Source organism: Convolutriloba macropyga, chromosome 9 (assembly GCF_964194025.1).
Source record: "Convolutriloba macropyga chromosome 9, txConMacr16.3, whole genome shotgun sequence".
NCBI lineage: Eukaryota > Metazoa > Xenacoelomorpha > Acoela > Convolutidae > Convolutriloba > Convolutriloba macropyga.
The window spans coordinates 54,061,167-54,112,162 of record NC_134476.1 but is presented as its reverse complement, the minus strand read 5'-3'; the positions used below and the strand labels follow the sequence as shown (position 1 = coordinate 54,112,162).

The 50,996-nt window shown below is 34.8% G+C and overlaps 1 protein-coding gene across 3 annotated transcripts; it reads left to right on the top strand.

Annotated features, from left to right (window-relative positions):
• Positions 1 to 19,492: 19,492 nt before the first annotated feature.
• Positions 19,493 to 47,266, top strand: LOC142345856 (uncharacterized). 3 transcript variants are annotated; one of them, XM_075398278.1, is made up of 7 exons: positions 19,493 to 19,572; positions 23,381 to 23,447; positions 39,563 to 39,650; positions 39,910 to 39,989; positions 40,321 to 40,541; positions 44,263 to 44,414; positions 46,518 to 47,266. In XM_075398278.1, the coding sequence occupies exons 1-7, from the start codon at positions 19,494 to 19,496 to the stop codon at positions 46,875 to 46,877; spliced, it is 1,047 nt and encodes a 348-aa protein (XP_075254393.1). In that variant the 5' UTR covers position 19,493; the 3' UTR covers positions 46,878 to 47,266. The 3 variants fall into 3 exon arrangements, with proteins under 3 accessions (XP_075254393.1, XP_075254392.1, XP_075254394.1); XM_075398277.1 differs by lacking the exon at positions 23,381 to 23,447 and adding an exon at positions 24,505 to 24,813 and having other exon boundaries at positions 19,508 to 19,572; XM_075398279.1 differs by lacking the exons at positions 19,493 to 19,572; positions 23,381 to 23,447 and adding an exon at positions 36,401 to 36,577.
• The last annotated feature ends 3,730 nt before the right edge of the window (positions 47,267 to 50,996 follow it).

Here is a 50,996-nt window from a genome sequence, read left to right as displayed (position 1 = left end):
GTTTGAAAGCTATAAAATAGTTTAGAGTAAACTATTGTGCTTCGATATTTGCATTATGGTTGCAGACTATGCTTGTTTGATGCGATGTGAAACTGAAGCATTCAACCAAACTGCAACTTTATCTAAGTCGTTTTCTGTTGATGTCCGCAAGCAGCCGAATCCACAAGGTTTGTATCATCAGCAATTAATTGGACACTGAGTTGATTTACACTCTAGCTAAAACATTTATATAAATCAAAAACAGAAGTGGTTCCAATATCCAATACCTATACCTGAGGAACGCCACACGTAAAACAGGGAAGTTAAAAATCACGCGAGCTATGGTAACTCTTTGGGTTCCATAAAATAAATTGCTTGCAAACTATTTCAAGCAACTACGACGTATACAGTAGCTTTATAGCTAATAAATCAAGATTTGATGATCTTGTAAGCCAAAAGTTTTCTTCAGATCGAGAGACAAACTGAAGGTTTCAGATTTTCTGTCTTTATTCTATCAGTTAATTCTGCCAATGCATTTGTAGTAGAGTACATTTTGCCGGACACAAATTGGTTGGAGTAAGGAAGGTTGAAGTTCGCAAGATATTCGTGAATTCTGGTGAACATTGCCCGCTCGCTTGTTCTACTCCAAATATATATATATATACATATATGTGTATATATATATATATATATATATATATATATATATATATATATATATATACAAATATATATATATATATATATATATATATATATATACATATATATACACACACACATATATATATATATATATATATATATATATATATATATATACATATATATATATATATATATATAAATGATTGGCCTATAATTACTTGATCCTATTCTGTGCCTCCCAGGTTATCGAAGATCTTTAATTCATGAGCCATAGGAGCACTTATGTTATTTTTACGTATTGGTGTGCTATATAACAACACATAATTTTAATTGGGGGTTTCGCACTCTAGCTAAAACTTTTATATAAATCAAAAACAGAAGTGATTCAAATATCTAATACGGAAAACTGAGAAATGCCACTGAAAATATCAGATTTTTTTATTCTATCAAATAAATCTGCCAATGCATATAGAGTAGAGTACATTTTGCCAAACACAAATTGGTTGGTGTAAGGAAGGTTGAAGTTATCAAGACATTTGTAAATTTTGGTGATTATTGCCCGCTCTGTTGTTCTACTCCAAATATATATAATAAAAAATTGATTGGCCTCTAATTATTTGATCCTATTCTGTTCCCCCCAGGTCATCGAAGATTTTTGTTTTATAAGACATAGGCGCACGTATGTTATTTTTACGTATTGGCGTGCTATAAAACAACACATAATTTTAATTGGGGGTCCTATATAACACTAAAGGCCGAACCATAAATAATGTAATTGCTTTCCTGTACTCTTCCGCCATCAATGTATAATGGAATAATTTTCGCAGTTTCTTTAAGCCCAATTGGAAAAATTTCTTCATGAAAGGATTCATAATTTAGGGTTGTTGAGACTGTATTGAGTCTGGTAGGTTCCCACAAGTTTTCAATACAATTAACAAAAATGCCACTCGACGACTTATTGATTTTTTTCCAACTTAAATTTGCATAAAGGCACCTTATTTAACACAAGTTGTGCACATTTTATCAATTCATTATGATTTCTACTATCCATCATAAGCTAATTAGTGCGTGGACACAAATGACCATTCGTGCGTGGACTGAAAACTTTATTTCTAAACGCAAACAATTACTGGGTTGTTCGAAAAGCAGCATTTGACTAGCTACTTAATAACTAATTATAATGTGCACCTTTCAATAGCATAACTCTCAGTCGTTAGGTGGAAACAGGGACCAACGGGAAAATTAAGGAAACAAGGAAGCTCTGTAAGGTGCGTACGCACATGATATTCCGACACCGCTCGTCCACACATTTGACCTTATTTGGCTACCTTATGATGAACTGATAAAAAATTCAAAAACATGTGATGAAAATTAAAAATCATAAGAAACAAATAACAAACATTAGTTGGTACTAAAACTCGATGTTTATATTAAAAAGATCATAACAAAAACGAACTTGCATCAGATGAAACCTACACAAAATAAATTAGCCATTAGCCATTCTTCATTAGAAAAGGTATGGGACCTCTCCTCACTCGACTGGGTAACAGGGCGATAATAAAGAGCAAGAAAGAGTGAATATCAAAAAGACGTTTCTATTTTTGAAAACAATTAAATTCAAAGTAATTATTATCGTTAGATATTAATTGAAATGAGAAAAATGTTAATTTATCTCTGTAGGAAGCAATTGAGACCTGTCATTATCCAGTGTGCAAAAAAAAGACAAAAACTAGCAATAAAAAAAAGTGTAATTTAACTGGGCGCGAAAATAGCACTGAAAAAGGAGAAAAAACATTAAACTTTTCAATAAGAGCATTACTAATGTACAATTGAGTAGCATTTTTAAAACGCACTGGGGCCTATCATTAATCCTATAATTTATAAAGAAAACGAGAATCCTTTAGGTAGTAAAAATATATGAAAACCTCAAACATTTTATGAAATGTCGTAGTAACAGTAGTAACAAAGCCGTGAAACAAATGGTTAAAATTGGATCCCGTTCAAAGATTAAGTGACAGCTAACTGGAATTGGGTCGTGACCTGTCTTTAGGGAGACTAAGATAAAAATCGACTGAAAAAAATCAAAATGGTGAAGCTCAAAGTCCAATTATGTTTTTGAAAGCAAATGCTTTCAAAAGTCATGACAGATATAGATTTTTATTTAAAAGAGATGGATTAGGTAGCAACACCTCTAGAAGTCAATTGGACCTCTTATTAATAAGACTCAGTCACGAGACTACCAAATAACAAAAAATAATGGGAAACACCTATACTTCTCAAAAATGTTTACGAAACAACAGTGTTGAAGTCAGTTCATTTATAAGATGCTATCCACAAGAACTTTAAATGATCACTTGCTTCTCATCTGAACATCAAGAGAAAACAATTCTCAACATAAAAAGGAGAAAAAATTTTTTTAAATCGTTAATTTGAAAGTCATTAATACAAATAGCTTATGTTATGATATTGTAATTAAGCAACGAAAACAACGCTAAATCTATTCGCTAACGATGATAGTTTTTTTAGCACCACGTCAAAGACAGCTTGAAAGACCTGAATAAAGTTTGAAAATTAGTTGTTGTCAATACTGGCAACAAAGTCAGAGTTCATCCATGTAGTTGATGGTCTTGGTCCAAATTTCGAGCGCACTTTCACTTGGACATTGTTTTTGAACTCGTCTGGCCGATGTTCTGATACTTGCCGGATCAGAGGTCATTTCGGCGTGCAACTCGTCTGATCAGAGGCGGCCTCGTCCGCACTTCGAGTGCACAATGAACTTCGAGCGCACACTAGTCTGATCAGAGGTCACTTCGGTCTGGGACTGTCTGATCAGAAGTCACACTTTCCTGGAACAGTCTGATCAGAGGCAATTGCGAACGCGATCTCACACTGGGAGTGTTTGACAACCTTAAAAGGATTTAAAACTGGGATACAAAACTTTTCAGAATGAGAATATTTAAAGTACTTTGAATTGCCGTTATTTAGTTAACCTCCGATGCATCAAGCTTATTAGTAGCGTAGTATATGACCTGAAAGGCCACAGTTCGAACCTGCAAATTACTAACCACGAATAAATTGTTGATAATGCAGCATAAGAATCGTTGCATTTGAAAAAAAACGGATATCTCCCTTAGAGAGACATGGTTGAACAAAAAATATGGCATTGAAAACAAATTCTTTCACCAAAGCGTAGCACAGATTTGTCATATCACAAATCGTCAGTTAAAGATGGCGTAGTTTTCTACGTAATAAATTATACTTACTATCAAACGGTACTTTTTCAATTGACATAGGGACAATAACAACAAAAACACTGTAACGATCCCTAACAGTTGTTTGTTTATCCAGTCCAATGTCTCTTTTATAAAAGAAACCGCCTTTTTTATGAAAGACCTCAATCGTATTGACAGAATCAATCTATTTTGAAGAACCTGAATTTTTTCTCGAAGCTGACGTGAAAATTAAAATCCCTAAAAACACTGTTTGTTGTGGGAATAGCTTAAGTGTCAGTATAAGTTGCTACTCCCAGTCCAAATGAATCAGAATTCACACCAGAGGTGAAGCTAACTCATCTACTATAACAGAACCTAACTTTCATAAAAAGCTATTCAAATTTTTTTGCAGAATTTTTCCGGTCCGAAGCTGAAGAAGTTTTCTTCGTTAGTGTCCGTAATAAAGTTTATGAAATCCTTCAAACAAACTTTGATACAATTCTCAAATTGAAAATTCAAAATTGGTGGGAATAAAATCAAGTAAACAGCATAGTTTCCAATAGAAGTAATGCTGGAATTGATAATATCTCCGTAAAAATAATCAAACTTGAATGCCCTGTCAAGTATTGTACAATCCTATTGCCAAAGACATATCGTTTTGGTCTGGTAAGTTTGTCGACTGATCAATAATTGCTCGTGTTACGCCCATTCAAAAATATACAGCAAAATTTTTGCTGTCAATCTAATCTTTCTTTCAATCTAATAGAGCAAAATTTTTTCTTTCAAATTTTTTTGCAGAATTTTTCCGGTCCGAAGCTGAAGAAGTTTTCTTCGTTAGTGTCCGTAATAAAGTTTTTGAAATCCTTCAAACAAACTTTGATACAATTCTCAAATTGAAAATTCAAAATTGGTGGGAATAAAATCACGTAAACAGCATAGTTTCCAATAGAAGTAATGCTGGAATTGATAATATCTCCGTAAAAATAATCAAACTTGAATGCCCTGTCAAGTATTGTACAATCCTATTGCCAAAGACATATCGTTTTGGTCTGGTAAGTTTGTCGACTGATCAATAATTGCTCGTGTTACGCCCATTCAAAAATATACAGCAAAATTTTTGCTGTCAATCTAATCTTTCTTTCAATCTAATAGAGCAAAATTTTTTCTTTCAATGCAAAGGATGTCTCCTAATTTCGTTCATTGTATGAATCTAATTTTCGAGCCAATTTTACTAAAGCGGAAAGTTTTGGGTATACCTCTGCGTCGTAATGACCCAAAACCCGCGTCTGCCGAGAAGCTCTTTGGATTGAATTATTTGCTTAAATAGGCTTAATGAAAGAACCACTACATCAGTTGAGACAAGAAGTTTTAGTTTGATCTTGAACTAAAAGGATTTTAGAGCTGACTTTATGCGTTAACCACAATATGACAGCCGATTGAGTTTTAATTTAATAATTTCTTAGTTTTTTTGTTACATCAATTACTATTTCTATTTGTTAGAAACAATTTTTTTTCAAATTTTGAATTTCTTTGTTACATCGAATTCTCATTAAAAATTTTTATTCAATATTTTAAGCTGTTTTTCTCCCATTAATGATCTGTGAAAGACCTTCTCTGATAAACTTGAAAATGCGATGTTATAATCTATTGCCATGGTCACAATTTTTTTAATCCTTATTTATTTTAATTAGAGTTCAAATGGGTGAATGCTGATTCCGTGAACTTGTTACCGTTGGCGCGTCATTTTTATCTATTAACAGGAACATCATAAATTTTACTCCAATTGCAATAGCCTTCAATGTCCATCAGCAACAGCACAGTAAATTCCACAGTAATTGCAGTTGAAATTAACTTTACAATCTCATTTTTATTTCCTATACAATTGGATTGATCAAAAAGTTATTTCAGCTTGATTTTTAACCATATTGAAATGAATACTTTTTCCGCAATTGTCGTGTTTGTGTGGCCTTTTTTATTGACTACTGGGGTCCACAAATTATTGAAATTTTTTCGCAAAAGATATTCGGGAATTGAAGAATCTTCGACGACCATTTCAAAGAAACTGAGAAAAAGAGTTAAAGAGGCCAAAAAATTAGAAATACTTCTATCACGTCTACTTTTAGGAAAACAAGATCAGACAACAACATAACTAAAAAGAACGTAATTAAGATCAAAACTTTTCCATAATAAAACATTTACGTAGCGCCCGCCCATCTTTTGCGTCCAAAACAAGATCTTTTTTGTCGAAAGCAAAAGTTGGGCACTTTAGCAGAATGTATAAGAGAAGAGTTTTCATGACGCTGGATTAATCTTCTTCACTCATAGATTTTGTCGCCTGAGTTCTCTTCTGTTCGTTTGAAACTTCAAATTAATTGAATATTTACAGAGATGGCAGCAGGACAAGTCTTGAGAAAAGAACTTAAAATTTTTCAACTCAATTTCATTGCACAGAGAAAAAATTCAATGTCTCTTTGAAAGCTCAACGTAGATGATTTCTTCCTTTAAGATTCCTTTACAGCTGTTTAGTTAAAATTTTACGTTGTCTCAGTCGATTGATGTCAGGCGTGCAGACTTTTAAACAATAAAGTAGGGCCTGCATAATCATTGGTTTTTAAAAATTCATTTTCAAAATTGAAAGAGTGCCCAGCTTTATAAAAATGTTCCGGCTATGAAATCGTCCACGTGTTTTTTTTCAACCTTTTGCAGTTTGAAAAACAAGTGTTATAAGTCAACAAATTTTAAAACAAATTGTTTTATTTCAGCATGCAATCATCCGATTTGCTCTGTTCCTGTTGTACAACCACGTCAACTCATCCCAAAAAACAAAAGAACTGAATAGTTATTTTTGGTCATCGGAAGAGATCCGGAGTATCGAGCAAAGAAACACAAACGTCAAGTCCTGTAAAAATAAGACGAAAAACCCCCTTACGTACATCACTCAACAAATTTAGTGCAGAGGAAAAAATGTTAAATTTTGGTCCTTAAGTTCAAGCTGTAGATACCAGCGAGGAAATCAGTTCTTCATCAAAATTAAAGGGTGTGAGCTTACTCAGCAAACTGTTAAAGGCAACGTTATGCAACGTTTTTTTGACGTCTAGATATATGGCGTACGGGTGAGGGCTTTTACTGCAGTGCACTGACTCCTTGAAGTCAATCAGTTGTAGAACAGGACTTCTGTTAGATTGAAAATTGAATAGTTTCAGATGAACTTCAAATTTCAAATGATCTTTGTATTTCGAAAATCAAGAGGATATTGAATATAATAATTTCTTAGTTTTTTTGTTACATCAATTACTATTTCTATTTGTTAGAAACAATTTTTTTTCAAATTTTGAATTTCTTTGTTGCATCGAATTCTCATTAAAAATTTTTATTCAATATTTTAAGCTGTTTTTCTCCCATTAATGATCTGTGAAACACCTTCTCTGATAAACTTGAAAATGCGATGTTATAATCTATTGCCATGGTCACAATTTTTTTAATCCTTATTTATTTTAATTAGAGTTCAAATGGGTGAATGCTGATTCCGTGAACTTGTTACCGTTGGCGCGTCATTTTTATCTATTAACAGAAACATCATAAATTTTACTCCAATTGCAATAGCCTTCAATGTCCATCAGCAACAGCACAGTAAATTCCACAGTAATTGCAGTTGAAATTAACTTTACAATCTCATTTTTATTTCCTATACAATTGGATTGATCAAAAAGTTATTTTAGCTTGACTTTTAACCATATTGAAATGAATACTTTTTCCGCAATTGTCGTGTTTGTGTGGCCTTTTTTATTGACTACTGGGGTCCACAAATTATTGAAATTTTTTCGCAAAAGACATTCGGGAATTGAAGAATCTTCGACGACCATTTCAAAGAAACTGAGAAAAAGAGTTAAAGAGGCCAAAAAATTAGAAATACTTCTATCACGTCTACTTTTAGAAAAACAAGATCAGACAACAACATAACTAAAAAGAACGTAATTAAGATCAAAACTTTTCCATAATAAAACATTTACGTAGCGCCCGCCCATCTTTTGCGTCCAAAACAAGATCTTTTTTGTCGAAATCAAAAGTTGGGCACTTTAGCAGAATGTATAAGAGAAGAGCTTTCATGACGCTGGATTAATCTTCTTCACTCATAGATTTTGTCGCCTGAGTTCTCTTTTGTTCGTTTGAAACTTCAAATTAATTGAATATTTACAGAGATGGCAGCAGGACAAGTCTTGAGAAAAGAACTTAAAATTTTTCAACTCAATTTCATTGCACAGAGAAAAAATTCAATGTCTCTTTGAAAGCTCAACGTAGATGATTTCTTCCTTTAAGATTCCTTTAAAGCTGTTTAGTTAAAATTTTACGTTGTCTCAGTCGATTGATGTCAGGCGTGCAGACTTTTAAACAATAAAGTAGGGCCTGCATAATCATTGGTTTTTAAAAATTCATTTTCAAAATTGAAGGAGTGCCCAGCTTTATAAAAATGTTCCGGCTATGAAATCGTCCACGTGTTTTTTTTCAACCTTTTGCAGTTTGAAAAACAAGTGTTATAAGTCAACAAATTTTAAAACAAATTGTTTTATTTCAGCATGCAATCATCCGATTTGCTCTGTTCCTGTTGTACAACCACGTCAACTCATCCCAAAAAACAAAAGAACTGAATAGTTATTTTTGGTCATCGGAAGAGATCCGGAGTATCGAGCAAAGAAACACAAACGTCAAGTCCTGTAAAAATAAGACGAAAAACCCCCTTACGTACATCACTCAACAAATTTAGTACAGAGGAAAAAATGTTAAATTTTGGTCCTTAAGTTCAAGCTGTGGATACCAGCGAGGAAATCAGTTCTTCATCAAAATTAAAGGGTGTGAGCTTACTCAGCAAACTGTTAAAGGCAACGTTATGCAACGTTTTTTTTGACGTCTAGATATATGGCGTACGGGTGAGGGCTTTTACTGCAGTGCACTGACTCCACGAAGTCAATCAGTTGTAGAACAGGACTTCTGTTAGATTGAAAATTGAATAGTTTCAGATGAACTTCAAATTTCACATGATCATAGTATTTCGAAAATCAAGAGGATATTGACAGGCAAACTTAATGTTATTTAGTTTCCAATTTCCATCTCAGAGCCGTTCTCATCAAAAGGTTGGTTGAAAGCAATTTTTCAAAAATACGGAAATCTTTTGGCTGAAATTATCGAACAAAAAATCTGTATTTGAGTTCCGCCAAAATCCCAGTTAACAGCTTTTATTGTTATTGCAATTTTTTCATAAGCACTTCCCCTGGAAAAAGTTAAATTGGCTTCATCCGGATAAATGATGAAACTAAATTTGGTCCAAGTGTTGATAAAATTTGCTTGCCTTTTTTGATCTTCTTTGTTTGTGCACCACTTTATTGGGTGCATATTTTTTGCAACCACCAGAGCACTTGCCATTTAGAAACACACTGGTTTACCATGTAAAAGCACCTGCTCTGTAACAAGGGGAGCAATACGTACTGAGTGTTTCTGAGCAAAGATTATTTAGAATATGATCACTACTGCTGGAAAAGCGCTTAGATCATTGTTGACGAGAACAATTTCGTCGTTCACGAGAACAATTTTGTCGTTCATGAGACATTTTTTGTCATTCTATGTTAGATAGGTTAAGATTGACCTGTGAACAGAGTGAAACGTTGAATGACGCAGATTGACATTTGGTTGGTTCCCGTTCGATTACTTGGTCAAAACAATTGATAACAAATACGAGGAAACAATATATATATAAGCTGTTTGACGCATTTGACATTTGGAGTTATTCATCGTTTTTGCAAACCAGCAGTCCTTCAATTGGTCCAGATCTAGCTTGAGGTTTACGTTTGTTTTGGGCCAAGTTGCTTAATTCTTCACCGCATTTAGCTAATTAAGCCAGATCACTGGAGTCTGTTTTCTCCTCAATTTAGCGAGTTCAGTCGAGAATGTTTGCTCATCATTTCCGTCTTGATTCTCTTTCAGACTACAGAAAACGATGGTCTCCTCTGCCCTTTTATAGCAATGGGTTGCGTGAATAATTCACGAAAAACTCTTACAAGCTCGTCAACTTGAGGACAGTAGTTTTCTCACCCGCAGACTTTATAGAGTAGGCCATACCTAATTTGACATTGGGCATTATAGCAACAACGGAACAACAGCGACAAAATTAAATCTCCAGGCGTTTGAGAAGATTTAAACAAAAGCACTGAGGTGGATATTAAATGCTGACACAACATAGACAAACAGACTACTGAAACTGAAACTATTACCACTATCATTCTATCAAGAAATGCAAAGCCTACTCCTTTATATGTCATTGCTGAATAACAACTACGAGATATTTATCTAGAAGTTTGAATATATAGTAGAAAGTCAAACGAGGCAGGGAGAACGAATAATTCGTGATAACCAAATTTTGATTGAAAAGTACGGACAAGTTTTTCTTATAAGATTAGAAATAATATGCAGTAAGATCAGTCGTGCAATCATAAAAAAATTTTAACCGAGGTAACAAAAACACACCTCACTGCGTCGTACTGGAATCTCTCAGAGATACTCAGAAATTGACACATGTTTATGGAGACTCAACTGCCCCATGAGACAACTTTGACCATACCAAAAATAACAGAAGACATTTTATGTTAAACTCCTTTATTAACTTTGGTTGCGCGACCATTGTCTATAATCTCTAAATAAAGCCTGTATTACTCTTTTGTGACATATATTTTAATCTGATCATAACTCTGAGTTTTAAAATTCACATGCTTTCAAATATTAATTGAAGTTGTAGTCACAGTATCAGTTTTAGAATTAATAATTTGACGTTGAAGTTGAGACTGTTCGTTTTCATAAACAGATATAAGATTTGAAGGGTCCTAACTGTCTGTTAACTTGTTTTCTTCTTCTGCTTGTTGAACATAAATTTAGTTTAAGCATCTCCAAAACAACTCTGATTGTTAACAGTCCAGTTGCCCCACAGTTGCTAACTGTTATTGTTTGTCACAGTTGTCTCAAAACAAACTGACTAAAAAAGTATGGCTAATGGAAATTGTAGAAAATCTTAGTAAGTTGTTTGAAAGCAATCCAAATAAAAAAGAATGCTTCAGAATAGTCTATGCATTGTCAGAAAAAGAACAAATGCGTCGAGATTAACAAAGCATGGTCCGCAATTTTAAAGACAACTAACTAGCGGCATTCCCATGGGTCAATTCTATGTCCTCTGCTATTCCTTATCTCCATAATTGACATTTCATGAGAAACTCTCTTCTCACTGAAAATTTTGATTTTGCAGACGATTTTAAACTGATTAACGTATATCAGGAAGTCTTCAAAAAAAACGTGGAAAGAGTCTAAAACTGGTGCTATTGAAGCCATGTGAAACAAAGTGCATCAAAATTTAAACTTCTCTCTCTCTCTCAAAAGCGAAAAAAAGTCTCAATAAAAAATCACGAGCTAGTAGAGATTGATAGTCAGCCTTGTTTTGCGTTGTTGCGGTCATGCTTGGTTTTTTTGGGTAATAGGTTTTTGTTGCTTTCGGAAGCGCTGATTATAGTTACTGCTCCAGTTAAGATTTTTGGAAACAATCAAAACCAGATCTCGCTGACTATCAACCTCTCCTCGTTCGTAATTATTTAGTCGGGCCTTTTGTTTGCTTTTGAAAGAGGGAAATAAGTTTACATTTTCATGCACTTAGTGTCATGTGGTTTCAATGGCACCAGTTTTTGACCCTTTCCACGTGAACAATCACAACATCAAGGGTAATAATAATAATACCGAGAAGAAAATGTGTCTACTACAAAATTAAAATGAAAGCATGTGATTTTTTAAACATGGAGTTATGATCAGTTTAATTTACATGTCAGAAAACAGTAAAGCAGGCACCAATGGTTATGCAACCAAAGCTAACAAACAAGTTTAGCACAATGTTTCTTCTGTTATTCTCAAAGTTGCCTCAGGAACAGTTGAGTCTCCGTAGACATGCGTCATTTTCTGAGTGTCTCTTAGAATAATTCCGGTAAGACACAGTGAGTCCTATTATTGTTGACTCGGTGAATATAATATTTATGAAACGACTGATCATCGTGCTAAATATTGCTGTCTTTTCAAAAAACCGTTGTCCAGTCGTTTTAATCAAACTTTTGTTATCAGAAATTCCTTGTTATGCCAGTCTTGTGTGATTTTCTACTGTTTTTACAAACTTCTGGATAACAATTTTGTATCTTTTATTCCGCCTGGACTTTAACAGGATTTCGTTTTTCTAGAATCAATTTCCAATCAAATTTTATTAATAGGTTTCATAGCCCTCATTTACTTCGGATACTCCAGGTGCATTTGTTGTTGAAGAGATATTTTGTTTGAAAATTTGCAGATGTTTCCAGATATCACTTACAGTTTTTTGTTGTTTTATAACCATTTTTTAAATCCTTAAAACCTGTGTTACCATCTCTTGACATTTAAATTGATCTGATCAAAACTCAGAGTTATAAAACTCTCGTCTTTTGAAATATTAACTGAAGTAGTCAGAGTATCAGTATGAGTATTAATATTTTGACCTTGAAGTTTTGGGTGTTCGTTTTCATAAAGAAAAATAGGACTTGAAGTCTTCTAATTGTCTTTTAATTTGTTTCTTTTCTTGTGCTTGTTGAACATTCTTTTCTTGTGCTTGTTAATTTAAGCATCTTCAAAACAGCTCTGAGTGTTGAGAGCCCAGTTGCCCCACAGTTGCTAACTGTTTTTGTTTGTCACAATTATCCCAAAACAGACTAATTAAAAAGTTCAGCTATTGGAAATTGGAGAACAGTTTATTAAGATGATTGAAAGCAATGCAAATAAACGAAAAGAGTGCGTCAGAATAGTCAATGCATTGTCAGACAGGGAACAAATAAGTCGAGATCAACAATGCAAAGTCCAAATTGTTGGAAACCACTAGCGGCATTCCCAAGTGTCAGTTTTAAGTCCTCTGTTGTTCCTTATCTTCATATATGACCTTCCATCAGAAATTCTTCTCACTGAAAAATTTAAGTTCGCAAACAACTTCAAACTGCGTAGCCTGAATCAACAGGTCTTCAAAAAGACCGTAAAAAGGTCTAAAACTGGTGCTTTTAAAGCCACCTGACACTAAGTGCTTCTAAATATATCTTCTCTCTCTCTCAAAAGCGAACAAAAAGCTTCAATGAAAAATCTTGAGCTAGGAGAGGTTCGGAACCAGCTGGATCTTTGTTTGATTGTTTCCAAAAGTTTTAACGGGAGCGTTAATTTCCAATAAAACGATGTAGGAGCAACAGAGTCTCGTCAAAAAAATCGGAAAATTACACCTGCTTTGTCGTATTCGTACTATCAAAAAATTTTTATGCACGACTCATAAACAAGAAGCAGATGAAAAAATTCGAAAAACTACAAAGAATAGACACTTCATGGATAATAAACGGAGGCAATTGTACTTACAACGAGAAACTAATAGCACTATAATTGTTGCGCCAAGCTTGTATGTCGAAATGAAAAAATAACAATTTTATTATCCTTAACTGGCAAGGATTTTGACGTCAAATTAAACATCTAATATCAACATTTCAAAGAGACCAGAAAAAGCGGAAGAAGGTAACTAAAAACAACAAAAAAGTGTCTAAGCATGACTTACAAAAACTTTCTGTACAGATCCAAAGTGTTTACATCAACGCAAAAATGTGTGACTGACATCTTGAACATCTGGAATTTTTTTGAACGAAATACATCTTTGACAATATTTGCCCCCGGAAAATCCTATGTAAATGTGGATTGTAAACACTAGTAACAAAAATTGATAAGAAATTGGATCTAAAAATGTCCTTTCTACTGTTTAAATCATTGCTGAGAAGCAACTACGATATTTTGATCCAAAAACAAAAACAGTAAAAAGTATCACGAGACGGGGAAAACGAGTTCTAGAGAACAAAATTTTGATTGAAACAACTGGACAACGATTTATTAAAAAGACAGCAGTATTATGCAGGATGATTAGTCATGCCATCGACAATATATTCACCGAGTCAACAATAATAGGCCTCACTGCGTCTTACTGGAGTTATTCTCAGAGATAGTCAGAAATTGACGCATGTCTAAGGAGACTCAACTGCTCCTGAGGCAACTTTGACAATAACAGAAGAAACATTGTGCTAAACTCGTTTATTTGCTTTAGTTTCATAACCATTTGTGCCTGTATTAGTATTTTCTGATATGTAAATTAATCTGATCATAACTCCAAGTTATAAAGTTCACTTGCTTTCAAAATTTTTTTGCAGTAGACACAATTTTTTCTCAGTATTATTATTATTACTTTGATGTTGTGATTGTTCGTTCTCAAAAATAAAAATAGGATTTAAAGGGTCCTAATTGTCTGTTAACTTGTTTTTCCCTAAGCTTGTCGAACAAAAATTTGGTCTAAAAATCTCGAAATGAACTCTGATTGTGCACAGTCTAATTGCCTCATAATTGCTATCTGTGATTGTTTGTCAGATTTATCCCACAACATAGTAATTGAAAAACTACTGCTATTGGAAATTGGAGGAAATCTTTCTAAGTTCAATGAACGCGATCCAAATAAAAAAAAGGAAGGCGTAAGAAGAGTCAACGCATTTTCAGAAAAACTAAGAAGAAATAGTGGATTTCCACAATTGTTATTGGTAGGTCGCTTTCTGTTTCGTATCCTCAAAATTACTTTCCATAAGAAGCTCCGCTCACTGAAAAATTTGATTCCGCAGACGATTTTAACCGATAAGCGTAAATCAGGAGATCCTGAAAAAGTACGTGGAAAGCGTCAAAAATTGGTGCCCTTAGAGCAATATGACAATAAGTGCATGAAAATGTAAATTTCTTCCCCCATTTTTAAAGCGGACAAAAAGCCTGACTAAAAATCAGAAGCGAGGAGAGGTTGATAGTCGGCGAGATATGTTTCTAACTGCTTCCAAAGACCTTAACTGGAGCAGTAACTGTAAAAAGCTGTAAAAGAAACCAATTTGTCAAATTAAAATTACTTCCAATACTTAAAACAAACGTTTTCGAACTTTACGTTCATCGTCAGGTTAAAACTGTTTTACAAATTGTGAAAAGATAAAATGAATATGTATTTACATTTGTCTGAGATGACAATTAAAACAATTCTAGGAAACATTCTAAAAAATTCAATCGAAAATTTTTCCTTATATACAATATTTAGCCTATTTACAACACATATTTACATCTGTTATCAATTTATTTAAAAACATTCCTATTCCGGATTTTTCGATTTTGTCCATGTTCTTGTATTTTTAGGGTTATTCCGAATTTGCCCTAACCATAAGTATCCCTCTTGTGGAGGTTTTGCAAATTTCGTTTTGTCATGCACAAAATGTTTTTGCCCTATGCATTCTCATTTAGTCAAAATTATGATTTGAACTAATATTTTAGCGTGAGTTCCCTCCCCCTATATTCGTCGCGTGTGTTTAGTGCCGGCTTCAGCTTGCTGATATATATAGCTTCGATGATCATTAGTTTTTCTACTGACCGACAGGCGTCCAGAATTCTCCATTCAATGTCATTCGTGGCGCCACGACATTCAACTAGATGTTGACCCACCTGTGAATCCTTCTTTTGATGTTCTGTTATCCTTGTGGTAACATGCCGGCTTGTTTGCCCAACATAGATGGATCCGCATCCATTACATTTAATTTCATATACCACGTGGGATTTCAGATCTCTATCAAAGGATGATTTCAGGGTGGGGAGGCACGATCTTAATTTTCGCGTTGTAAAAACTACTTGCAATTCGCATAGTTTCTTCAATTTGCTTGCGAAGTTTTGAGTGAGGTTGCCTCTGTATTGTAGAAAAATAGTTGGCTTATCATTAGATTTAGTCTTGCTTTTTTGATGCTCTTTTGGTGTTGTTCTTAATTGGTCTTTACCGCCACTTATTATTTTTTCTAGAGTCTGATTCACAATTTTTGAAGACCATTCCTCTGGATATTGATTTTTGGTCCAGCAAGATTTGTTCTTTTCAAGAGCCTGATCGAAGGCCAACCAATTAGAGGTTGCATTAAAAACCCTGTGAACCGTCCCTTGAATCACATTTTTCTTATGTTGAAGCGGTGCAGAGCTGCGAAAATTCAGTATTATTCCAGTGTCAGTTGGTTTTTGATACCAATGACAGGTGATATTATTTTTGCTGCTCACATTTACGTTAATGTCAAGAAAAGCCAAACCCCCATAATCAAGATAAAGTTTGAAACAGTTTGATTTTTTCAAAATATACCTGAGCCACGTCTTCGGTAGCAGCAACCACATACCTCAAAGAAGCTCAAGGACAGGGGGCAATGAAGCCCGATTGTTCAGGAGCTCCTCCTCAGTCTGTGTCTGTTGCACCTTCCTTGCCTTGGCTCTCACTTTCCTCTGCCTTTTGCCCAAGTTCTTGCCTTTTCCTTTCTTGAGCAGCCCTCTTAAATTGTATTGATGGCGTAATACTGTCTCCAAGGTCTTAATCTCCAGCCCAGCTTCCTGATGCAGCTGAGAATACTTTCCTGGCTGCGTCTTCCTTTTTCTCTTCGAAATCAGGTGCTTGGTTACGCTTAGCACCAGTACCTCGGACTTCAGCAGCTCCTGAAAAATATCCTCTGTGCCTATACGTCGACAGTATACAATAGCACAGAAGCGGTCTTTGTTCGTTCTAAGAAACGATGTCAACTCCGGCACGCTGCAGGGTTGGTAGTTGTTTGACTTGTGACGTGAGATTGTGTTGTTTATCAGGTCGTGCCACACTACCAAGTCCTTCCTCTTGCTCAGATGACCCTTCTGAAGGAGATTTCTCGCGTTCTTGAACCAATTTCTGGAATTTCTGTTGAAAGAGAATCCGGGAACTGATGTTACTTTCCCTAAAAACTGTTTCTTGCTTGAATATGGGAGACTATTTACGGCGTGATGAAGCGAACTTGCAGCCAAAATATGCACCATTTCGGTAAATCTATAAAATTCATACTCGCTAAAACACTAAAACAGTGAAAACTTCTCAAAGTATTATGTAATGAGCCCCTCTATAGGCCTTGTTTTCAAAATATTTGACAAAGTAAATAATGTAAAAGAAACCAATTTGTCAAATTAAAATTACTTCCAATACTTAAAACAAACGTTTTCGAACTTTACGTTCATCGTCAGGTTAAAACTGTTTTACAAATTGTTAAAAGATAAAATGAATATGTATTTACATTTGTCTGAGATGACAATTAAAACAATTCTAGGAAACATTCTGAATTGTAAAAAGCGCTTCCAAAAGCAACAAAAACTTTTTTTACCAAATAAAACCAAACTTGACCGGAAAAACGCACAACAAGGCTGGTTATCAACCTCTCCTACCTCCTAATTTTTTAATGAGGCTTTTTTTTCGCTTTTGAGAGGGAGAGAGAAATTTACGTTTTCATGCACTTAGCGTCATGTGGCCTCAATAGCATCAGATTTTGACTCTTTTCACGGTCTTTTTGAAGAGTTCCTGATTAACGCTAATCTGTAAGAAGTCGTCTGCGAAATCAAAATTTTCAGTGTGAGGAGTTTCTGATGGAAGGTCAATTATGAAGACAAGGAATAGAAGAGGACCTGAGAAGAACCCTTGTGGAACGCTGCTAGTTATTTTCAGTTTTTCTGACGTTGCATTGACTATTCTGACGCATTCTTTTCTTTTATTTGGATTGCTTTCAATCAACCTAATAAGATTTTCTTCAGTTCCAATAGCTATACTCTTTTAATTAGTTTGTTTTGGGACAACTGTGACAAAAAATAACTGTTGGCGACTGTGGGACAACTGGACTGCAGACAATCAGAGGTGTAGAGGTGTTTTGGAGATGCTTAAACCATATTTATGCTCAACAAGAACAAGGAAAAAAATTAACAGACAATTGGGACTCTTCAAATCCTATTTTTGTTTTTGAGAACGAACAGCCACAACGTCAAGGTCAAGGTCAAGGACATTATATTAATACTGTGACATCTGGAAACATCTGGAATTTCTTTCAAACGAAATACCTCTTCCAGAACAAATGCACCTGGAGAACCCTAAGTAAATGTGGGCTATGAAACCTACTAACAAAATTTGATTGGAATTTGGATCTAGAAATGCACAATCTAGTGTTTAAGTCAACGCTGAATAACAACTACACAATATTTATCCAAAAGCTGTTAAAAACAGTAGAATGTTACACAAGACGGAAAACGAGGATGTCATGAAAACGAATTTTGGATTGAAAAGGCGGGACAGCGTTTTTTTTTTTTACAAGGACAGCAATATTATGGAGTATGATCAGTCGTCTCATCAACATTATTTTCACCGAGTTAACAAAAATAGACCTCACTGAGTCTTACTGGAAATATTCTCCAGAGATACTGAGAACCAAACTACCTTACAACATCTTTCCAATGTTTGTTTCTATTTGACACAACTATAATAAAACTGACATCTGGAATTTCTCTCGAAGAAAATTTGACTTTAAACCACAAAAACACATGCACGTGGAGATCTTACGTAAATTGGTCCGTGCAACCCACTAACGAAAGTTGAGCCTGAGCACTCTACTCAGCACTATTATCTGCGTCAGACGCTACCGTGGCACTAAACGAGTAACTGATGTTGATAATAACTAGTGTCGTTGTGCGAGAGGGGACACCTAATTTGTAGCGATGTTTCAATCTTTTGACGCGGCTTCTAGAGCCTAGAACTTTGCTGTAAGTTTGAAATACAATGCTTTTGTGGTAAATTTAAATACGCTGCTGTAATGTTTCATAGCGAGTGCTCACTGTTTTGTCCATTGGGTTAAAACACTGAAAGCGTTCTACTTCTTAAAAAGAAACACTTCAACGTCCACGAAACTGAGCGCAAAACTCCAGTGCGTACGTAGGATATGTCGTACCAATTGTTACATGCAACTCAAGCCTGGTTCGCTAACAAAACGGAGACGAAAGAGATTGAGCGCGTTCAAAAGAAAGCTACCAGTTGGATCCTAAACAACTGGGAACTGAATTACAAGAAAAGGCTCAGAAAACTCAATTTACTTCTCTCCTTATATATAGAACTACACGATCTACTTCTCTTAATTGCTTTTCTCTCAGGAAATTACCATGTCAATATTCCGATCACTAGAAACCAAAACTGTGATGATAACCAAGTACCAGACAGTTTGAGCTAATAAACATATATCGAACAAGAACCAAAAAGGCAGATGAAAATTTCTGGAGGCGTTCTTGTCAACTTTTAAATATTGTCTGTAAAATCACAAATTTAGCTTTTGAAAGCTTAAACAAAAAACGATTAACCGAATTATACTGGAATTATTTCTCTAGACATTACTCTGAAGCCAATTCTTGTACGTGGACCTTTTTGTGCAACTGCAACAACTGCATTCCAGTGCAGAAGGTCAAATTAGCCAACCAATAAAGGGATGTCAACCCTAGTGCCACGACACTGAAGCCAAAACTACTACTACTAATCATGCCGCCTTTTTCAAAATTTTGTAGCACTAAATTATTGTAAAGGCATAGCTGCCGTACATTGAAATCATGTATTCCTAACGTTGATTCTGGTGTAAAGCAGCTGAAGCTTTATCGACCGGTCGTAATTTACGCCCCTTGGGAGGGGGGCTTAAAAATGATCTTACGTTCCACTTTGTAGTTATGATGTGCCTTTTTTCAGTTACACCAATGCAATGGCAAAAGAAGTTATTGAACTCTGAAATCATCATCTACGTGTTCAGTAAGTACTTTTTACGATTCAATTAGTCATCTACGGGCAAATCTTTAATGTTTTAAAATTCAAGCTTGAGGTTTGAAAAATGATTGTTCTCTAACGGTGTTTGTTGCAATTATTTGGGCCCTGTTGTTCATTTTGAATGCAATTTTTTTCTCGGTTGATTTTTTGCCTGACCGTTTGATTTTTTTTATTCGTGCGTCTGCGGGGTGGAAATAATATGCACCCACTAAGCTGGGAAGGGGAGTTAAATTGAAAAGATCTCTTTCCCCTTGAAATCTAAACGGCAAATATGTAAATCCGGGCTGTCTGGGTGTGTTATTTCAAGATTTTAAAAACGATACTGTATTAGTATTCTTTATTGGAGCAAACTGCGTTCACAACCTGAAATTTGAAATCAACTTTCCAACTCCGACATGTTCTCAACACTCAAGGACTTGTTTTCACACTGATTAGTTATTAATTTTAACCAATATTAATTTGTTTTCTGAATCTGACGTGTTACTGAGTATTCCTGTTGTCACGGCGGCTCCTGGAAGACTCTTCTGACTCTTTGAGGTGTGCCATGTGAGTAGTCTTAGTGGCACAACCTTGAAGTCTGGAACTAAAGTTATATCTTGTCTTGTGCGGATAGTCAATCGGTTGGAGTTTCCCCGATGCTTCTGCATGCTGCTCCTAGTGTCTGGCAAGGTTTATGGCCGACTGTAATGCAGGGCACATTTCGTGTTCGTACTCGGGCAACGTATTTCGTAGGGCTCGTATGTCCTTGGCATTTTTAATCCTTTTAAAAAAGTCATTTTAAAAAAAAGGACCATTTCGATGTTTTTTAGGTTCGTTTTTGCTTTGAATTCTCTTCCACATTCACATCTGTGGGTAGTTGTACTTCTATGTTGGTTTCTAATGTGATTCTCCAAAACTGCTCTTGAGCGACACTCTTTCACGCATTCTGTGCATTGTAGTTCCTTCACAACAGCTTGGTGTGCTGTAGATTCTCATCCACTTCTTTTTGTCTTGGGCGATAAATTCTAGCTCTCAGACCTCACAACTTGCTTCCTTTGCTAGTTTCATCCAATATCTCGAGGGTGCATCAGTTTTTCTTTTTCGGTTTTTGGAGTTGTTCCAGCTTCTTCATCTATCCAAACACAGTGACTCTTGTGTCCCCCCCCCCCAGGCATTCGCATGACGTGTCAGTCTTTCCAGGCTTCTTTCATTTTTATTCGGATTGACTTTACTCTTAGTCCTTTTCGGACATCACACTTGTTTTTATGTTTTGCTTAGTAGCATGGGTCGATCACATTCTGCATCCAATTAGCCTCACCATGATGTTTAAATTCGTTATTCGGTTTTTAATTGCTCCCAAACGCAGTTTGTAGCAATTATATTAGTCCTGTCGGTCTTTTATATGCAATTTTTCGTTTGACTGATTTTTCGTACGACCCATTTGACTTTTCGTCCTCAAAAACGGGATAAACAGGTAGCGTCAAGCGGGCATTGAGTTTTCTTAGAACCTTTCAGCTCCTAGTCTCCCAGTATGCGATTCACAAACTGTTTTGCAGACTTCTATTTAAGGTGTGAACCCCCCCCCCCCCCACCCCGTCCACTTTACCCCGCCCCAATCCCACCCCTGCACACCGTTCAGGCTTGAAGGGCACCGTATAGCCAAGGAGCCCCTCCCACCATTGTCGCGCCCTTCTACTGTTGCCCCCACCTCTTTCCGGTGCACCCCCTCCCCCGCTGCGCTCACCTTACGCCCCTTCAATTAAGCTATTGCTAGCCTCACTTTACCGTGGCTAGCTACTGACGTAGTCAACCGCTCGCCTGTCCTTTGAGAGCAATTCGCGCGACGTTAGTTGGTTATGTTTCCAATTCTTGCTCGGTGCTAGGATGGTTTGTCGGCAAATATAACTCTTTAATGTATGCGCCAAGACTTCTGTGTTTCTTCGGTCTCTTTGCTGTGTCAAACAATCATTTCTTGAAATGTAGCTCATCGCTATTCCACTTTTAGTTTCAAACAACTCACCAACTCTCTTTTATCTCTAAACGTCAAACAAATGAGAATATCGTTAACAATTTTTTTTGTTTTAGCGAAATTAGCTCGAAATTTAAGCGAAAATTACGAAAATTGTGAACAAATCAACTTTTAGTTTCAAACATTTCACCAACTCTCTTTTATCTCTAAACGTGAAACAAATGAGAATATCGTTAACAATTTTTTTGTTTTTAGCGAAAGTAGCTCAAAATTTAAGCGAAAATTACGAAAATTGTGAACAAAGCAATGGAAGTTAGGTTAACACTCACAAATCTTTAAACATCGGTAACTCCTCGGAAAAAACGAAATGCAAATTAAATCTTGAAATTCTACGCTTTACAAGCTTTCTAATGATGCCGTTCACAGTCCTATACGATATATTGATCGGCGAAAATTGACTTAACAAAAAAAATCCAGGTGAGCATATAGTTTCTCCACACTAAATTGCACTAAATTGGGTCGGAACATTTATTAGGAAGTGGTGGCAGTCTGAAAACTGAACATTGATAATCAAAGAACTTTGTGAAAGCGATCTTTTTATAGGATAATCGGAACTTCTTTTCCCTGTAGATTTTGAACATCCATAATTGATAGTTGATAACACCTTGATAATGAGAGATTGTAGCGGCTGGTATCACCTATTATTAGGCTACTTGAAATGATTGAAATTATTTTGTTCATATGGACAGGAAATGGCCCCGGAGAATCAATTGTTTATTGAAAAAATAATAAAGGCGATGAAAAAATAACAACCATTGAGTGTTTTAAATGCAACAATCTTTTCGAATGTTTTTGCCATTATTTTGGAAATTTTTTTAAACCTATGTTTAAGATGATTTGTTGTAACTTTTACTGAACATAAGGAGGAGGATAAGACTTAATAAAAGAGTGTTTGACGATTGAAACTGTCTTCCTGACTACAGCAGGCTAACACATGGTGCCAATAATTGTGTTCTCTCTTAAATTCTGAATTATTTTGCAGTGTTTATTGGTTTTTTGGAATTGGTACTGCTGTTAATATTCCCGTTTATAAGTTTCTCTTTAGAAATTGAGAACTGAAAAGCTGTAAGTTAATTTTCCATCCACGCTGTTTTGTATGGAAAAGCTGGCACTGTATTGTTTTCAGTGTTTGCTCAAAATACTTCCAATATTGAAAACGAGCTCAGTCTTAAGAATTGCATTCGAATAGAAAGTTGCGTTTTATCTTGATCCTCAGTAGATGAGGTTTTGAGGTAGCTAGCTAATTGCTATTTAATACCACAATTTTTACATGACGAAACTCGCAATGATTTGTTTCAAATATTCTGTAGTGTGTTCAAAAGTATTGATTGAACAAATAATATTTGGCCGGATTTAAATGCCAAACTAATCAAGCCATTGGTTATAGATGGTTACGTGAACATTATTTTTTTTACTTCACTTTTGTATTAGTACGTCACACAATTATTCTACATTAAACTTTTTAAACTTTAATAGCCAGCAAATACTCGACTTTTATATTGACTAACAACTCGGTAAACACAATAATAGACAGTGGCTTCGATTTATCAAAATGGAGTTTTGTATTCTTTGTTTCTAGAGTTTTGTCATTAACAAAAGGTTACATGATCCAAAATTATCTAGTAAAATCCTTTTAATTCGTTGTTTTTTTATTCAGTAATTGTATTCTGACCTCTTAAAATGCACAATGCCATTTAGTGGGGCTTGTAAGGTGCCATTTGTTATAGTGCAGGGACGCTATTTCTAGATAGCAGAATTTGTTTGTTATTATGCTTATTGTTTCAGTTCCTATAGCCATATCGTTAGCATTGGCTTTTCTCGTCATTTTTATATTCACCTGTTCATACACCAGGTAAGACAATCAAAACAACTGTCTGATTTTTTAACACAACACATGTTCTGGTTTGACATCCTTAGCAGAAAAAATTGTGTTGTCAACACGGTAAGATTTATTTTAGTTTTTAATCTCATGCAATTGATGAAATGTGTTTGACTGTGGCAATAATTTAGGAATTTCCAGATATGCGGCACTTCGGTTGCCAAAAATTCATATTTTTTAAATGACAGATATGCTGATTTTATAGATTGTTTTAATTACACGTTAAATAACACGTTGGAAAATAGGATAAAAATAAGCCAAAGAGCTCTTAATGCCCGGAAAAATGGTTCTGCTTTTTTGAGAGAAAATTCTGCTAAATGAAAACATTTCAACTGTCCCGAGGCTATTTACCCATAACTGCTGTCATATAACAGCATGGGAGAACCGAAAGCAGTATCCACGATGAGAGTGTTCTCTATTCGTAGGAAAAGTCTGAACAAGGTTTTGTTTTGATTGATTTTGACAGTGTTTGTTGCCAATCAAATGAAAAGATCCAACTCACTTATTGCTTAGTGCACTTCACACCTTTTAATTAAAAAACTTTAAATAATCCATCATTGTTTTAAAATCTATTTTTTTTCTGATTAATCAGTTTTTGCTTTTGCATGAAAGTTGATCATCAGCAGCCTCTACAGAATTATTTTTTCTAAGACCTGCTTTAGCGAACAGCGGTCGACTGTTTCATTATTTTTCATATGAGATCAATTTCGTCTTTTCAAATGATGAGACGCTTACCCGTGGAGACTTTGTTCACTGTTTTTCAAGGAACATTGTTCTTGTCATACTCATTATATGTTCCTAGGATTGACAACTCTACATGCTTGTTGTAGACATGTTTAAATCTAAATGTCGCACATATGAGAAAACTTCACGCATCATAGTTCGCTGTCAAGCGCAAAGTTTCATTCATTAGGTTTTGGCTTGTGGCACAGTTGTTCCCTAAATTTTAATTTTTCTTGTATACTGTAGCTTTTAGATGCATTTAGATAGAGTTAACTTTTAATCAAACTTATTTGGTGCTTTTTATCAGTTGCTGAGCTTTATGAAGTGGCATCTGCTATTTGTCAGATGCTTCTGAAGGAGCTATCGGCAATTATGATAAGGTCATGTCACCCAGGAAGTCAGACAGCGGGGTGTCCCAATTAGAAGACGACGAAGAACAGCTACTTACTATATCAATACAACTGCCACCTCTAGAATCAATTTTTGACTTGAGCCCAGACTCAAAATGGAAGCGAAAAGACCGTCGTAAAATACACGATCGAAAATCTCGAGCACGGTCTCGTAGTGAAGGACGTTTTTTATGTTGTTGCCATTGCTTGCGGTTGGTTCCTAAACGGTAAGGCCTTTTTGGGATTATTGTTTTACTGTTTGTTGTTGAATCGTTTCTTTGAAGTTGGGGTCGGTTGTGCTCTATTTTCTGCTTTCAATTTCTTACCCGGAGTTGGAAATCTTGCTTTCGTGCAAACTTTCAAACTGGTGTTTGCTTCGAATCGTGATTTAGCGAGAGAGATGAAGTTAGCAATTTTTAGATTCTAAGTTTTCGGTATGTTTATTGGAATGAAATTGTGAGACACGTCCGAAGCTTAATAGTTTCAAGTTGCGTTACAAATTGATCGAGTCAAGGATGTTTCGATGTCTCCTTGATTTTTTAAATACTATCTTTTATATTCACAAAACCGTTAAAAGTGTTAAAATAGCCTGATCATTAATCGGTATTCACGAGTCCAATGATTAAAATGGCTTCTATCGTCTTTAAAAGTAACTGATAATTTATTATAATTGTTCTCCTAAAAAGAAAATGACCAGATTCAGAAGCTATGTGTGCTTTGAAAGCTATATGGAAGTAATGGTCAAACACAGCAAACACGGAAGGCTAGAGATTTTCGGCAAAGTCAATTTATTCCTTCAAGACCAGCAACTATATTGGTCTTGTGGTCTTTTTTATGCGACTTGTCGCTGGACTAATTATTTGTCCGACCCTTTTCACTTTTTCTCCTCAAAAACGGGATGAACAGGTAATGTACGGAGGGAATTAAGTTCTCGTAGGGTCTTTCGAGTTATCAGTCTCTAAGTATGCGATTGACGGAAGTGTTTTTATGGTGACATGAATTCATGATGCAAGGGGCAATTCTTAATCTGAAGTCGTTTCTCAGCCATTATTTTTTTAAAAAAAATTTGTCAGACGTATTCAGACGATTGTGAAAAATTTACTTAAAATTTTAATATAAACGGAAAAATGATAGTGACATTTTTAAAATAGAAATTCCGTAACTATTAGGTTATGTTTGCGATTTAAAAAATCTGAGGACTATTGAATATATATAGTTTGCTTTAAATCATAGCTCGATTGTGTAAATGTTACAGTTGTAGTTTTCTATAATTTTAATGTACTTTTTGCTGTTATTTATTTAATCTCAAGCTTTTCACTGGATCTCGTCATTTAAGCTGTACACGAACTACACAAAATACTAACTCAACTTAAACTGTTTTTGGTCATATTATACCACACATTGTCATGTTTTTTGATACTTTCTTTGATTAAACATATAAATTTAGCTTGGGTGATTACAAAGGTTAATAGCGACTTGTTAACTGAATGAATTAGCTTTCTGACTCTTTATTTAGATCATTGCTTCTGATAGTCGGGCGCATTTATAAGATATGAAAGAATGGGGCGAAAAGTATTTACAGTTGCAAAACGAATTTTTAAATTTCTCAAATGCAACAGGGATGTTCAGTAGCCAATCCTCTCCATTCATATAGATCGACCGCTTTTGAATAATAATGAAGGAGAAATATACGTGTTGAGCTGCAGAACAATACTTCTGGTTATTATACTTCTGGTTAAACCGGCTTATGCTTAGCTTGAATTTTAGTTGTTGTTGACCCTGATATTTTTTAATCTATGAAATGTAAATTGAAATTTTTATAACCATAACAAAAAGTTTGGTTAAACATTTATATTTTAAGAATCACATAATAAATATATGATAGTTTGGTCCTTAAACTAGATGTAGAAATAAGTTCGGAAACCTTGTACTGGTCTATCTATTGGACAAGTAATCCGTTTGATGTAATCTTTTGATGTGCACAGCTTTACGCCTTGTTTAAACAGGAATCAAAATTTGACTGCTGATCAAAATTAATGGTTCCTTCGGATCACAATTTTACCGAATGGTGGCGCCATTAAAGAAAACTCAAATTTGCTGAGAGAAATCTGTGGCTAATGCTATTTTTATGCAGTGATATTTGCACTGAAAGGAGTGTCTCTATTTTATCGCCCACTGCAATCTGTTGATTTGAACTAAATTGATCAAAAAGTGGATGCCGATTGTTTACTGTATTTAAAAATATAATAAAAATTGTCCCAATTGCGCGATTTTTATGCTGATAATTTTGAATACGTCAATTTTGAGTTAAGATTGGCTGAACCCGTCGTTTTAGAGAGAAGCTCGCTTAATGCTAGTCGGTTGTCTCCTAGGTGCTTGCCTAACTTCTTAAACCTCGGTACGTGCTTTCAAGGTGTGCTGATTTCTTGCTGTGATTTAGTGTTCCAACAATTTCATGATTTTCTTAATTAAATTCGAAGTTGCTTGTATTTATTTGTTTTCAACATAGGTAGTGTTTGAATCATTTTTGTCAATAGTAGCGGCGATTTATTTTAAGAATCCTTTAGTTTTTAAGCGTCAAATTTTTGAATTGCGTTTGATTTTGTGAATAATAGTAATTGTTTTGCTTTTCTGATTATGTTTTGGGAGTTTTGTCTTAGGGATGTTGTAAAAGATACTTTCAAGTCATTCAAAATTTTTTTGATATATCACTTCACTTTTTTTGAAAAAAAGTTAATATGTGGAAAGTCAGTGAAAATATTTAAGTTAAAGATAAGCTATCGATATATTTTGCAGGCTAACATTTTTCAACCGAATTGGGCTGCTTTCAGTAATTTTATACTTTAATTGACCTGAATCTTTTAGCACGGCATCATATTAGAATGGCAAAAATAGTTATTGACTCTAATTAAAGTTCAAGTATTGGTTAATCAGCGATTAATCCGTCTGTTTATACTATCTGAGAAAAAAACTTAAAGATCTTGCCTCGGGATATTGACACAATAAACCTGATATTGACACATCTACACGCATTAATAGCTAAAATAAATAACTTATCGTTCATTGTTTTATGACAAAAAATCAGTTTGGAAAATTTGCTTTCCGCCTTTTCAAGTTGATCGTAATGTTACTTCTATCAGAGTACTATGCAATTGAAGCCTGAGACTCATTAAGACAGGCGTTTATTGTAAAGAAATAAGAAAGTTTTTGGCTGAATATTTATAAAGGTAGAGCTATCAGACTGGCGGACTGTTTATCAGAACAATAAATCACTCACCGACATTGTACCATATATGACCGAAACATTTGAGATTATTGAAAATGATAAAAACACTGTAACCATCTCTATGGTTCGTGCAAAGGCTTTCAACACTTAATTGGCATTTTATATTTCAGTTGTTTGGTTTCAGCTGTTCGGCAAGCCTTATTATGAACTGTGATGTGCCTAAGAACACATGTTTTTGTCAAGTACATTTTTTTTTTGGAAAAAATGAGGAGAAAGTTTGAGAAAGCAGATAACTACTTGCAAGAAAATCTTTCAACATCAACTGTTGAAAGACTAATGTTTTATTTTACAAGCAAAAATGACAAATGGAAGATGTTTAGCAAGAGGTTTACGTATGTTTATGGAAGAAGTTTTATACAAAATAACGCTTTAATACTTGCTCAACCTTGCAGATGTCTCCGAATTCATCTTGATTCCAAGCTGACTTCAAAAGTTATTTAACATTGTCGGGTATGGCCATTCTCTCTTTACGTTATAAGATCTCACATGAAACCGGAGACGAGATTGAAAGCCTTTGATTCATGCGGTCTCTCACCTCTTTCATTTAGTGGAATTTATGGCGGCTGAACATTTTTGGCAGCTAATTTTCATCATGAAGTTTAGCTTTTTTGCGGAGACAAAAGCAAATAAACAATGGCGGCGAATAGATTTGTAGGAGAGCGTCAAAAATGGAGTAAATTACCCTCGCACATAGTCAACGGCTTCAAAAGTATATTTTAAACATAGATTGACTACAAGGCGGCTCGGTAATTTGCGATCGTTCATAAAGTTTCGACCCCGCTCATCCACAATTTTGGCATAATTGTCTACCAAATGTGGAACAGATAGAAAAACGCAAAAAATTCAAGTATTTTTCAGAGAAAAACTGGTGTATGAACGAAAAGATACTCCAAAGAAATAACTCAGTGGAGTAAAAATATGATGCATTAGATTGATGATATATGCCGATATTAAGAAAGCGAGCTAAGACGAACGGCAAAATGAAACAACAACAACAAACATTAATTACATCAAAAAAATTTATGTCCGTTTTAAAAAACAAAACTTAATAACAAAGTCAAAATAGCGTCAGATAGAACTGAAAATAAACAAGAAATCTTGTAATTCACTAGAATAAAATGGTTATTCACCAGTTCTTAATAAAGGTTGGTAACAATTAGACCAAAAAGAACAGAAACTTTGAAGTTAGAAAATTTGCTAAATTTTTTCAAAAAAACAATTAAATTCAAAGTAATGAAAACCATTAGGAATCAACTAAAATATCCCATAGGTTTACAATTACCAATGCTTCCATAGATAGGAATTAAGAACTCTTGGTATTCAATTTTTTATGCAGTTACCAAAAGAACAACAAATAGACAACAAACTAAAAATCAATTAAAACTTGCCAGAAAACGCTTTGGAAACCGTAAAGCCATACTTTGGCCCCAAAAACATGTTCCATTGCACCTTCGTCAAACACTGCTAATGGACTAAGTGACCGCTCATTAATAAAAATAAGCAACAATTAGACAAAAAAGAAAATGCAAAACTATGTATTACTTGTTTTCTTTTTCGAAAAAAATTTGTTTCCAAAGACATGAAAGCCATTAATTACAAAATGAAAAATTTGAATAGGTTCGTCCTTTCTTGCTAAGGAAGCCCTGGAGACCTGAAATTATCCCGAATATGTCTTACGTCTACAAAAAGAACGGCAAATATGACAAAAATCAAAAATTAATTAACGTTTTTTTGTGAAAAACCCTTATTCCCTTATCGAAGCCAGTAAAGTCATAACGAATTCTTTAAAAACATCAGATTTTGTTAAAACAAGTCTTTTTTGACACCTTCAACGAACATACAATAAAAGGAACAAAATTGCGAAGTTGAAATGTTCTTTTCATTTTGGAAAACAACTGTTTTCAAAGTCATGAAAGCCATTATCTATCTTCTAATATCAGAACATCGGCTCATCTACCCTTCCAGGAAAAGCCAATCAAACCGGGTCATTGTACAGGAAATTAAATACGACTAAAAATACGAAAGTAAAAACGACAGTTAAAGACAAAATTAAGAAATTCAATTAGATTGTTCGAGAAAGTATTGTCGAAGCGGTAAAGAACCACAATCTATATCTTTATGGATTTAATTATTATCAATTTTGCGTTATTTTGAACGCGAAAACTTTGATATATGAACTGACAATAACGTGATAATTTGACAAAACTAGTGAACATGAAAAATGGGCAAATACCTAAAAATTAAAAAAAAAAATTGTGGAATCTAGTTGTATCAAAGCCAGAACACCATAACTTCAGGCGTAAGACCGCAATAAAGTCTAAATTTAAATTCAGCAGACAGAAGGAGCACTCTTTGATTGCTGACGCTAAGCTACTAGTTGACCAAGTTAAGAGAAAAATGGAGGCAAAGTTCAATAAGTCATTTTTAATTAAAAATCAAATATTTCAAAGTCAAAACGACCATAAGCTTTCAAGCAATCAACTAGATAAATTGTTTTGACCTAATTTAGAAGCCAATAGGACCTCTCATTACTGGGGTTTGATTTGAAATGTTCTGTTATTTAATTAATATAAAAAAGATCGATTTTTTAAAATTAAAAACCGATTGATGACAATCCGGATTATTTTTGGATTGTAACGGTCCAAGATTTGCACAGAACTAGTCCTGCTAATGGTGATGGTCCATTAGCAATATTTAATATTCGGAATGTCATTGATATAGATATTTTGTTAGCTAAAAAAAATCAAAAATAAATGCTGCGTTTTTGATAAGCAACGAATAAAGTTAGCAAAAAACGTCGAAGTTTTATTTATAGAGCACTCTCAACGGAAGTTGAAGTGGAATTGGCCCCCTTTTCAATCTACAAAGATTGTGTTAGTGGTGTTTGGGTGTGCATTTCCTGCAAATTTAATCAGAGCGGACTAAAGAAACTTATTTCGTGCTGTTTTTGATGGAAAAGTCTTGAGTCTTTGATGGAAAAGTCATGAGTTTTTGTGAAATATTTAGCCGGAATTTGTGACAAAAAAAATTCAATGAAAGTAGCCGACAATATTTTTTGTTTTTAAACGTAAAATCAACAACATTTTTCTGAAAAATTTTATTAATTATCAAGATTGGCAAAATTTTAGTCAAAAATTCCGAAGAAACGTGAATGAAATCAACGGAATTCACTCTCTTTTCTCGAAAGTTTAAACCTCGATATCTCCCTGTCAAAAACGAAAATCCAAAAAATCTTTTTAATTCCAGATTCTACAAGCTTTCTAATGATACCAGTCTCAACTCTCTAGGATTAATATATCGATCGGCCAAAATTGACTGAACAAAAAAAAAACCCATTTGAGTATTTAGTTCCTCCCCCCTCAAGAGGGATGGGAGCCATTATTTAGTAAAGCAGTATGAAAATGTTTCATTAAACAAAGTTTGGACCATTTTTCTTGCTTCTACGTATAAAAACGAACAGCCGAACGTCAATTGCTTCTACATTTTTTTCAAATGATGCTAATTGAGTCAATGATATGGATTACAATGTGAAAAATTAACCTTTGGTTATAGTAGTGAAACTTATAGGTTAGAGTTTGAAAAATTTTGCACATCTGATGCCAAGTTTATTGGTCGTATATTAACTCCTTAGGCCGATTGCGTTGGTTATTTGTGTTCCTGTTTACCATTTCTGTTTTCACTAAATTTTTCATGAATATCATGAATTTTTTTACTTCAGGTTTGTTTGAGTCATCTCTCATTGTGCTCGAAAGAGTGATCAATGTAAGGGGAACCAAAATAAATAAACTTGATGTACGGATGAAGCCTCGTCATATTTCAATGAGCTATATTTTACTTTTTGTTATTGGTGCTGGATATCTTATCCTCATTGAAAAGCAGATTTAATTCTAGCTACCACCAAATCAATCAAATTTGCGTGTATTCAAGTTTTTTTTTTCATTTTCCTGTTTTCCATCCCGATTGAAGTCACTGTGATCAATTGTGGCTGTTTTTTTTTAATTCTGATGGACTGAGTATTGGAGAGGTGTCTTTTTGTAACCAATTCAACTATTGGAGTAAAATAGAAGCATCAAATGAAATGCACAAAAATTATTTTTGTTTAAATGCTGATAAAAATTGACGATTGGAGCGAAGAGAATATGGTACCTGCAGCAGTTATCGACAAAGCGAGAAATTGAGCTGTAAAAAATGCAAGCGAGCAAAGCTGGCTCTTGGTTTTTTTTATTTGATCGTCAAGATGTTGCCTCGACCATATGGCGTCACAGTGACTTCAAACCTGCTTTTTTGTTCATTATTTCGTGTAATTTCAACTGAATTGAGTGCGTGACGTCTTTTTTCTTTTTTTTTGGAGCGAGTGTTTTTGTTCATTCTTTTTTGGTCACACGGGACTTTAAGCTGTTTTGCCTATTTTTAGGCTTATTTTAGCAGCTTTAATTGAGCTGATTTTCTCATTATTGCACTTTAAATAGTAAGTGATAATTTTCTAAAAGAATGGGTTTTGGCAACCACCACACTTGTAATTACCGTAATTTTCCGGCTATTTTATTTTAACTTCGTCAAACAAATTTCTTTTTGCTTCAACCTGTTTTGCCGCATTTTCGATATTTGACATGAATCTGTTTTTACTTCTCTGAGCTAGTTTCATTCTTTGCTATCTTGCTCGCAGTGCTTGCAAACTGCCGTCGCTCAGAAAAGCAATCTAAAATGAACAGATACATCATCGTCTAAGTTTCCAGGTCTAAAGCGTATGAATGCGTACTGCCAATGGTCACTGTATATTCTCATTAATAAATTCCATTCAAATAGCGTGCACTCTATCGAATTTTGTTAAATAAATGGTTCTTGCTTCAATCCCAATTTGTGTCATGAGACTCAATGGCGGCTATTTTACGGCCATCTGCCTGGCATATTCAATTGGTTTTTATACTTGTTGTGTGACTAGAAGAGCTCCTTTGCTAACATCGGCTGATCATCTGCACTGCGCTTAGGTTTAACTCTTCTGACCCATTTAACTCCTAAGGGGATATAAAGGTAGCGCCGAGAGGGCATCAAGTTTGTTTTGGACAAAAATTTATGGTGTGAAGGTTGGTTCTTAGAATTTAATCCCTTTTCACCCCTCCAAACACCCGCGTCGCCGCGCTCACCCCGCATCTTTCAAGTAAGCTAAAGCTTGTCTCCTTAAACCATGTCAAGCTTTTGATGAAGGCAACCGCAACCGCTCACCAGTAGTTTTAGAGTAATTCGACCGACATTGGTCGGTCATATTTTTGCTGGAAGATCTTTTTGCTGCAATTAGAAGAATTACGTAACAGTGCAACTTTGAAGGATCTTGGTGGCTGTGTCGTTTATGTTCAAGAATTGGGTGTGTGTTTTCCGTTAATTGGACAGAAAGCTGTGATTTTGGAGAAAATTCTTTACCCATCAAAATCTTGCTTATAATGGTTTTGTGCTCGAGGGATTTCTACTTGCACTGGTTCTATCAAAGTCTTTTCATTGCGTTGTAGATAGTAGCTCATTATTTTTTGCCACGTGTCTGAGTTGGTCTTAAATAATGAAGTTTTACTTTGTGCGACTTGAACAATGTTCAGAAAATTTTGTGGTACTCAGCTATAGCCACTCTTTTCTAGATGCAGGGGTGGAATAACTCTTCTAACCTTTCAATTAGTTAATCAGTTCAATCAAATTAAGTTCTCGTGCCGATCCAGTCATTGCTAATATTAACGTGCGAGTTTTCATAAGTTCATTATATGAAGCATTACCAGAACGAAATTACCATTACCAAAAAAATGAAGTTGCATTTGTGTATAATGCTTTAGTGCCACAAGTGCTCAAAACTTCAATCAAATCTCTCTATTTTTGATCATATTAAACATTTATTTTTATCTGCGTCTGTTTGTAAAGGGCTAAGTGCTGTATCGCACATTGCAATCGGGTGATGCAAGTGATTTAATCAGAAGTAATAAATTTCCTCTCGGTCTGAAATAAAAGGTAAAAGAGGCACAAAATCTGGGCAAAAGTCACTCATGTTTCGAGTTTATTTCATCTTAACCCCGTCTGAATGCGCAGTTTGTTTTTGTTTGACATCCTGAAATTTCTATGGACATTTAAGTGAACTAAATGGCAGTGCAATCGACCTAACAGAATTGGCAGTGTAATTGAGATAGCCAATGCTGCATAATCTTGCTAATTGAGCTGTCTTGAGTAGGTTTAAATGGCTCATTAGTTGTATGGGTCATGTTGGTCTTTTTTCAATCGATTTTCTGCTTGATCGTTTTCTTTCTTACTCGTTTTGCTTTTCATTTTCCTTTCACGCGAAAATCGGTGTCATTCCCTCCAATTTGCAGTGTTTCGTGTTGAAACTGAAAAGACAAAGTCAAATGCTTTTTTAAACCAGTTCAAGCTTTTAATACGTAACCAATTTATGTCGCATAATAAAACAGTGTTCGACGTGTTTTTTTTTATTGAAAAGGATCAATTTAACGCTACTTTCTATGTAAGCGTTTTACAACGGAAAAGATTGGACATTAAAAAGATTTCTTTAAGCTTTTGGTGCGAAGGTTGTAATGACGGGTTTTTTCTGTGGAAGCTGTAGCGTCAAAGTGACGTTTTAATTCTTAATCGCTCTCGAACAAAATTTGAAGCTAATTTTAAAAGCGTGTCTATTCTGCAAAATCTTGCTTGTACTGTCTTCTTGAGGGACTTTCTTTTACGCCTTCTACTTCTTGCGTTTTTTTGTGATCGAAGTTTCAATCTCATTCACAATTTCAAGCATCTGAACTCAATTGACGGCATTTTATTGCTTGAAGTCAACCGAAAAGTGCGCCCCAATTGGTGTCATTTTCACTTAAATTCTAATAGTGGTGTATAAGAACTTCGAAGGACGTCTTTTGTAGTCCCGTAGTGTACTTATTATTTCATCCCCTCCTGGCTACCTCACACCGCCTCAGACAGCTCCCACTAGCCTTCGAGAGCAATTCGTCTGACTTCAGTTGGTTAGGTTTCTTGAGTTGTAGTTAATCAAATATTTAGTTTGCATTCCAATGATTTTTTTAGCCGCCAAGTGATTGGCTATTATTGGCCATCTCATGTTTTTTTTATTTGTCAAGATTTTTGTTTCGACCATATGACGCGACATCTAATCTGCTTTGTTGAATCATTCATGTTATTTCTAAATAACTGTGAGCGTGACGTTATTGGTCACTTTTAGTGGAGCGAGTTTCGAGCGCTGCAGGTCTGAGAAGCTATCGTTGCTATTTTCTGGCAATCTGACAGCTATGTTTAATTGCTCTTAAACAAAATTTATAGCAATTATATTAGTACTGTTGGTCTTTTTTAATGCGATTTTTCGCTTGACCGATTTTCATCTGACCCATTTGACTCTGTCCTCATAAACGGGATGAACAGGAAGCCCCCAGCGTGCATTAGACTCTCTTAGAGCCTTTCATCTCGCTAGTCTCCAAATATGCGATCACAGAAACTGTTCTGGAGACTTATACTTATGGTTTGAAGGGCGGTTCTTAAAGGTTGACCCCCCCCAATCAGCCCCCTCACTTCACCATCAATCCCCAACCCTGCACATTGTTCAGGCCGTAAAGGACCCGTGTAGCCAAATACCCCCTCGCGCCGTTACCCCCGTCACTGTTCCCCCTTCCTCTGCGCTCACCTCACGCCCCTTCAATTAAGCTAAACCTAACCTCACTAAAGCGTGGCTAGCTATTGATGAAGCCAACCGCTCGCCGGTCGTTTGAGAGAAATTCGCCTGCCGTTAGTCGGTTATGCTTTTAATTAAAATTTTGCACTTTATCAGTCAAATTTTGTTTTTTTTTAAAAAAAAAAATCTGGTAGAGAAGTGGCATTCAGCTAATAATTGGCAACCGAATTGGAGTTTTGTGTTTTCATTTGACTGTAAATTACATTTCAGGAGTTGGTAATGACAATGAATTTTATTGTGAATTTTTTAACTCTGGGCAGTTAGATAACCAGTCCTTTAAAACACCTTTTAATACTTGCCTAACATTAGCCTAAATAGGAAGTTTCCATCTACTTTTCCAGAGATAAGTACTATTAAACAGTGTTTCTCTGAAGAGATTATTATTATTAGGCTGATTTCATTTTATTAGCGTCAATACAAAGCGGTTATTTGTTTTTCTCAATTTCGAAAAAAAATTGGTGCCTGTCACTCCAACATTTGATACAAAATGTTTAAGGTTTCATGATAAGTTTTTAAGATTATATGGATTCAGACGTTGAGATGCGTATAGTTTGCTTATTTTTTGTTAATTGACAGTAGTTTAATATTTGAAGTCGGATTACAAGTTGAGATGAGTTTATTGCTTTGCTTTTTGTAAAAACTGACTGGTTAAATAAGTTCGTTAAACTTCTGATAAAAAGCAGTTAATTTTATTGCGATAAAAATAATGGGACACAAATGACACCTACACGTGTTGCTCATATGTTTTTTAAAATTTTATTGTTGAAATGAAGTTGCCGTATGTTTTACTTATATTTCTGTTAATGGAACTGAAAAACTCATTAAATGAGGTACATTGACCGTCATTTGAGTTGTTTGTTTTAGCTTCTGAAATCAATTCGGTCTCTTAATAGCTAGCTTTTAACTGTATTGGTTAGTTAATAAATATCGATAAATTGGCAATGTTGACGTTACTTCATCTGAACCGCCGCCAAGGGCATCGTTTTAAGTTATAGTAAGTTTCGAACCTCTAATTTTTGCTGCCTGCGTTTGCCACTGAGGGTTTCTATTTTTGCGCCCATTCTTTTACAATAATACAAGAATAAGAACCATAATAAGACCAAAATCTTTATTGCTGATAATTTAATTTGTGAAAATTTCGTTATCCTAATCAAGTGAAAATAAACTGATTTCTAACAATAGAGCTATTTTTATAGGGCTTCTATACTATTTTTTTGAAAACTCAAAGGTTTATATTTTAAAGTAAAATCACGAAAATTGATCTAACTATTCAATTAACATGATGTTTTCAATTTACTACTCGTGACAAGAATTGTGTTCCATGTGTTTGCGTGATTTTTGACTGCAAGGCCCCCAAATAACGGTGACAACTTTTTTTTACTAATGCCCATAAGCTCATCCAGATTTTTGACTTAATTGTCTACCAAATGAGGAAGAGACAAAATTCACATATTGTTCAAAAATAATTTTTGTATGAAAAAAATTGCTTTCGACTAAAAAAATTGAGGGAATTAAGCACTGACGCATTAGAGGGCCGATGAGACCCGTTAGCGAGACAAGATGCGCAACAAAATCAAATAACAACAACTAGCACATTATGATCAAAACTCAATGTCTTTTTTTTTCAAGAGAAGCACACAATACCAAAACCAAAGTAGCATCAGATAAAATTCAAATTAAACAAATAAACTTCTACTTCAGTGGAAAAGATACGGCACCTGTCCTTAATGAGACTCAGTAATAGGTACACAAAAGGAGCAAAATTGAAAAAACGCTAATGTTGAAAACGATGAAGATTATTTTCATGAAAACCAAGAGCAATCAAATGACTTTTTAAAATTTTAAATTGGTTTCCTCAATAGGAAACAATTCAGATGTTTCTTTATCTATAATCTTACGACTACAAAAATAACGTCAAATACTGTATAAAATCGAAAATTAAAAATATAAAATCAAATTAAATTTAGCGAGAAAATGGTTTTAAAGCCGTTAAAATCATTATCTTTTTTTCCTCGAAACCTTCAAAGAGTTTAATGTTGTATGTCACCTGTCATCAATATGATAATGTGACTACACATAATCATTTGTACAAGAAAAAAGAAACTCAAAAATTAGCAAACGTGCAAACGCAAAAATTGAAACTCGTGTTAGAACCAAAGACTTGGTTCCAATCCGCAATGAAATCTAAATTGCTAGAAATAAGATGCGACCTGTCTTGGTTGAGACTAAGCTACAAGATCCAGAAAAAAAGTGACATAGCTAAAAATCTATTTAAAAAACAAATATTTTAAAAAGACCTATCAACCATAAGCTTTCAACTAAAAGATACTGGGTAGGTTAATTTGTAACTCTTTGAAGCCAGTTGCAGCTACCGTCAGCGTGGCTGTGTCATGAGACTACAAAAGAGCAAAAACCAAACCGATACATTCACAACCTAAATTTTCGCATACTAATTTTACGCAAACAGTGTTGAAGCCGTAAAAACCATGAGCTTTTCACTGAAATTATAATGCTCATTGAGCTCATTTGCTCATTGAGCCTCATTTGTACGTAAGTGGGATATCTCAATAATCGGGCCATGATTTAAAATTATCCTGGCCAGTAAGTTACATAAACAACAAAAACGGCATAAATATATTAAAATAGACAGCAGCAATAAAATACAAATAATTTTTTGATTGTAAAAGTTTACAATCAGCCCAAAGCTAGCCTTGCTATTGCTGCTCGTCCATTGAAATAACGCAATAGTTCCAATTGGTAGTTAAATTGGTAGTTTGACAAAAAAGTCAATATATAAACAATAAGTGATCAACAGTTCAGCAACTCTTCTTCGTCGTAAAAGTTGGAAGCAATGACATTATCGTTAACGATTTTAATATTACGATATAATATAACGATTAATAGACAGAAAATTTGAGCCAAAAACGGAAAAGTTCAACCAAAATAACGAAAATCAGTTAATTGTTTACAAAATTTTAAACCTTATTACTCCTTGGAAAAAAAAGGCGATTCATAAAAATTTTTAATTATATATTCTACGGGTTTTCTTATGATACCACGCACAACTTTCTGGAATATATCGGTCGACCAAATGGTAAAATTCAAGAAATCTGCCATTTCAATTGTGAGTTTTAAAGCTGTAGAAGATTTTTGATTTAGTTACAATTCAAGTGTGCAACATTAGAGTAATTTCATACAATTGCTTTTGTGCTGGCCTTTATTTATCTTTGCTTCACCGATTTGTTCTCCAGAGAGGGAGTTCTTCTCGAAGCAACTTGTTCGCTCAATTTTTGTTTCCAGAATTTTGATCTGAATTGATGTCATTTGCGCTCTAACTGGAAAAGCTTGCTATTTTAAAAATTATCTTTTCGATGCTAAGTCTAAATTGCTGTTATCTTTTATCTTCTTTGGTCAACGTGGTTCTCTGATTTGGGATGTATTAATAGGCTTTTTGTTGCATCATTTAACAGAAAGAAGTAAACTTTGATTATTATTTATGCTATGGCGGTGTTGTCGTTTAAATGCTAAGCTAGTACAAGTCTGAACTATCTGTGCAATAATTATGGTAATAAAATTGGATTTTGCAATACAATTCTTGGGGATTTTTGCTGAGTGCTACACCCTTTTGCGGATCTGGTAAAGACATTGTTTTCAATTAATACAGGAACAGAACTGCAGTAAACAGGAAGAATGCCAAAACCAGAGATATCCTATGACTACATTTTAAAATTGTTTTAAGCAATCAAAATTTAGCAGCATCATTACATCCTGGGATTTTTTTCTGGAGCCGTACTTTTTATGCATAAGCTTATAAATATCCTCAACTGGTGACAAAGCGCTATGACATGCCTAGCTATTTACGGATTTATTGAGCCAGGGGGCATTTGAATTGGTGTTATAAGTTAATAGTGGTTCTAATTGGTTTTAATTTTCTTAACTTAAAGTCTGTGTTTAAATGTTGTGATGTATTGTGATTTAGTTCTAAGAAGAAGAATGAGAAGGGGGCGGAGGAGTTTGCAGCAGTCAAGAGAACTAGAGAGACTAAGGGACAACGGACCATACACGCTGTAAGATCATAACATCTATCTTCTTTTCTGCAGAGAAGTTGCATTGTACCGGCGCCAGTGAAAATTCAGCTGTCGACTATTGTCAACGATTTTACAATAGATTTGCATAGAAACATGAAGTTACATTTCAGCTCAACAGATTTATTACGAGCAAGTGACTTATGATAGGTCTAACTTTAAATGGCCTGATAATAATACAGTTATTTTTTGATGACAGACAATTTGTTCATTCCTTCTTTGAAGTGGTGATTTTGTTCAGACATGCGATGAGGAGTTAGCTCACAGTGCACACTTGTACCACTACCAACTGAAGAAGAAACAGCTGTTGGAGCAGGAGGCGTAAGTTCCTATTTATATCGTTGGCTTATATTTAATCTTTATTAAAGCCCCACTTCCAAATCTTACATATTTCTGGTGAAGCACCCCAATTGACAAAAAAACATTGATTAGATGAATCAAGAAACCTTTGAGATACAAAAATTGATATTTGAGAGTCGTCTATGGTCAAAGAGGCATCAACAATGGAAAGCGACAGAAATTAAAACAATGACAGTCCATGGCCAAAATCTTTGGTTTTTAAGTGGCCCTCAAAATAAAAATCAGTCAGAATTTTAGAAAGCTTTGTGCAATTTATATTGACAATGACCTAAGCGTTGTTTGTTTTATTTAGTAACCAGTCATTCGTGGACGAGGACGACGAAGAGGGGGATGTTGTGCTGTTGAATCAAAGGATCAGGACTAGAGGAATGGGCATTGTGGGTGCGGGGGCACTGGGAGGGGGCAGAGGTAGGGATGGGAGTAGGAGTGGGGGTAGTTTGAGTGATGACTCGGGGAAGTCTAGTCCATCTGGCAGCATCACCCTACACCACAAGAAACACAGTGGACCCAATGGTAATTAGATTTCATTGTTCCCTGTGTCATAACGCTCGTTGTGTTATCATTAGCAAGAAGCTTTAGTTTTATGACTAGCAGCCCTCTTCTCAGACGGCTATTATAGCGCACTTAATTCTTACGACTCAAAGAGGAGAATTGTTTTTTGATAGCCGCACAGCGATAGCTGGGGCTATTATTGGCCTTCTCTTAGCTTTTTTTTTTATTTCGTCGTCGCGATTTTTGTTACGACCATATGACGTCACAACCACTTCAAATCTGCTTTTTGTTCATTCGTTCATGCAATTTCAACTGAATTGCGTACGTGACGTCATTTTTCGCTCTTAGTGGAGCGAGTTTTTTATTCATTTGCGTGATTAAAGGTTTGGTCACTTTTGACTTACCTCACTCTCAAAAATGACTTCATCACTTTGAAATTGACTTTTATTTACTTTAATTCAAAGAGATAAGGTCAAATGGGCGTGTGTCACTCTAAATGAAGGTTATTTGAGAGCAGCTAATAGAGGCAGCAAAAACTTATACAGATTTTTAATCAAAATATAACATATCAGCCTTCAATGAAAAGACGAGTTTTTTGGTGTCTTTTTTACTGTTTTTCTTTGAGATTGCAGATCTACAAAGCTATTGCGGCTATTTTCTGGCATTCTGCCAGCTATGTTCTACTGGTTTTTTTTCAGCTGATGCAAGCTTTTTTATGAGTTTCTTTTCGAACATTGACTTCTGTTTCAGAACGTTAACTTGTTTTTGAGCATTGGACTTTAACAGTTGCTGTGTTTAATAAATAGCAGCCCTCAGCAGGCTATTATAGCGCTCCAATTTTTTAAAATTTAAAGAGTTTGAATTGTATTGGGGCGATGTCTTTTAGGATCTGTTTATGATTTTTGAAGTCAAATTGAAGTGATGATTTTGGTCACGCCAAAACAGGAAGTGGAGCGAAAAAGCAAGTGGTTTTGCGGCGTGAATTGTTTCACTCTGATTTCAAAGTTGAATGAAAAAAAGGTTGTTTGAGCAAAAGTTCTCTTTCTCGTTAGTGGTTTTTCGTTCACATGCGGCATCTTGACATGATTTTTTTTTAACTTTTTTTGGATTTTTGGATCTGATTTTTCTCTAAATAGTTCTCTAATCCATTCATAGTCCATTCTAGGTCTTGTTTTTTGTTTAGTCAGTGAAAGTTCTTTGAAGTATGTCGACTTGTCCTGTTATGTTTTTTTTACAATCTTAAGAATTTGGGTTTTTTTGGTGCTCTATTTTTTGTGAGATGTTTTCTCACCTTTTTCTATGACTGAGCTTTTAAAACGGCATACAGAGGTAAAGCTGGGCATTAAGTTGCAAAAGAAAACCTAAGCTGGTTTAAGTAGTCTTTAAGTCGCTTAATGAGTTGGAACTGCGGGAAGGCCCAAATTCAAGCTGAAAATGTCAGATTTCGCCGTCTTTGAGCCCTGAAGGAAACAATTTTTCCTTGTTGCTCCAATTTTCTCTAATTTCTGCAAATTTGGTAGTTTTAAAGGACGGCCTTGGTTATTTTGTTATCCGAAATGTGTTTTTATATGCCAGTTTTAACACCACCATCTTTTTGTCACTTTCCATTTGTTTTTGTTCTTATCGGCTAAAAATATTTGAAAATTTTTAAGGATGAAGAATGAGGTAATAAATTGATTTCAACTACACAAATGATTTTGACGATATGGATATCATTAATTTTTGCAACTTTATTTTTTGTAATTTTGAAATTTTTATAAATTTTCAGGTTTTATGTACTTTTAGTGACCAATGAAACAGTTATCAAGCTTCATTTTGAGGTAATTGAAATTTTTTTTGACCCAGATGAATTTGTTAAGGATATTAACATCACAAATATCGGCAACATTTTTGAAACTTTTGAAACTTTTTGAAACATTTTTTTTGAAAATTTTTGGTCTTTTCGAAGTTTGTTTAGTTTAAGGGGCAATGAAGGATTTTGAGTGCATGAAACGCTGATATTGATTAGATGTCAGCATTACGTAACTTGCATTGAAAGTTAAAGATTTATAGCTCCTTTTTTATAATTTTATTTATTTTTAATAAAAATTCTGCTTTTACGAAATCAATTTTTGTGGATTTTGCTTCTGCTTGTTCTTTGTTAATCTTATTTCTTTAGTTGTTTCATTTCATGGTAGGCCACAAGCGTCTATCGCGGCTCTTTTTCGGCTATCTGCTGGCTATGTTTTGTTTTTTTTCATTTTATTTATCTCTGGTTTTATACCATAACAAACATCTAAAGAGAGTACACACGAGTATCTAAAATTCATTTTCTGTATTGTTAATTCTCAAATTATGTAAATTTGTTGTTTGGCTTGTGTTATCTGATTCTTCTGTAAGTCAGTTGAAGAGTTTTGAGTTTTCATTAATTTCTTTCGTAATTCAAGACTTGTCCTTGAATTGTCCAAGACTTTTTTATTTCGTCGAGGAAAACTTTGTTTCCCTTTACCATAGTTCACAGCTTGCATGAAATCTTTACTTGAGATATTTTTGACTTCTCTAGGCTAATTTTATTCTTCGTTCATTCTGCTCAACAAGGTTTTAAACAGCAGTCACTCAGCAAAGCAATCTCAAGTGAACAGAATCAGTACAGAAATCAAAATAGAAAGGGATAAACTCATAAAACCCAATTTTAGATGCCCGCTACTGGAATTTTTGTTCTTATAAGTGCACTAATGCGTTTTGGCATTGATACTAGCCCCTGCAGCCTCTTTTTAAGAAACAGCAGTATGCATAACTACGAAATCCAAAATAGTTCACACTTTCAAAATGTTTCTGTACAACACTGTTTTATCATTGGTTTTCTGTTTCTTCAATCCCAATCGGTGTTATGGGAATCATATGGAAATCTACGCATCATGCATTTTCATTCTGACCATAATTTGATACCTTCCCAACATTAGAAACCCCAGCATCCCTTCCTTCTTTAATAGTATTTTTTGGTATTATTTGGTATTGTTTGGTATTTTTTGGGTCATTATTTGGTAATCTTTTTTGATATTGCCGCTTTCGATGAGTTTATTTTGAATGACACGCCGAGTCGTTTCCGGGTTCTTCCGGCTATGTTTACATCACTTGACAAAAGTTTGTTTTGCTTTACTTAGTTTTGCCGTTTTTATCGTATTTTTCTTGAAATCTTATCGACTTCTCTAGGCTAGTTTTACCCGTATATCATTCTGCTCAAAGTGCTTTTAAATAGCGGTTGCTCAGCAAAGGAATCTAATATGAACGATAAACGAAATCAAAATTGGTACCGGGATAAACCCATAAAACCCAATTTTAGATGCCCCCATATTTTAACTGCGTTCTAATTAGTCTTAGTTACCAGGTCTAATGCTTATTGGTATGGATACCAACCCTGCATCCTCTCGTTAAGAAACAGGGATCTGTCTGACTACAAAATCAAATAAAAATAGCTGGGACTTTCAATAGATTTGTATAATGAATTTTTTCCAGGTCTTATTAAAAAAAAACGGGGATGATAGGAAAATCAGTTCTGAGCACTAAAATTATTCAATTGCGAAATTGATCATTGCGTAACGCATGAAAAAAATGTTCAATTCAATAGTTGATTATGCAAAAAAATGGTGCAAAATTATGCAAAAGTTTGTTATGTTCAAAAAATTACTAATGTTTAACTAAACTATTAGAAAGCTGTCTAAAAATAATTTGCAATTGATAATATCCGTAATTTTTTGTTTAGGCGTGGGTGTAGTCTCTGGCCATGAGACGGTGGCATTTGTGCCTTTGAGTGGAGTGGGTGCTAGGGGGAGTGTCGGAGAAGGAACAGGAGGGGGAGTGGAATCGAATGACGTCACTACGGTGTACGAGTGCAACGGATTGGCTGCCTCTAATGTGAATAATTTCATTCTTTTTCGTATGTAGGGTGGATTCTAAAAGAATGACTGAGATGCTATTTTGGCATTGGGTATTTAGTCATCCAACCGAATTTCTCATGTAACAATCATTTTATCAAGGAAACACCTTATTTTGCAAGGACAAAATTTCAACACAAAAATTTAGCCAGAAAAATCACTCTTCGAATTTTGGCGCGTTATTAGAGGGTCGTAATAAAAATCGAGGAAGATGACGAATTAAAAAACTTTACAGGATAAGTCCTGAAACACAATCCAAAAAATTGATTAAAGGTCTTGCTATCAGCGTCATTAGAGGGAAAATGTTTCATAATCAACAAAGCTTTGACCATAACACACAAATTTATTCAATTTTTTTTTGCATTTTTTTTTCGATAAATCAGTGATGCCCGATTCATTAATTGGTCCACATTTGTTTAGACTAAGGCATTTCAGACACCGTATGGATTAATTATAACCGAATTAAAGGTCCATGAGACATCCTGAGATTGACAAGAAAAGAAAAGGAACAAGAAACAAAAGCGGATCTCAGAAGTTTTGAAAAGAAATGTTGTCTAAGTTCAAATTGCTGAAAAAAAGTGTATTCAAACCAACAAAAAATTACTTACCTATTGTAGGGCGTTTTATTGATGGGACTGATAAATCAAACTTTGAATTGCTTGGTTTACTTCCTTTTTTGACTCCGACGTCACTAATGCCACTACTACAATTTGACTTCCCATTGACATCGGAAAGTGCTAAAAAGTGTCAACACAGTTTACAAAAAGACAACGCGACTATACAATCAAAATTCTTTGGGTTGTGGAAGTATCAGGACTTAAAATTATCTTCGGAATTACAGAATTTCCAATAACTAATTGCCGCGTCAGCAATTCCAGGCGGCTATTATTGCGCTCCTTTTTTTTATCGTCAAACAGATTTTTGTTTCCTCTTACCCTGAGTTCTTGGAATTGACTTTTTCAATGACTTCAGTGACTTCTACTGCTTTACAGTTAAAATTCGTATTCGTGACGTCTTTTCTGCTTTTAGGTCAATTGCGTGACTTACCTCACTCAAAAAATGCCTTCTGAACTCACTTATAGAACTTTGAATTTTATGAACATTTACTAATTAAAGGTCAATAGTGTGCATCTAAGTAGTACCAAAATTGTATGCCCTAATTTCTGAGTAATAGGGTCTCTAGTTTTAATATCGAATATTAATTTTGAAATAGCTCCATTAGGGCTTTTTTCTTGTAGAGCTAATATGTGTCATACAAATGAGTGTCCTAATCTAACTCAAACAGTGTAGTGGTCTATTAAAAAGCTCGTGGTCGATCTGTCAATCTTATTTCTTTAGTTGTTTCAATTCATGGTAAGCCACAAGCGGTTACCGCGGCTAGTTTCCGGCAATCGGCCGGTTATGTTTGAAATATCGAAGCATATGACTGCGTACGCGAAAATAATCGAAAGGAAAAGAAATGAGTATTAAAAATGAGAACGCTGTATTCTTCAGAAATTGATGGTGTAAATGTTATCAAAACCAATTATCATTTGCGCTAAATATACACAAAAAGCATACAATTACTTCACATTATCATTGTTTCTGAAAAATTGTGAAATCAAAGTGTATTAAATTTCCTAACAATATAGAAAACTCTGCAATAGATTCGAGCTCCCACTAATCGTTCGAGAGCAATTCTTCCGACGTTAGTCGTCGGTTATATTTAAATATTCTACGCTCGGTGGGCTTTTAATGATAGCACTCGTGTCTTTCTACGTCAAATATATCAATCAGCCAAAATAAAAAGTTGGGCTTGTATCACCCCCACCACCAGCACCATCACCACCCACCACCACCACCGCCACCACCACAACTCCAAAAGGTGGAGTCGGAACAAAGAATAATTGGTATTTCGTGCAAATTAGAACATATTTTTTCCTTCTGTGAAGCAATTCAGTAGCTGAGTATTGATGAATTTGAATGTTGATTTGATACGCTACTCAGTTTAATTTCTTATTTTCGCCGTTAAAATTCTTAAATTCTTATTTTCGCCGATAATGCGGTTGAAATGTGACTTCTACAAGCTGTGAATTATTAACAGGATTTTGAAGAAATCGAAGTTCGTAACCCACTTTTCCAACACGATATATCCCACGACACCACAAATGAAAATGAAACCACCGAGCAATCACCTTCACCGCCACCACAAATAGAACGCAACTTCTCCGATGTGTACTACTATCAAAATGAGGGAAACAATTACAACCACAAACAAAACGACAAGCAAGTGCAGCATTCTATGCAGACCAAAGGCTTCAATTCTACCCCTGTTGTTAATGGTGATGGATCCTTAGAAAAGCAGCATCAGCTTAAAGAGAATGGACATTCTCATGTGTCGCCTCAACAACAGACTTCGGAGTCAGTTGTCATGGAATTGAGATCTGAAAATGGTGATATGTGAGGTGTATACAGAGTTAACGCGGTTGTATGTTGAATCTGATTTTAAAAGACAGTAGAGTTGATTATCTTGAAGTAAGTACAATTGCCCCCGAATCTATTGTTTCTAAAAAGTACAAATTATTTCATATTTCAATGATTTTTGATTTGCACTCATTGCAATTCTTGAGATTCGAGGGCAAACGTTGGCCAATTATTAAACGAAAGGTGCTTTTGTATCAATGCTGGTCTAGTCTAAAATCACACTTAAATACCCATATCGAATTCTATAATTTGAATAGTTGAATTAATAATTGATTGCATTTTCTGTGATGTATCTGTTACATTCGCATGCAATAAATTTGGAAATAGTATTATTTTGTATTGAGTTCAGTTTCGTAGTATCTTTTTAAACTCTTTTTTGCTATGCGTAGGTTGCATAGATGGGCAGATGTTTGGTAATAGATGGGCAGATGTTTTTGCTCTGGGCAGATGTTTGGTAATGTCTTGTCGTGGCAATATCGGTAAACCTTTTTGAAAATCTATGAATAGTTTGGTCCTTATTAATAGCCGCCTCCGCTTCTCAGCCGGCTATTATAGCGCTCCTATATTATAAATTCGAAGAATTTGAATTTTATTGGGGCGCTGTTTTAAGATCTGTTCACACATTTTGTGTTAAAGAGTTTTGAAGTCAAAATGGAGTAGTGATTTTGGTCCCGCCGAAACAGGAAGTGGAGCGAAAAAGCGAGTGGTTTTGCGACGTGAATTTTTTTCGCTCTAATTTTAGAGTAGTGAAAAACGGTGTTTGAACAAAAAATCGATCGCTTTCTCGCTAGTGGTTTTTTGTTCACATGCGGCCATTTCACATTGATTTTTACTGTTTTTTTCTATTTTTGGATAGGATTTTTTCTAAATGGGTTTCCCAATCCATTCATAGTTCATTCTAGGTCAAGTATTTTGTCAACTAAATTTCAATTTCTCGCTAGTGGTTTTTTTGTTCACATGCAGCATTTTGACATTCATTTTGTTTTAAATTTTTTATGATTTTTTAGAAATGGTTTTCCCAATTGTTTCGTAGTCCGTTTTAGGTCTAGTTTTTCGTTAAGTCAATGAAAGTTCTTTAAATTGTACTTCAGGACTTGTCCTGCTATGTTTTTTTACTTCGTCGAATAAAAGTTTTACCTTAGTTTACAGCTTGTTCAACTTATTGCGTGAAATGTTTTTGACTTCTCAAAGGCTAGTTTCACCCTTCTCTCATTCTGCTAAAAGTGTTTTTAGTCAGCAGTTGCTCAGCAAAGCAATTCAAAATGAACACAGTATCAAAAAACGAAATCCCTGTTTCTTCCTGTTATCAATGCCTGTTTCTCAAACTTGGTTCTTATAAGTCTTGGTAACCATCTCTAATGCTAATTGGTTTTGATACTAGCTCCTGTATCCTCTCACTATGAAACAGGAGTATGTTTTTCTACAAAATTTTCATTTTTTTCAATCCATTGTCCTATATTGGAGCACGTCTTATATTGGCTATTATTGGGGACTTGGTGTTTTTTTAATTCATCGTCTCCATCGGTGAGTCTTGCGACCATTGACATTTTCAATTTCAGTGACTTCTACTGCTTTGCAGTTAAAACTTTCGTGCCCGACGTCAGTTGTTCTGCTTTTTAATAGCCGCACAGCGATAGCTGGTGCTATTATTGGCCTTCTCTTGGTTTTTTTTATTTCGTCGTCATGATTTTTGTTACGACCATATGACGTCACAGCCACTTTTTGTTCATTCGTTCATGCAATTTCAACTGAATTGCATCTGTGACGTCATTTTTCGCTCTTAGTGGAGCGAGTTTTTTTGATCATGCGCGTGATTAAATTTTTGGTCACACTTGACTAACCTCACTCAAAAATGACTTCCTCACTTTGAAATTGACTTTTATTTACTTTAATTCAAAGAGATGAGGTCAAATGGGTGTGTGTCACTCTAAATGAAGGTTATTAGAGATCAGCTAATAGAGGCAGCAATAACTTATAGAGATTTTTAATCAAAATATAACAGATCAGCCCTCAATGAAAAGACAAATTTTTTTGGTCTGTCTTTTTTACTGTTTTTTTAGACTGCCGATCTACTGCAGATATTTTCTGGCAATCTGCCAGCTATGTTTTTCAATTGCGTGACTTACCTCACTCAAGGATTTTTTCTAAATGGTTTTCCTAATCCATTCATAATACATTCTTCAATCCATTCATAGTTCGTTTGCGAATTGTAAAACTTCTTAGCTTTCCCCTGCGTGAATTGGTTCTCATTTGTTATAAAAAATAAGGGCCAAGGGATTTTGTCTCCAGGAAACTCAATGGTTAATTAGCAACCAGTGCAAATGTTTTTTTCCGTATTAACGCATTGTTTTCTATTGGATAGAATTAGTCGGAGCATAGGTTTGGCTTCCATACCAACTTTGTTCGTCTTTTTTTTTAAATAACAATTTTTTTTACTGTGATGGCAGTGTCATTCGATGATTTTTATTCAGAAATCCGAATTCTTTTCTGTTGTTTTTCTCATCTACAGTGTAGCTTCTGCTGGAGTAGAACCCTTGCAAGTATTTTGAGAAAAATTGGGGTCTCCGAATTTAGTCTGAGGTTTTCTGTTTTTAGCGCATCACCCCTTTTAAAAAACAAACAAATGCTTTATAAGGGTGCCTGGAAAAATAATTTTCCATCTGCATTCGCTAATTGCAAACTATAAATGAGTTGGAATAGATACTTTACATTAAAAAGACAATGCCTGCTGGAATGCAGGACCCGATGCTTTGTTTTGTGGTAATTTGTCAATTTTTGTCGTACACTTTTTTGCTTTATATGTCTTTTTAATTTTTTAAGATGAACAAACTTTGTTAACTCTATTTGATGGTTCCTGCATTTATTTTCGTCTTATTTTTTGGTACAGTTTTTGACTTTTTTTAATATGAGGCATCTGATTTCAGTTGTCTGTGATAATTGGCGTTGAATTATTACTTGTGGTCAAATGAAACTGTCAATTTTTTTCGGGAAATATTTTTTCCAGCAGCTGCTTATTGATCATGGTTGATATTTTTGATTAATAGCCGTGAAGCGAAAGCGGCTATTATTGGGGACATGGTGTTTTTTTAATTCATCGTCTCCAGCGGTGATTCTTGCGACCATTGACTTTTTCCATTTCAGTGACTTCGACTGCTTTGCAGTTAAAATTTGCGTGCGCGACGTCAGTTGTTCTGGTTTTAGGTCAACTGCGTGACCTACCTCACTCTAGGATTTTCTCTAATTGGAATCCCAATCCATTCATTGTTGATTCTTCAATCCATTCATAGTTCGTTTGCGAATTGTAAAACTTCTTGGCTTTCCTTTGCGTGAATTGGTTGTCATTTGTTATAAAAAATAAGAGCCTTAGGGGTAAAAGATAGCAATGAGTATATTTTTGTTTAGTTTGTTTGATTGTTTTAGCAATGAGTATATTTTTGTTTAGTTTGTTTGATTGTTTTAGTTGCTCAATTTTTTTAGATGACTTTGTTTGTGTTTTAGCTGTCATTGTTCAATTGATCTGCTGGTAAGGTAGAGTACTTCTAAGTTTTTATTCAATTCTTTGGATTGTATTTCAGGACTTGTCCTGCTATGTTTTTTATTTCGTCGTGGCGATTTTTGTGACGACCATATGACGTCACAACCACTTCAACTGAATTGCGTGCGTGACGTCATTTTTCGCTCTTAGTTGAACGAATTGTTCATTTGCGTGATTAAATTTTTGGTCACATACCTCACGCAAAATTGACTTTCTCACTTTGAAATTGACTTTTATTTACTTTAATTCAAAGAGATAAGGTCAAATGGGTGTGTGTCATTATAAATAGAGGTTATTAGAGAGCAGCTAATAGAGGCTGCAAAAACTTATACAGATTTTTAATCAAAATATAACATATTAGCCTTCAATGAAAAGACGATTTTTTTGGCGTCTTCTGTTTTTTTTTTGAAACTGCAGATCTACGAAGCTTTTGCGGCTATTTTCTGGCAAACTACCAGCTATGTTTTTCATTCGGGATCTCTATTGAAAGTTTTTCCACTTTTTCGAAAGATCAATCACTCAACTTCGATTGGCGCTTAATTTTAATAAGACAATTGAACAATT

Excerpts from the sequence above, each read along its gene's own strand:
- LOC142345856 (XM_075398277.1), top strand. The coding sequence starts at position 24,581 with ATGTCACCCAGGAAGTCAGACAGCGGGGTGTCCCAATTAGAAGACGAC. Across the intron at positions 24,814-39,562 it reads TTGCGGTTGGTTCCTAAACG|TTCTAAGAAGAAGAATGAGA; the intron begins GTAAGGCCTTTT and ends ATTGTGATTTAG. Across the intron at positions 44,415-46,517 it reads ACGGATTGGCTGCCTCTAAT|GATTTTGAAGAAATCGAAGT; the intron begins GTGAATAATTTC and ends AATTATTAACAG.